We start from the raw sequence: 72,089 nt of genomic DNA, 5'->3' as shown, positions 1-72,089 counted from the left end.
GTGTTTCTTTTGTTTTCATCTTGATTGATAATTGAACTTTGATAAATTTCTAACCAACCATGATGTTAATTTTATGCGTCAGTTAACTAAGGCTCAACTATTTTCTGAGGGCTGTGTGTGTGCTGAAATAAAGCTAATGTCCAAGCATAAGCAATTAGGGTGAACTCTGAGAATCTGAAGCAAACTATCCCACGGATCCTAACTTTGTGTTATTGTGTCGGCTTCAGGACTTGAAAATGTTTGTTCAAGTCAACGGAGCTTTATAGAGAATGTTAAACTTTCACAGACAATTGGATGTCAACTTAATGTTTTATTAATATATGTTAATATGTGATAAGCAGTATTATAAGATATGTTCAAGGATTTTAGAACTATCAGTGTGTATTCCAGTCTGAGCTTTACCTTTTACTAAACAGGAGACCCAAGGGAAGTTTATTAATGTCTCTAAGCCTCCATTTCCTCAATTCTAAAACAGAAATAAAAATACTAACATTGTAATCTTATTATGGTGAAATCATTGTTAAAATATTTAATTAAAAAAATAACTCACTCTTATCAAGTCAATTCATAGCAACCCTAAAGGACAGCATAGAATGGCCTGTTTAGGTTTCTTACACTGTTAACTCTTTATGGGCATAGATGTTGTCACCTTTCTCCCAGGGACCCCTTGGTAGTTTCAAACTGCTGACTTGACAGTTAGCCCAGTATCTAATACACATTAACTTCTTAATAATGGTGATATTATAAATATGATTGTTACTTTATTATTTCATGGTATTTTACTATTTCATGATAACTTACTCCATGCAGAGCATAACATTTTGTAGAAAGTTTAAAAGGTAAATTTGACTCAAGCCATTAAATGCTTTAAAACTCTTCCATTATCTTGGCTTCAGGAACAAATGTACTGGAGAGAAACTATATACAGGAGATTGGCATGTCTTTGTATGAAGATGACATTAGGTGCATGAGCATTTTATATTTTCCCCAATTCTCTTGGATTTATCTATGAACATAAAACAGAAACAATTCATACAGTACACGATTAATAACAAAGTTGACTTAGTATATATATTTACAAGAGTGGCTGACCAAGTTCTTTAAAAAAAATTATCTCCAAGATGTTAACTACTCTTTGAGTTTAGAGATCAACAAGGGGCAATTTACTGGCTCTCTATTTTAGCTGTAAGAGTTAAATAAGGATATTGTGCTGAGAAATACAAATTTTTAATACCTGATCATGAAAAAATTGCTGAAAATGCAGCTGAAAAATGTTAATGTAAATATTCTTGATTTTGCAGCTGGCATGATGATTTTGGCTACACTTCAGTTTTATTGCCCCGATGACTACGTGGGGATACATAATAAAATTCACATTTTTGATTAGCAATGTTTATATCCGATACAATTAAGGTTAAGCAAGCACATTTAGCTTTTAACACAGGAGATGCAGTTCTTCCATCACTGCGTAAAGAACACTGAGCACAAACAAAAATTAATGAATCCATCATAGCTGTCCAGGCAATTATTGCTGATCCAAAGACACACCACAGCTTGGGAAAAGCTGAAAAATAAACATTTTAGGATTCCGGTTTCTCTTCTACTTAGTATAGTCAAAGACTGCACAATCCTTGATGTGTTTGGAAATCAAATGCTAGCTTTCAGGGAATTAATTCCTATAAAATTGATAGTGTTGTCATTGTTACTTTTTGCTTTTTTTTCTTAAATATGTACTTAGAGAAAGTGAGTAGTTAAATCAACGAAAGAAATAGCTACCTCCACAAAGATGTTGGTTTCAACTTGACCTACAGCAGCGGAAGGTGAAAGAAATGTAATGCCTCAGAGAGGTGACATGTCGATCGACCCAGTTCCTACCTCTTGCAAAAAGGCCAAGAATGAGTCAAAAACTTCCCTAGATAATTTACTATCTCATCACAGATCCAAACCAGAATGTCCAAAGTACTGAGAATTTTAATATTTTTCCGGACAGGGATTATAATCTCATTTTGACAGATAAGAAAAGTGAGCCGCGAAAGACTCAGTCAAGTTCTCAGAACTATGCAGCTAGTAAGTCAGGGGTGGAGCTGGAATTCAAGTCATATCGGTGGAGTCCAAACACCGCCCTTAGCACATTTCTAAACGAAATCTGCTCCCCGTCAGTTTTCTTCTTTGCCCCTCATTCCCCCCCCCTTTTTTTTTTTTGCAACTTGGCCACCACATTAAAATGTTTAGTGTTGTTTTCTTTCCCTTAAGTCAGTAATTAGAAATAACTTTTGAATCTTTCCTCACTACCAGTCTATCAGTTCAACATTTCTCTTTACCTTTCTCCTGGGGGTAGAACTCTTGTGCTGTGTTTGAATGATTCCAGCCTCTTCGTATCTTTGATCTATTCTACTATTTCATCATTCTTCGGTTTCAGCTCTTCCATTCTGTGGCTCTCTTCTAAACTAACATGTAAAGGTCAGTCCTTGGATTGTAGTTCATTTTCTTTCCTAATCTGTCCCCAATTAACTTCTCACAAATCATGACCTAATTATTTTATTTATACATGCTATTCCTCAAGCTTCCCTTACATCCCAAGATTTTCTTCTTATACATTTACCCTCACTTTTCAGTATAGTACTCTTCCCTATTTCACCAATCCCCAACCTTTCCAGGCAGTGTAATAATCTATAAAATTAAAATGTTAGATGATGTGTACATAACTCTCTTTTAAAGCAATTTAACTATGAGAGTTTATGATATGTGAATATTATATAAAGAAGACTACTGGGGAAAAATACCCCAAACATAATCAATGGTTACCATGGGTGAAGGAGGAAGAGGTTCCGTTTAGGAGGCATTGAGTGTATGTTAATAGTGGCAGGATCCGCTGGAAAAGGATGTCAGTCATGGTTGCGCAACATGAAGGGTATAATCACTGGCACTGTACTATACGTGTAGAAGCTGTTGAATTGGAGAATGTTTTGTTGTGTACATTTTTGCCATAATTAAAAAATAACAATTACATGAATGACTATGAGTATAAGGAAGAAAAAGTGTTCTAGAATTACCTATGGTGATGATTCTTCAACTCTTATTAATAGGATTGAATTATTGAATTGTATAATACGCAGATAATATGCCAATAAAACTCTTTAAAAAATAAAATTAAAATTTTAAAAAATTACAATCAAACCACCACAGGGGATGCTTCCATATGGTAGAGAAGATTGTTTTTGTATAAAATTTTCTTTATTTACATATTGTACATTGTATACAATGAGCGTTAGCTATTTTAGTCATTAAGAATTGTTAAATTAAGAAAATCTTATATACCTGACAAATATGTATTCTGTGCTACCTTAGGCTGAGTTCTCTAGGACAGCAAAACCAGAAAAAGTATACATATGTATACTTATAATGTATACATTTATATAAAGGAATGGATTACATAATTGTGAAGCCAGTAAGTCACAGATCTATAGATGAAGCATCAGGCTGGAGGCTTCTGCTGTCTCATGTGGTGCAGGGGCTGATGGACACAAAATTGGTTGGCAAGGCAGCAGTCTGTTAGCTCATGGACCAAGAACTTGAGGTCAGAGGATGGCAAGACAGGTACATGATTCGGAGTGAGCTAGCTTTATCAAATCATTCAGATACAATAGTTACAGATGACACCTTTCAAGGAGACTGATTTACTCTCAACTTAAAACTTTTCAACTAATTGACTTCTCACAGATCACAAAATTGAGGATGACTAGATTACATTACAGTACAGAAAAGCAATGAATCCAAATGTCTGCCAAAGCACTGAGAATCAGCGTGGTCAAGCTCACACATAAATTTAAACATGACATTTCCCCCTTGGTGAACTAGACACCTATACATATATCCTTTGACCATCCATACCACTAAATATAGACAATAATAAAGTCATGTTTTCACTTAACATAACACAACAACATGGGCACAAATTGAAATCTACTAGTCCTATTTCCATCTAATATTTTTTAAGTGGGATGAGTGAGGAAGAATACAAGAGTAATATGTGTGTGTGTGTGCACACATGCATGCACACTCTGGTGGTGTTGCCAATTGCACATTTGGCAGCTAACCAAGAGGTTGGTGGTTCAAATCCTCAAAAGACAGAGGAGGCTGCCTGATTCCAAAACAACTTAAAGTCTCAAAACTCCTACATCTACAGAATACTAACTGAAATGCCTCAACAAATGAAACACTAGAAGCACTCACTCACCTATGCCAAGAATTTTGGAAGAAATCTACATGGCCAACCAACTGGAAGAGATGCCCAAAAAGGGTGACCCAACATGAACAATATTATTAATATGATACATTCAAGTAAAATGTTGATGAAGATCCTTCAACAATGGTTGCAGCAATAGATCAACAGAGAGTTGTTAACAATTCAAAACATAATTCATAAAAGGACATATAGAGAGAGATATCATTGCTGATGCCAGATGGATGTTGGCTCAAAGTAGAGAATACCAGAAAGATGTTCACTTGTGCTCTGTTGCTCTGGTGGCTTAGAGGTTATGAAGTGGACTGCAAACTACAAAGATAGTAGTTCAAAGCCACCATTTCCAGTAACTCATGCGGGACCATTCCTATTGGGTCACTATGAGTAGACATTGATTCGATGGTAGTGAGGGTTTTTTTTAATTGGCTATGAAAAGCTATTTGAGTGTATAAATCATAACACACTATGCATAACATTGAGAACGGGAATTACAGAACACTGAATTATCCTCCCGCAGAACTCACACATGAGTCAAGAGGCAGCTATTTGAAAAGAAAAAGGAATGCTCTGTTTTAAAATCAGGAAAGGCAAACTCAGGGCTGTATCTTTTCACCATGATATTCAATCTGCGTGTTGAGAATTAATCTAAGAATTTGAACAGTATAAGAGAAGGACTTCAAGTGATAATGACCAAAGACCACCACCCTTAGTATGGATGCAACTCAGCGTAAGAAACCCAAATCCGCACAGCTGGATCAGGAAGGTGCATCATGTTAAATGGAGAAAAGGTTGACATTGTCAAGGATTGTGTCTTGCTTGGTTCCACAATCAACACTCTTGGAAGCAGTAGCCAGGAAATCATACAACATATTGCATTGGGTGCTGCACAATATATAAAGCATTGAAGTAGAAAACTGTCACTTTGAGAACTAAGGTGCACCTAAGCCATGATATTTTCAATTCCCTCATGTGCATGTGACAGTTGCACAATGAATAAAGACAACCAAGTAACTGGTGCATTTGACTTACGTTGCTGGTGAACATATTGTAAGTAGCCTAGCCTGCCAGGGGAAATGCAAACGTGCCCGGGAAGGAGTACACCCAACACACTCCTTAGAAGTGAGGCTGCCACGACTTCCTCACATCTTTTGAGCAAGTTATCAGGAGATGCTAGTTACTGGTGTTCTCTGTTTCCAGCCAAGATCCATCTGACATCAGCAATGGTATCTCTTGTTTCACATCCTTTTCTGAATTCAATCCGAACCTCTGGCTGTTCCCTGTCAGCAGGCGGCTGCAATGCTGTTGGATGATTTTCAGCATAATTTTACTTGCATGTGATATCAATGATGCTGTTTTATAATTTGAGCATTCTCATGGGTCATCTTACTTTACAATGGGTACAACTATGAATCTCTTAAACAAAATACTCATATCTGTTGCAAACACACGGTCCACTTATGATGCTATTCTGGATCTTTCTATTGACCCCTCACACTATGGATTACTAGTTCCACTTTACTACTGAAGACAGAGTCATAAACACTTTTAATAGTAGCCAGGTTTAAGAACCAATTGAAAGAAAAATATTTTTGTTCCCTCTGGTCCACCTTCACTACCAAATATCTCAGGTTGGAGTCTCTAGAGGTGCAAAACCAGCAAAAACCGACCATGCTAAGTTTAAGGAAAAGCATGAAGCAATTGAAAGTCTCATGTGTGTTTGATAGGAGTGTGAAGGTATACAACCATGTCTTAATGCTTTCTAGTACTACAACAAAAACACCACAGCTGAATGGCTTTAAAAGACAGACACTTGTTTTCTAATGTCTCTGGAGGCTAAACCTCAAAATCCGAGTTTCACTTGTGTTAAGACTTCGATGAGCCTCTCTCGCAGTTTCTGGTGTCTGCTGTTAAGCGGTGGTGCTCCTTGGTGTGCTTGGTGTGTCTGTCTTTCCCTCATGCGTCTCTAGCTCTAGTTTGGTTTTCCTATAACTCAGAAGTGATTTTGTTTAGCATCAGCCCTATACTAGTAGCACCTTATTAATATAACAAAAGGAAAAATTTATTTCCAAACCGGGTTACATAGGTACAAGAGCCAGGAATTCAATACTTACACACAATTGAATGTATAAGAAACCACTTTGCGAGTTCATATGGTAGTGTTTAAGAAAATTAATCGCCCCTTATTGTATGAGCTAGAGCTCTGCTGACATAGTGATTATGTATTCATAGTGGGTTACACATTCATATTCTAACTACAAGGTCAGCAGTGTGAGACCACTAGCCTCTCCCTGGGAGAAACAGGAGACTGGCTACTCCTGTAAAGAGTTACAGTCTCAGAAACCCCCAGAGGCAGTCATGCCCTGTCCTACAGGGTCACTACAAGTCAGAATCAACTGGATGGCAGCACACTGTGTTTTTCATTTTACTCTATCTATGAACCAACAATTATACCCATAGAGCTCTGAGCAAAAGAGTTCATAACTAATTTATTCAAAATGAACCCCAACTAGACACCATGCGAGTATGTATTATTAGGAGAGTGAATAAACAGATGGCAGCATTTCTATACAAAAGAATATTACACAGCAAGAGAAATGAACAAGCTACTAGTAGAATTTCAATTTGAGGAATCTCAAAAAGACAATGTTGAACTGAAGAAACTGATCACAAAAGAGCACATACTATATGGTTTAATTCATACTAAGTTGAAAAACAAGGAAAACCAATCTACGATGATAGAAACCAGAATAGTGGTTTTCTCCAGTGGGGGTGAGGAAAACAGATTGACTTCAAAAAGAACTTTCTGTGCTGATGGAAATATTCCATATTTTGATTTGCATAATGGATGTACATATTAAAAGAAATTTCCAAATATATGCTTAAGGTCTATGCATTTTACTGTATGAAAATTACAAGACAAAGCAAAAATACCAAAGAGTGGACTTGAAATGAACCAGAGCTTGTAAAGGAATGCTAAAACTCAAAAGAGAAGGCTTTTAAGCGATGCTTTTACTGAGACTAACAAAGAATAGATAAGGCTCGCTAGATAAGCCTTACTGCTTGGCCTATTTCCACCTGCGCACCATTTCTTTAGCTTCCATGTATTCAACAAAGTGAAATATTTTTACAGAGTAGAACAAACATTAGTAAGACGGAGTTGATGCCCCAAGGAACAGCTAGGAGAGCATTGACTTTGCCACTGAGTAGTTTTGTCATCTTGGGCAAAGCACTTCACCCAAATGAACCTCAGCTTCCTCCTCAGTAATCCGAGGGCCAGACTAGATAGCTTCTCCGGTTCCTTCCAGCCCTCACATTCTCATGTGATTCCAGAACTGAGTTCTGCAGCAAAACACGAAGAACAGCGCCTCGAGTTCAATGGTGACCTAATGAAAGTCTTTGGCACCATAAGTAGTCCTGAAATCTGGCAGATATTTCAGAAAGATTAGCTGCCAAGAAAAGTTTACCAAGGTCATACGCCTATTCCACAATGATATATTGGTCATGCTAGTGTTGACAGCATCTCATATGACTGCCTCCCAGTTGTTGGTGAAGTAAAGTAAGGCTATGAATAGGATCCAGGGATACCTAATGCTTTGTATACAACTCTGTGAAGGGATTCTAGCAAAGACTTGGAAGCTGATTATAAGATCTGTTCCCAGTCTCTTGGAAAACCTTTTCAACTCATCAGACCAGACATTCAAAAAGGAATAAACAACCAATCTTCTAAATAAAAGCATTCCCGAGGGAGAAATAAGTTGCTGATCATTAAACAAACTCTCCCCCTCCCCTCGGGTTAGCAGAGTTTAATTTTCACAAATATTAGTAAAACCTGAAGGTCCTAAATCACAATGTAAACATCCTAATTCTTCTTTTTACTTCCCAGACATTCCAGTGCAGTGAAAATGGAAATGATGGTGGCTTCTCACCTCCTGAAGTGGAATCAAACCAACACGTAAGTATACTTGAGTCTGTGAAGACGCAGATTTGTTCAGGCTCGAGGATCTTGCTTATTCCATTTCAATAAAGATGGGCTGTTATTTAGTAGCCTTCATGATCTACTACCCATCTCCCAGAGCCTTCGTTGTCGAAGCAATGACAGGACCTCCTTCTGCCCAAGGCATTAATGGTTCGTGTCTAAAGAACATGTCAAAACCAAATTTTAAAATGATGTCATAAATGTCAAATGATTAGTTTTTCTCATGTTGCACCTAAACATGTGTGTTCACCCTCAATGTCATTTTTAAAGATAGATACATCATGATCTAAAGGACTGTTTGTTTGCCTGCTCAATTTAGGGAAGAAAATGCTATTCTTTTCTGGAGCGTGCCCTCACCTCCCACTGATAAAAATTGTGCCACTTGTGTGAGAAATGATTGGAAGGTAAAAAATATGTATCAGGACAAATATTTCATCATATTTCAATCTTGTGGTGCAGGAAGTGATGGAGAGGCAAAAATTACATCAAAGCATGCCAAGATATACAGTAAATGTATTGGTTTCTTAGAAACAGCACATATCAAGTTAATTTATTCTGAAGTATAGTTTAAAAAAATAGAAGTTATTAATAAAATATGATTTTTAGCAATATTTTCAAAGCATACACTTTCATGAGATAAAATGTTCTAATTGCATATATCCCCACATAGAGCCAATAATGGAGAGTCTTCAGAAGAAGATAAACTGCTTTTAAGTACGTCCTAGGTTTGTCTTGTGTTATCTGAGCGTTTTCTTGCATAAGTAATTTCATAAGCTTTCTTAAATATACTTTGCTTGATTAGGAAAAGATGTCTTCAAACTTTATTCAACCAGGAACAACTTCAAAGCAAAAGATTGTTTTGTTTTTCCAAAAGGCTGTGGGTAATAGAGGAAAATCGAGATTACTTTAATATTTAATTGATATTCAACAGCATTCTTAACACTTTACTTCCAAATTGTTTGCATGAGTAGAAGAAAATGTAATTTCTCAGTCATAAAGATTTGAATTTTCCTTTCAAACAGCCTGAGGTATAGAGATGAAACAACCTTGCTTGATAGAAGGAGGAGAAATTGTAGTACTTGCTGGTGAAGATCAAGGATTATACCCTTCAGTATAGATTACAGATCAATGTAAGGAAGACCAAAGTCCTCACAACTGGACCCATAGGGAACATCATGGTAAATGGAGAAAAAGGTTGGCATGGACAAGGATTTTGTCATACTTGGATCCACAATCAATGCTCATGGAAGCAAAAGTCAAGAGATCAAAAGACATATCACATTAGATAAATCTGCTGCACAATACCTCTTTAGAGCGTTGAAAAGCAAGGACGTTACTTTGAGGACAAAGGTGTACCTGACCCAAGCCATGGTATTCTCTATTGCCTCATATGCTTGTGAAAGTTGGACATTGAATAAAAGACCACAGAGAACTGATGCATTTGAATTTTGGCTCTGGAGAAGAATATATTGAAATATTTAGTAGTACTATGGACTACTAAATGGACAAACAGATCTGTATTGAAAGAAGGAAAGCCAGAGTTCTACTTAGAGGTAAGGATGGCAAGACTTCATCTTACATACTATGAACAGAGTGTCAGGAGAGACCAGTCCCTAGAAAAGGACATTGTGATTGGTAAAGTGAAGGGGCAATGAAAAAGAGGAAGGCCCTCAATGAGGTGAATTGACACAGTGGTTGCATCAATGGGCTCAGGCACTGGAAAAATTGTGAGAAACATTTGCAATGTTCCATTCGATTGTGCGTAGGGTCATTGTGGGTTGGAGGCAAATCAATGGCACCTAATAACAACAATCACAAAGATTTGAACTTTCTTTTCAAAATGATGTCTGAGTCTCTGTTGAAATAGCCTTATTAAAAAGATGGAGACCATGGATTTTAAGGAGAGAGTTAAGCCACCAAGGAGAAAACATGGGCAATACATCCAATTAGTAGTCATGGACCAATTAAGGGGTTATGGTAGTGCAGTGGGCTATGCACTACGCTGCTAACTGCAAGGTCAGTGGCTCGAACCCACCAGCTGATGTGGAGGATGTTTACTTCCCTAGAGATTTGAGTCTCAGAACCCCAAAGAGGCAGTTACACTTTATCCTACAGTGTCGCTATGAATCAGAACTGACTCCATGGCAATGAGTTGGTTTCAGGATGTTTTAGAGTAATTAAGGGGATAAGATATCAAATAGCCCAGTGACAAGGTGATGGTTGCTGAGGCCTCAAGTAGAACCTGAATGATAGGATATGGCATGGAGTTTTCATAGCTGATATATTCATTATAATAGAAAAAATAAGGGTAGACCAGAGAAACAAATTCATAGACACCCATATGTGTGTCAGAAAGAGCTATATACGCAAGAGCAATTAAATAGTGAGAAAACATCCCAGCCCAGTCCAGATCAAGTCTACAAATCCGATATTAGCCCATATGCCCAATACCAATCTATAAAGTCCTCTTTAGACTCATGAAATACATGCAATGATGCCAAATCCAGGAAGATCACAGGCCAGTGGGTGGAAAGTCTTGGGAATCCAGTGGGAGTGAAAGCATCTACGCTTTGGCTAGGGTCTCTACATGGCTCCTTCAGCTCCAGGGCTCCAGAGTAGCTCCATGTGTCTTCTCCACAGGAATGTCTCACAGGGAGTAAGTGTTTGTCCTGCCTCCAATGAACTACTTATCTTCTTAGCACCTCCAAATGAGGTCTTCAAACTGCAAGCTGATTGACAGACTAAACTCCACCCCATTCACTTGTAAGTCTCAAATTGACAACAGATTATGTAACTACCACAATTAGTGAACCAAGATGGCAGACAAGACAGAGACTATATATAGATCTTCTCCAATGAAGACACTAGAAACCTTGCAAAATGGATATGGTAGACAATCCTGGATGCCAGAGTTTCAAAGGAAAGGGTAAAGATGTATACCAAATCTAAGTAGAGAAAGTGATGGAATGAAAAGAGACAACAAGGAAACACAGGGAACAGTGAATTGTCAATGGCCTAGGCACAACCCTGCCACATTGAATCACTGCATCCTGATTGGGGTTGTGGTTGCTAGGGGCCATCTAGTCAGTACCGACCCATACCGACCCATAGCAGTCCTATGCACAATGGAACAAAACCATGCCAGGTCCCGAATCATCCTCACGATTGCTCCTATTGCTGAACCCATTGCTGCAGCTACTGCATCAGTCCCACTGGGTGAGGGCTTCCTCCTCTTCATCACCCCTCCACTTTGGGTAGGAGCACAGAACTAGTGCTGGTTGACCAAGACGCCACTGGAAACCACACCTAGGACTGGTAACCAGTCTGATCTGATCTCCTCTTCCCAGGACCACCAGAGGCACAGCCTCACCCTTACCTACCTGCCTCACCCTTACCTACCTGACATCTGGCTGAACTTCTTTCTACCCCTCCTACAGCTACAGCCATGCTGCCTTCTCTCTCTCTCTCTCTCTCTCTCTCTCTCTCTCTCTTATATACTTTTCTTTTTGATTACTCAGTATTCCTCTCCCTAATCTTTTCTTACTCTTTTCTTTTTCCTTCTACTTCTTTCTTTCTCTTTCCAAAATTTTAGAACAGGTGCCCCCCTCCACTGTCTCTTCAGTAGAGGCTGCCCTCACCCCACCGAGATTGTGAAGCACACTCCCTCAGAGTGCACACTGCATTTCCACCGCAGCTACACTTGGCAGCTAGCATTTATGTAAGTAGCTTGCCACTTTTTTGGTCTTCTCTTATTCAGTAGTTGTCTGAAACTGGGTTATATGAGAACCAAAACCAGTGAAGCATATATCTGTATATATAGAGAGGTTTATATCAAGCAAATGGCTCACATGGTTATAGAGATGGGCAAGTTCCAAGTTCCTTCATCAGATATCAGGCTACAGGCTTCTCCTAAGTGATGTAGCGGCAGGGCCTGATGAACCCCATGTTGGTAGGTTGGATGGTGGCCTTCAGGCTGCACAGGAGGAATCTAAGGTCCAAAGGTAAGATGGCAGGCTACAAATGACTCCAGGCAACACTTCAGGCCATTGGCTCAAGTCGAAAAAAACTGAAGTTCAATGAGCCATATTCACAGTCCAGACTTAGCAAAAAACGAACAAGCTTTTCCAAAGCATCTGTTTATATTGGAAGCAGGTCACACCATCAAGGAGATTATTACCATCATGTGTATTACTAAGTCTTAACTGCTAAACCATTGAGAATCCTGGCCCAGTCAAATTGACAGAAAGCCTTAACTATTACAATGCATCTCCCTTGTTCACTTCCCTTGGTTCCCGCCCACCCCACCCCACCCATACACACCTCTTTTCCCCTGTTATCATTTCTCAATTGTTGGCAGTGCACTTCCTGATACTCAAATGTTGCATTCTCTCCGCAGAGCAGTGTGGAGTCTAGCGACTGCACCAATACTGAATTGCTTTTCTCTTCTTTCTTTTCTTTTTCTTCCCCACCCCCTTTTCCTTTCTCCTTAGTTATTCCTCCCCACCATTATTTTTCTTTGCCTCCATGTTCTGTCTTTGTAGAAATGAGGTCTGATTTTCCAGGGAAAATGAAACACTGTATCTTGTTTATTGGTTATTCAATCAGATATGCACCAATGAGTCTTTAGTATTGTATTTTAGCTGCTCTGCATTTGCTGGCTAAAGATAAAGAAAAAGTATATTAAAATAAGATGCTTCTAAGAACATCAAAGATGGAGTGAAAAATTTGGCTGTTCCATTTTGCCATTTAAATATATCTAACATTCAACTTTTCTCGCAATCTGGTGATCTATTTTGTTTTGCAGCTTTTCATAGAGTAATCTCTCATAATGCAACAGAATTATTGTCTGAGAATGTTATAAACACTGTTCAAGACCTTTAATCTGTAGGCTTTTAAGGAAGATATACTATGATATTCAATTGTTACTTATTTCATTTCAAAATTTATACATTCAAAAGTGACACATTGAAATACAGATTTTCAAACAAATCAACCTCAGCCAGAGGCATCCTAGCCAGAGAAACGAAAGGCTTATATATATATATATACATATAATCCTGCTATTTGAGCCTTATAGCTGAGTAAATCAGCCAAAGGGACCATTTCTGATTGCCAAGTGTACTGTGCTGTTTCCAACCACAGAGCGGCTGCTGTGCCGCTCCCTCAGTGGCTCTTATTTTCCCCGACTTTCACCTCATCTTCAGATGGCAGCTCAGTTGGCAGAACAGTAAAGGCTCCATCCAATTCCTTTTGTTGCATCTTACTTCTGCCTGTCTCCTTTTTTGTAGCATTTACCACAGTGGTGGTCATTTCAATAATGTCCATATTCTCCACCAGGCATGGAGAACATCCAAGAACAAAACATCCATGTCTACTTTTGTTTCCTATTGAATCTTCAATTCCCAGTAGACTTCCTGGCATATAATAGGCAGTCAATTCAAAATTGTTAAATAATTTTTTAATTGTATAATCTAGGGTTCTAGATTCAGATCTTGCTTATCTTGGACAATTCTATTAGTTTCTTTGTCTGGAAATATAAGGAGTAAATTAGGGACTACACATTTGGCTGCTAACCATAAGGTCAACCACTAGACTCTTCACAGGAGAAAGAGAGAGGGGGTAAAATGAGGAGCTGATGCCAGGGGCTCAAGTAGAAAGAAAATGTTTTGAAAAAGGTGATAATAACATATGTACAGATGTATTTGACAAAATGCATTGCATGGATTGTGATAACAACTGGAAGAGCCCCAATAAAATATAATTGTTTTTTAAAGAAAGGGAGGATGGGATAGAAAATGTGTTTGAAAAATTAAAATTGATTCCAAATTTCTGAACTAACAATGTTGAATAAAATTCAGGTCTTAAATCCAGGGATACATATGATAGCCAACTAAAAAGGAGAGGGGGGGGAGACATGGGTAGTGGGGAAACAGGGCACTAACCCACCCAAGGGGAGGACTATTATTTCTATCTCCACAGGGAAAGAGGGACCAGACTTCAACCTGGTGCTCCAAGATGTGAATGCAACCGGCATGAAGCAGGGAATTAATAGAGGTCTGAGGGACGGGCCCCAATCCCAATGATGTGGACAGAAGCCCCTCTACCCAAAAGAATTTGCTTCAGAGGACAGCCCTGAAGCTACAGCTCCGACAGAGGGACTTGTCTGATCAAAGCACATGGGTGCAAATGAACGGGGAGGAAGGGTGAATGGAGCATATCCTAGCCCGCCAAACCTTGAGGGGGATATCCCTGCTCAGAGCAGCCAATGCACAGAGACCACAGGGCTGGCCCCACTATGAGACACGATATCCCTCACTAACCCATAGTCCTACACAGGGACAGTACTGGAGACTCAGTGCAGGAATTGCACCCAATCTGACTCCACCACAGTGAGGCAAAACACTAAGGGCATGCTAAAGAACAACAAGGGGAGCAGAGCAAGGAAGTCCCAAGGGAATACCAAAAATAGACTTTGGTACCAGGCTGTGGCAGCTCCTCAGGTTTGACGACAAAACACTTCTAATTGTCACCAAACAGACCTTTAACTATTTACAGGTTTTTCCTTTTTTATCATTGGTTTTGTTGTTATTTTGCTTTCTTTTGTTGCTTTGTTTTGCTCTGTCTTTTTTTTCCATATTATTATCTCTGCAGGTCTATCTAGTTAAGATAGGTGGGATAATCAATCTGGAGGAGAAAACAATAGGACTGATAGTTCCAGTGGGGGGGGCATGGGAGAGGGAAGTGAGGAGGGGGGGGGGAAGGAAGTGGGTGTTAACAAGCCCAGGGACAAGGGAACAACAAGTGATCCAAAATTGATGGTGAGGAGAGGGTAGGAAACCTGGTAGGGCTTGATCAAGGACATTGTAACCGAGAGGAATTACTGAAACCCAAATGAAAGCTGAGTATGATAGTGGGACAAGAGGAAAGTCACAGAGGAACAACAGAAGAAATGACTAGGAGGCAAAGGACATTTATAGACATCTAAATATAGGCATGTACATATGTAAATATATTTATATATGACGATGGGGACATAGATCTACGTGCATATATTTGTAGGTTTAGTATTAAGTTACCAGATAGACATTGGGCCTCTACTCAAGTACTCCCTCAAGACAAGAACATTTTATTTTATTAAACTGGCATTCCATGATGCTCACCTTCCTGGCACGATCGCTGAAGACAAAGCGGGTGCATAAGCAAATGTGGTGAAGAAAGCTGATGGTGCCTGGCTATCAAAAGATATAGCACCTGGAGTCTTAAAGGTTTGAGATAAACAAGCAGCCATCTAGCTGAGAACCAACATAGCCCACATGGAAGAAGCACACCACCCTGTGTGATCACAAGGTGTCAATGGGATCAGGTATCAGGTATCAAAGAACAAAAAAAAAATCATATCATTGTAAATCAGGGGGAGTGCAGAGTTGGGACTCAAAACCCATCTGTAGGCAACTGGATATCCCCTTCCAGAAGGGCCACAGGGAGGAGACCAGTCAGTCAGGGTACAAAATAGCAACAATGAAACATAGAACTTTCCTCTAGTTCTTTAATGCTTCCTCTCCCCCTCCAACCCCACTATCATGATCCCAATTCTACCTTAAAAATGTGGCTAGACCAGAGTATGTACACTGGTACAGATAAGAACTGGAAACACAGGGAATTCAGGACAGATAAACACCTTAGGACCAGTAATGAGAGTATCGATACCAGGAGGGTAAGAGGAACGTGGGAGAGAAAAGGGGAACTGATCACAAGGATCTACATATAACCCCCTCCCTTGAGGACAGACAACAGAAAAGTGGGTGAAGGGAGATGCCAGACAGTGTAAAACATGACAAAATAATAATAATTTATAAATTATCAAGGGTTTTTAAAGAGGAGAAAAAATGAGGAGCTGATACCAAGGACTCAAGTAGAAAGAAAATGTTTTGAGAATGATGATGGTAACAAATGTACAAATGTGCTTGAAACAATTGATGTATGTATGGATTGTGATAAAAGTTGTACAAGCCCCCAATAAAATGATTAAAAATAAATCAGGTCTTTTGGTACTAAGAAAAAAAGTTACAGTCTTGGAAACCTACAGAACAGTTCTACCCTGCCCTGTAGCATTGCTATGCATCAGCATTGACTCAAGGAAGTGAGTTTGGTTTTGGTTGGTTTGATGAACGTAGAAAAAAATTTAAAGACTGTGGATATCAGTTGATATCTATAATTTTTATTTTGTTTTTGGCTTTATGTTATAAAGATTACCCTAAAGTACATTGAAGTATCATTATTTGCAACTAGCAAAAATAAATTACATTTACATTGAAATTCTAGGATACTTTAGAAATGTATGCTGTAATATGAAATGTCAAGAATGACATTCTGTTCCTTATCTGTCAGATATTTATTTGATATAATCATGCTAAGCATGCATTTATCTTTCTGTTTCACCAATGATGTTTGGATTTTTTAGTAAAGTACCTAGTTTTACAACAAGTAAGATAGCTTTGCCTTGGGCTCTGGGAGAATCATCCTGGAGTAATTAGAGTTCATTGGTCGGGATTTCAGGTCATACTGTTGAATTCATCTTGACCAACAGGGGTAGAAGTGGAGGACCAAAATGACTCACTTGGGAGACAGATATGAATGAAAGGTTGCCTTATGGGTGTCTTCATTTGTATCCTTTCAGGTACAGTAAGTCTGCGATCATAATTATGGCATGCTCTCTGTGTTAATGTGTATGCTGTTTGAGTGGATTATCCAACCCAAAGGGACAGTGTGAGTCAGCAAGTCACGTGGACATCTAAACTTGCAGCTGGCACCAGGCAGGGGTAGTGGAAACTAAGTCCTAAATCCGTGTCCAGATGGGTAGAAAGTCAGAATTTCCCGTGTACCCTTCAAATCTGCAGCAGGTTTGGACTTAGCATTCTGAAGATGATTGGCCTTTTCAGCCTGTGAGCACAGATACACCTCCACTGGTCAGGTTCAGTGATAGCATGCCACATGTCTGACTGGATGAAGGATGGAGAAATGGGAAGGCGAAGACTGGATTAATCCCCTCATAGTTGGAGGATTAGAGTCATGCTAATCTTCACCAAAGTGTTATTTGTCTATTAATGCAAGCATATATGCATAATCATAGGATTGATTACCCTTTACTGCCAAACTAAACCCATTCCTTTCTATTTCCAGTTAACTTGTGCCAAAATATCACATTTTAAGGTATTTAATTTTATTTCTCGGAAATTTTCGTCTTATTTGAAAGGTTTGTACCAATACCTTGCCTCAGAAAGGTTAGTCTCAATGATAGAAAAGAATTTATGACACTCACTGCCCTTTTCATTAAATAAAATTTCCAAAATAACATAATAACTTAGTAAATTTATAGGCAAGGAGATAACCTCATTGAAAAAATATAACCAGAATTTTTATTTGGATTATATTTATCTAGTTAGTACTTTTAAAGTTTTATTTACAGTGCAGATACCTACTACGTAAATGCACAATGTATTACAGTAGATCTACAGTGAGTTCTTCCTAAGGAAGAATAAACGGAAATGAAAATTTCTAGTTCTCCCTACTCTGCTTCTTGTCTCTAACATTGTACTGACATTTTAATAAGCATCCATTTGCTTTCAAAGCTTCTGTTCTTAATCATCCATTTATAATATTAAGAATGTTTATCTCATCTGAAATAAACTATAGCATGAATAAATAAAAGAAGATAAAAACGCATGCACAAACCAAAAATAGAAAGCCAAAACAATTTCTTAAAGACAGATAATTCACAAGGAAACATGTGCAAATGACCAATATGCTCATGAAAAAATGCTCAATATTATCATTGAGTATTGTCTGATGGGCACAGACTTTCCAGTGTATATGTATCCAAAGGCATATATACCTTGGTGTAAAACTGCACATGTGAGTTTACAAAACTATAACTGTTAAGGGAGTAGAATGCCTTATCTTTCTCCCACAGAGCAACTGGAGGTTTTGAACTGGTGACCTTACAGGTAGCCCAATGCATAACAACTACACCAGGTCTTTTCCCTATATTGGCATAAGATCACAATGCTCCTTCTTCTGAACCAATGCTTCTCCCCATTTTAACAAGTTTGAGTCTCTCACGACATCCACTTTGATCTTTCTGTCTTGTCTTTTCATGGGCGCAGTCATAAGAACAGTTGTAAAGATGGGGTATGACCAGAGCAGTGTTTTGTTCTGTTGAACAGAGGGTTTCTATGAGTCTGAACCGACTGAAGGGCACCTAAAAACAACTTTTAGCAAACCCAATGATGAACAGATTGAAGGCAGGGTTACAAGCTCTCTGTCATCATACTTCCCCAAAGAGTAGAACCCCAGTACTCAACTGCATCAGTACTCAACATAATCGGATTTTGACATGAAATGTCAAGAAAATTTTGCATCAGAGCTCAAACAAAACATTGCAATCTGCCCTTATCCATGTGGTTTTTAAAAATCATTTTATTGGGGGCTCGTACAACTCTTATCACTATCCATACATACATCCATTGTGTCAAGCACATTTGTACATTTGTTGCCATCATCATTCTCAAAACACTTGCTTTCCACTTGAGCCCTTGATATCAGCTCCTCATTCCCGCCTCCCCACTCCCCCCTCCCTCATGAACCCTTGATAATTTATAAATTATTATTATTTTGTCATATCTTACACTGGACAACATCTCCCTTTACCCACTTCTCTGTTGCCCATTCCCTAGGGAGGAAGATATATGTAGATCGGTCCCCCCTTTCTTTCTCACCTTTCCTCCACTCTCTTAGTATCACCATTCTCACCACTGGTCCTGAAGGGGTCATCTGTCCTGCACTTTCTGTGTTCCCAGTTACTATCTGTTACTATCCTCTGGTCTAGCCAGATTTGTAAAATAGAATTGGAATCATGATACTTGGGGAGGGGGAGAAGCATTTAACTACTAGAGGAAAGTTGTATGTTTCATCGTTGCTACCCTGAACCCTGACTGGCTTGTCTCCTCCCTGCAACCCTTCTGCACTTCCCCTCATTTACAACGATATGATTTTTTTGTTCTCTGATGCCTGACACCTGGTCCGTTCTACACCTTGTGGTCACATAGGCAGGTGTGTTTCTTCCATGTGGGATTTGTTGCTTCTGAGTTTGATGGCTGCTTGTTTACCTGCAAGCTTTTAAAACCCCAGATGCTATATCTTTTGATAGCTGGGCACCATCAGTCTTTCTTCCCCACATTTGCTTATGCACACATTTGTCTTTAGCGATCGTGTTGAGAAGGTGTATGCACGTGATATTTGTAAACAAAGCAGTTCATGTTTAGGTCATTTGGTGTTAGTTGTCATTGTTAGTGTGTGTTGTTTAAGTCTTTTACAGCTGTGTTCCGATCATATTGCTATAATTTTCTTAGTTTTGTGGCTTTTTGTACTGTTTTCAGATAAAAAACAAACAAACATGGGTCCTGAGGAAGAATTTTTTTAAAAGAATCATCATGGTAAGGAACTGGTTGACCGTGTTATAGATATTGTTAATGATAATTTAGTAGATGCTTTTAGAAAAGTTAAGGATACACCAACAGCAGACCATATTAGACAGATTTATTTTAGAGAGAGACAGCCAGGTCCTAGTGGGAAAAAAAGGCAAGGAAGGCAAAAAACTCCTGAAAAGCAGCTACACCAGTTGATTTTATGGAAGGGGATTCCCTTCCCAAACAATGACTGTCTCCATGCCTCATTTCCACATCTGTGTTCATAGATCAAGAGGCATCAATCTCAAGGTATGGGCCGTAGTGTAGTTGTTAAAAACTTTCTAAATGTTTTGTTTTTATTTAAATTATATTATTTAACTCTGGACTTATTTACATTGAAATTTCTATGTAATATTTTGTATAAAAAGGCAAGGTTAGGGTAAAAAGTTGGTGGTTGAGAATGGATTAATCCATTTTCAGTTATTTCTTATGGGAAAAACTGATTTGGAACTCGACTGCATCGCATCTCGACACTTGTTCTAGAACGATTAGTGTCAAAGTCCAGGGTTCTTCTGTATTCGTTTCTAGATATGTTTATGTGTAACTTATAACACTAGATAGGAGAAATCAGTATCCAAAGAACAGTCCGGTAAACACATAATCCTTTCTAAAACACTCAAATCCAGTGATCTTTTCTCTAACCAGGATTATCCCACTCACAGTTATATGTCCTTGGGTCTCTGGCAGGACTTATCCCATAGATCTAAACCTTCTTCTCATCTCTACTGCAGTTTAACATTCACTATAATCCTTTCAGCCATTATAGGCCAAAGCCAACAGAGAAATAATCCAAGAGTCAAAGTTGCCCTTTGAGAATTAGGTGTGTATGTGCACTGTAGAGTAATGTGTATTGTGCTGTTGGATACAGCATTCTGTAAATGTCTGGTAGGTTAACTGGTATATGGTGTTTAAATCCTCTAATTTCTCCTTGTTCTTTTTTAAAATGAATTTGAAATTATTTATTGATCACTATTTACAAGTATTTAAAATAAAGTAGACAATATGCAATTGGATTGACATTTTGATTACCAAAAAATTATTTTTCTTGGCTTCAACTGAACCAGAGTTATCTAAAGACTGAAGAGATTGAATGTATATGTAAAGAATGGGTTAAGATTATTAAAAATGCAGCTACCAGTTGAGATTATAAATTTGTTCATTCCTTTATATCAGCAGGCCCTAAACTGCAACTTCTCTAATCATCTGTTTCTCTAGTCTATCCAGACTAACACACCATGGTACCTTGAGTGTGGGATTCTGGGGGAAAAAATCATAAAGATGGAGAGTAGATGTTTGTTTGACCTCTTCCTCATGGTAGTGTTTCTTTTTTTGGCTACCCAGAAGTCAGATATGCCCATGCAGTTCATTGGGTTATTTTCTGGAAAGAATATGGGAAGTTAAAGCTTGGAATACTTTGTTTGGTTGTAGTGTTTGGTTATTCCTCCATGAAATGGAAAAAATGAAGGTTGTTAATGCATAATTTTAGCTCAGGGGTAGATAAGGATTTAGGTAAGCTAAATAAGGATTGACCTTGACTGATTTAAGAATTGTGTTTAGTATCTGATTCTACTTTGTTTATACTGATTTCCTCTAATTATTATTGATATGATGATTGATATAAATGTTTATTAGGAAGTATTAAAATATAGAGCTTGTAAGCCCATTTGCTTTGAGGCATTAAAATTTGATCTTTAAATGAGTCTAGGACATGCCTACAAAGAAGACTCTGAAAAGATAAGCCTCATCCAGTGCTTTAGAGTACTCAGGATGTTTGTATTCCAAGAGTTTTGCCTAAGACTCTTAAATTCAAAGAAAAGAAAGATTGAAAGAAGAGAAAGAAGCTCTTTGGATATTTGAAGTTTGAACTAAATGGTTTTTGTCAGAAGCTGGAAAAATTCTGGAACCATGAAGAAAACACCTCTTTAGGACTGAACGTTAAAGGGAGCCTGTGGCAAGCTGACATGCTTGCTGGGTGATCACCTGGATCCACTTGTTGAGTGGAAGTGGAGAAATGCAGAAATAAAGAGATGGGTTGTGTCTGGCCACTGACACCTGTGGACCTGGTTTATAGGAACTAGAGGAGATGAGAGTAGGTTGACGGTCTGAAGTTCATGACCTAGCACAAGCGGGCTAGGGTTGTTGAGAATTAGTGATGGGGCCATGGTTTAAAGGTAAGGTGACCATTGGAAACCCTGGTCAAACTAGGTGAGGCATCCCACATTGAGTTAAGCAGAACCCAGCCTGATGAAGAGAATATTTTTGAGCCTGTGAACCGGTGTATATTGCTGCAGACTTTATTGGTGGCCTGTCTTGATTTGACATTACTTATGGATTCGGCACGGCCTTCTCCTAAGGATTTTGGGAACTCTTGTATTTCCTTTTTGGAGGCGGGAGATACTCTCTCTGTGTGTGCTCACTCCCTGGAGACATTACCGATGACAAGCCTGATGGAGTGACACTGATTCAGCCAGTGCCCTGAGCTGGAGGAGCCACATGGAGACCCCTGGCAGAATTGAGTTGCTTACAATGCCACTGGATCCACAAGACTTCCTACCCACTGGCCTGTGATCTTCCTGTATTTCGCGTCATTGCATGTGTTTTGTGAGTCTGAACAGGATTTTATAGGTTGGTATCAGACATATGGGCTAATATCGGACTTATAGATTTGATCTGGACTGGGCTGTGATGTTTTCTCAATATTCAATTGCTCTTGTATATAAACCTCTTTCTTATACACATATGTGTGTCTATGAATTTGTTTCGCGAGTCTACCCAGCCTAACACAAGTGCTCTATAGATATCTGGTAGGTCTAATTAGCATATGGTGTTTAAATCCTCTCCTTTCTCCTTGATCTTCTAAAAATGAATTTGAAATAACTTATTGACCACTGTTTACAAATATTTAAAATAAAGTAAACAATATACAATTGGATTGACATTTTGATTACTACAAAGTCATTTTTCTTGGTTTCAGCTGAACCACAGTAATCTAACAACTGAAAAGGTTGAAGCTCTATGTAAAGAATGGATTAAGATTTTAAAAATGCAGTTATTAGCTGAGATTATAAATTTGTTTATTTCTTTATGTCAGCAGCCCCTAAACTTAAACATCTCTAGTCATCTTCTAAAGTTTCACCAGCAAGGTCTGAAGACATTCCATGAATCGCAATCTTTACTCAATATAACACAGGTATTTCAGCTTTCTTTACAAGAAAATCTATCTCACAGGAACAAATGCCCACTAAGCTAAGCTTGGCTTGGCTTATTGAAACAAACCTTTATTAGTCTAGTTTTCTTCTCTGGGTAGGGAGGTTTTGAGTTATTATAATTTTTTTTCACCCAATGAATTTTACAAATAAATAGTTTCATTTATGATTCTTTAGGTATAGATTTTGAAACAGATTTTTAAATTGTTTAATTAATTACTGATCATTCATTTTATTTGAAAGCAAAAGGCTTACAATTATTTCTCCCCATTTTACTTAAGGCAATCTGTTATTGATTGCTCAGAAGGATCATTACCCTGAAACAACAGAGAGATACCCATGGTTGCTAAATACCATTTTTGCTTAGAATAGTTTTTTGTTTTGGGTGGATGTAAAATAAAATGTACACACATATTTATTTATACACAAAAAAACACAGAATGGTCCTTAGGCTTATATGATGGGTTAAAAGTTCAGATTCCGTAATGACTAAATAAAATTTCCTAATATTTAGAAAAGCTATTCTCCAATGCAGAGTCAATAATAACCATGGTACCAAATGTTATTTTTCTTATAAATTAAGCAACTACAAAAAGCTTTATTTATTCAAGGTGTTCAGTGCCATCAACATAGCAACAACAACAAACAACAAAATACCTCCAACAACTCCCTTAATACGACGATCTTATCCTACGTGGATCCACAGTCAATGTGTACAGAAGAAGCAGTCAAAAGATTGGGCTATGCATTGCATTAGGTAAATCTGCTGCACCAAAAGACCTCTTTAAGGTGTTGAAAAGCCAGGATGCTGCTTGAGGTATAAGTTTCATCTAACTCATGCCGTCATCGTTTCAATCGCCTCAAATGCGTGTTAAAGTGGAAATTGAACAAGGAAGAAAAACAAAAACAACAACAAAAATGTCGTTGAATTGTGGTACTGGTGAAGAATATTAAACGTACTGTGGACTTCCAAAAGAATAAACAAATCTCTCTTGGAAGAAGTACAGCCAGAATGATCCTTAGAAGCAAGTACGGTGAGATTCTGTCCAATATTCTTTGGATATGTTGGCAGGAGAGACCAATCACTAGAATAGGACCCCATATTTGGTAAAATAAATGGGCCGCAAAACAGCAGAAGTCCCTGGGCAAGATGGATTGACACCCTGGTTGCAACAGTGATCTCCAACATAGGAACAATGAGGAGCATGGTGCAGGACTGGGTGGTGTTTAGCTCTGCTGTGCATGTGGTCACTGTGAGTCAGAGCTGGCACTACAGCACCTAACAACAACAAAACATGTGTAAAGTCATTACTGATAAGGGATAACTTACTTCTACTACCTTTTTTTTCCCCATCATTTATTTAGATGTTTAAGCTCTTGCAATTAGGCTTTTAACAAGCTGGTGAACACTGACAAATTATTTCTCCCACAAAACTAGAACCACACATTCCCAGACAGTATCAGTATATGGTTGAACTTACATATCACCATTTTATCAATTACATACCAAGCAAATTTTCAAGTATCCAAATATTAAGCTACACAGCTCAAACAGCATATAAAATGTAGAGTCTGTTCAATTCATTATTAGAAACCCATTTTTTTCCCAAGAGGTTGTAAAGAAGGGGGGGGGGATCACACTTCAAACAAAAAGTTGGTAAATAGCTTTTGATTGATAGAAAAAGAAGACAATTTCAGAGATTTTTTATGATTAAGAATTATTTTACCTACAACAAAGCATCTTTACCTTTAAAATATATTTACTAAATTAGAGAGCATATTCTACATGTTCTGCACAAAACAAAGGCCACATTTTACTCATAATATTGAATAGCCTCTCCCATCCCATTCTTTTCTCAGGCCCACCCTCGGTTAGGTTGCACCCAAAGTGCAAACATTAAATTAATTGTAAGGCTTTATTCTGTTTGTCTGGAGACATTAAATACATGTGCTTTGGCACAATGAAGTTTGTTTCAAAATGAGGGTTTTCCATAAAGGCACAAAATGACATTAAAGACATTAATGACACTGTAAGACTTGGTAACAATCCAAAAAAACCAATGCTTATGCAAAACTGATGAATTTTGGAGATGCAAACAGAACATGAACTGACAAATAACCACTATAGGTCCTACTTTCAATGTTTGAAATGATTGAAGGAATAAACCACATTAGGCCGACTGTTAATAGTTCCTGGGATTTTTTAATTTTTAGCTCTTTATCATGATTGTTGCATAGTAGTCCAGTTTGAGGGGTTTTGTATTACTTTTGCTGAAATTTAATCCATATAGATGACTGCAATATTTCACCCTCAGTGGGATGTGCTTCAAGTCTTCATCCACTTTCAGCAAACACTATTGTGTCATCTGCATATTAAAGGTTGTTAATGAATCTTCTTCTAATCCTGATGCCCCATTCTTTCAGCTATAGTCCATTTTCTCAGATTAGTTGCTCATCATAGAGATTAAGGATGGTGAGAGAATACAGTCCTGAATCACAACTTTCCTAATTTTAAACCATTCAATGTATTCTTGCATCCTTCAAATAACTACATCAATGACATCAAATGACAAGAACTTTTTTCTGAGGTACCTCTATCTGGCTGGATTCAGATTTCTACTCTTTGTTAGTAGCTGAGTGCTTGATAATGTTATAACCCACGGGGACTCCTGTAATCTGATTAGGGATGAAGATTAGGATATGCCTATGCCAACCCCTGGTATTTTCAAACTCTTTATATGCACATGAAAACTAGTCAATTGATAATGAAAGTATCATGCACTATACAAAAAAGTATTGCTCCTTAGAAGCAAGGATTGTGAGACTTTGCCTCACATTCTTTAAACATATTATCAGGAAAAACCAGCCCCTGGAAAAAGGAGACAGTACTTCATAAAGTAGAGGGTCAATGAAAAAGAGGCAGGCCCTCAAGAAGATGGATGGACACAGCGCCTCCAAAAATAGTCTAAATCATAACAATTGTGAGGATGGCGTAAGAGCTGTCAGTGTTTCCTTCTGCTGTCCATAGGTCCCTAGGTGTCAGACTTGTCTAGATGACACCTAACAACAACAAATTAAGTGCTTAGAGGCACCTAACTCTGTCATTAATCCATAGACGAAAGGTGCTCAGCTCTAGATCAGTGGATTGACAACTCTGGCTCTCTCAACAAGTGCCCGGAGATACTATGCTTTACTAGCAAGCCTCCTGCCTACGTAAATTTTATACACTTTATAAGTGTACAAAACACAAATATCTGATCTGAGTTATGCTTTTGGAGCTTCTTGATAACACTAGATTTCCAAAAGTATGTTTGAAAATTCATTTTGTTAAGAAATGCACTGAGAAGTATTCCAAAATAAGATTGTATAATTGGAATACCAAAAAAACACACTCCTGTTGTGTCCATGCCAATTCACAGTGACCCTGTAGAACACGGTAGAGTTGCTCTTGTGAGATTGTAACTGTGTGAGAGTAGAAAGCCCCACCTTTCCCCCACAAGAGCAGCTGATGATTTCAAACTGCTAAGCTGATCGGCAGATAAATAGATAAAATAATGAAGAAGCTTTTGAATACTAAAGAAAAATGTAATTTAAAATTTGATGTGACAGTAAACAAGAGATTAGTTTAAATTAATGATCACAGTCCTGGCAACATGAAACTAGTTCAAATAAAAAAATCTTTCAGACACGGTAGTACTAATAAACTGCATAGGAGGAAGAGTACTCCCCAAGAAAGAGACCACACAAGTAAAAATGTCACTAAATGAAAACGTGTCTCTCAGTATTCATTGAGGTGGCAGGTCTTTGAAGTGGTTAAAAAAAGTGATGAATAGCCATATAAATTTTCCTTATACAATGGGACTATAATATTAATATCTTGAGAGCAAACAATATCCTAATATGGTTTACACATGTCCCAGTTTATAAAGTATAATAGATAATACATATGTGTAATTTAAAACCCTCGTGATCATTAGTTTGCTATTCGAAGGGCTGAAAGTCTGAGTGAGCTCCCCTATTTTAGACAAGGAAGTAAAACAGGAAAAAGGACAAAGTCAGGCTTAAATCAAATACAGAGTCTTGTCTCTGAAATGCACACGTAGAACCTTGTGTTTGAGATTCCCATTCTGGGATTTAGGCCACCCAGGCATTCGTTCTCAATATAGGCTTTCAAGCAGTTTACAGTGAACACACTATATTATAGTACTATTTAGTGAGTTATATAGGATTCCAAGCAGCCATAGTGATGTAGTGGGAGGGTGGCTCATTGGGCTGCTAGCCAAAAGGTCAGCAGTTCTAAACCACCAGGCACTCCTCAGGAAAAAGATCAGACTTTCTACTCTCAGAAAGAGTTTTAGTCTCAGAAACCAAGTACAACAGCTCTATCCCATCCTATGAATCAGAATTGACTCCATAGCAGTGAGTTTGGTCTATATGATTGGTATATTTATTCTTTCTGAAATATTCATGGCATCTTAATGAACTACAGTTCTTTGGAAGCAATGAAGAAGACCCTAGATTGTCTTATCCACTTGTCACATTTTACATCTGAAAGATTACAGAGTTCCAAGTTCCTTCATTTCCTTAGTCTCAAGGGCTCCTGAAAACTCCCCTCCCAGGAGTTCCGGAAAAATGTGTTCCATGAGGACAGGTGAGCACTTCCTCCCTGTTGGTGTTAGGTGGCATCAAGTCGATTCTCACGTGCAACAGCCCTATGCACAGCAAAGGGAAACACAGCTGGGTCCTGTGCCATCCTCACAGATGTTTTTATATTTCAACTTATTGTTGAAGCTCCTGTGCCCAGGGCCTTCCTCTGTTTCAGTGCCCTTCAACTTTCCCAAGCATGATTGTTCTGCTCCAGGGACTGGTCTTCCTTGACAACCTCTCCAAAGTACATGAGACCAATTCTCACCATTCTTGCATCTAAGGATCATTCTGGCTGTACTTCTTGCAAGACAATTTGGCTGTTCTTTTCACAGTTCATGGTACTTTCAACATTCTCCAGCACCACCACAATTCAAAAGCATCAATTCTTCTCATTCAATGTCCAGTTATTAGAATTTTGGTCTTCTTTACATTGAGTCATAATTCATACTGCAGACTGCAATCCATGATCTTCATTAGCAAGTGTCAGGTCCTCCCCACTTTCAGCAAGTAAAGTTCTATCATCTGCATGTCAAAGATTGTTAAAAAAGACTTCCTTCAATCCTGATGTCATATTCTTCTCCATATAATCCAGGTTCCCTGATTATTTATTCAATGCGTAGGTTGAATAAGTATGGTGAGAAGATACAACCCTGACACACACCTTTCCTGATTTTAAACCATGCAGTATTACCTTGCTCTCTTCACACAACTGTGTCCTGATCAATGCAGAATTTCTGCATGAGCACAGCAAAGTGTTCTGGAATTCCAATTCTTTTCAAGGTGACCCATAGTTTGTTATGATCCACACAGTCAAGTGTCTTGACATAATCTGCTTTCAGTTAAGATCCATCTGCTATCAGTATTGATATCCCTTGTTCCATGTCCTCTTCTAAATCTAGCCTGAATCTCTGGCAGCTCCCTGTCAATGTACTGCTATAATTATTGTTGGATGCTCTTCAGCAAAATTTAACTTGCATGTGACATAAATGTTATTGTTCTATAATTTTATCATTCTGTTGGTTCATCTTTCTTTGGAATGGGTACAAGTAACCATCTTCCAAATTTCCTGGCATAGACAAGGGAGTGCTTCAAGTGCTTCATCAGCTTATTGAAACATTTCAATTGGTATTCCATCACTTCCTGGAGCCCTCCCTGCCTTTTTTGGTGCTAATATGTCAGTGCTGCTTGTACTTCTTCCTTAAGCATCATTGGTTCTTCCTCAAATGCTACCTTTTGAAGCAGTGGAATGTCGATTAGTTCTTTTAGTACAGTGACTCTGTATATTCTATCCAACTTCCTCTGACGTTTCCTGAATAGTTCCATTATTTTGCTCAAAGAATCGTTCAATGTTGGAATTCAAGGCTAGATTCCACCCCCCACCCCCAGTTCTTGCTATTTAAGATATGCTGAGCATGTACTTCTTTTTGCTTCTCTAACTCTAGATTTTTGCACATTGCTTTAGAATATTTGCAGTTATTTTCTCCAGCTGCTCGGAATTTCTCTGTTCAGCTCTTTATTTCACCATTTCTTTAATTTGCCAGAGCTGCTCTAGGAGTAAGAGCACTAACTTCCACTTTGATCGTTTCCTTCTCTATTAAGCTTTTAATGACCTTCCGCTTTTTCATGAATGACGTTATTGGTGTCCTCCCACAGCTCATCAGGTCTTCTGTCATTGGTGCTCAATGTGCCAAATCTGTTCTTCAGAAGTGCTTGAAGTTCAGGTTGGATAGACTCAAGATTGTGTTATGGCTCTCCTCAACTTGTTTTAATTTTCTTCAGCTTCAACCTGAACTTACATATTATCAATTGATGGTCTGTTCCATGCTCAGTCCCTGGGCTGATTTTAGCTGCCAATATCGAGCTTCTCCATCATGTCTTCCCACAGATGTAATCAATCTGACTTCTACTTACATATATTCATTCTGGAGAAGTCCATGTGTATAATCACCCTTTGGGCTGTTGGAGAAACAAAGTTATTTGCTATTAACAAGCTGTTGGTATTGCAAAATTCAGTCCTGTAATCGCTAACTTCATTTCTATCACCAAGCGACCAGCTTTTATAACCACTGTTCCTCCTTCTTTGTTTCCAACTTTTGCATTCCACTCACCAGTAATTGCTGGTGCATTTTGATTGAATAGTCAATCAATTTCAGTCTGAAGACATTAGTAGAATTCTTAAATTTCCACATCACTAGCTGTAGCGGGCATGGAGTCCTGATTGTGTAGTTGTTACGCAGTGGGCTGCAGTTCGAATGGTAGGCAGTTCAAAAGGACCGGCAGTTCTGCAGGAGAAAGATTTGGCTTTCCACTTCCATAAACAACTAGTCTTGCAAACACACAAGGGTCGCCATGAGTCAGCATTGACTCTGTGGCAGTGAGAGTGAGCTTTGGTGGTTGGTACATATACCTGAATAATAGTTGTATTGAATGAATTTCCTTGAATTCGAATAGATAAATGACTATCACAGACAGCAATGTATGTACTTCAAGATAGCTCTTGAAAAGTTCTTTTTGACAATGTGCCCAATGCCATTTCTTTTGATTGTGTCAGTTCCAGTATAGTAAATAATAAAATCTTCTGATTCAAAATGGGCAATACTAGTCAATTTACACTCGGTAAGCCCTAGGATATTTATCTTTATATGTTCCTTTACATTTTTGACACTTTCCAAATTTCCTAGGTTCATGCTTTGTCCATTCCAAGCTCCGATTGCTATTAGATTTTTGCAACTGTTTCTTCTCATTTTGAGTCATGCTCCATCGAGTGCCCTCTGACCTGAGGTTTCCTCTTCTAGACTGTCTCTGACAATGCTTTGCTTCTATTCATTAGTTCTTCAGTATCTGACCAATGCTTCAGTGTTGATGCATAATGTTTTCAGTGAGTGACTCATGCCTCTGTAGTGAACTTCTGATTCCTCTTTCACAGACTGTTCTTAGTCTGGAAGGAAGGACCCTCAGCAGCCAGCTTATCAGAAAGCTGATGTGAAGGAAAGCCTTCCAGCAGCTACCTTATACCATTAAACTACCTTAAGAATAAAAGCTATATGCTACAGAAAAAGACTTTGCCCAATGATAACCTCTCCTGCCAAACTTAAACTATCTTCAGACTTTTCTTACTTGAGAGAGAACTAATGCTCTACCTTGGTCAAGAGTCATTTTAAAACAAACAAACAAACAACAAGTAGACATTTATGTTTTCACATTTTAGAAGTCAGAAGTCTAACATTAGGTTGTTGGCAGAGCCGCATTCTGACTGATATCTCTGGGACCAAATAGTTCCTCACCTCTTATGGCTTCTGGCAGCTCTCAGTGGCAACATAACTCCATTCTCTGCCTCTATCTTCATCTGGCCTACTCTCTTTATCTCTGCATCAAAACTGCCTTCGATTCCCTCTTATGAAGATTTCTGTCAAGGGATTTAGGGAATTAAAAGATATTGGTCTAACTTGTTGGTGTTTTGCCATCAAGTTAATTCTGGCCCAAAACAACCCCATTGGACAGAATAGAACTGCTCCCAAAGATGTCCAATATTGTAACTTGGAATGTTTACAGAAGCAGACGCTGTATTTGTCCCCTATATAAACAGCAAGATTAGTAAATTTGAATGTGGGGGGAAATTGTTTGCTCCTTAGGCAAATGGGTTAGGACCACCACTTTCCATGATTCAAGGCCTGTGGGAAATGCTGATGGCTCAACTAGGGGAGCTGATGACACAGCCACTGCCCGGTCTCTCTGCCTGAGACAAAACGGACACTTTGCCTCCTGTTCCCTGGGAAGGCTGCAGAAGCAGCAATCTGCAAACTTATCAGTTACTTCATATTCCCAACCTCGTCCTCCAACCTCCTGTCTGTGAACAACTTGGCTGATGCATTAATGTTTCTTTATAGATACTGAAATAATTATAAAACTGTCCCTTTGTGTAAACTTGTCATGAGTTGAAAACTACCCAGCAAGAAGGGTATTTAAATCTTCCTCAACTAAAGCCCTGAAGTGTCTTGGAGAGTCTAGTGCTTCAGGGACACCTGCACTCCAACTTGGGCAATCCATTTCGTATCTCTTATCTGTAAGTTCTCTGGCTGCAGATCATGCCCTCTCAAACCCGCTTCATTAGTAAGGTAAGAGCTGGACTCCATCTTTCATTTGAACATCCAATGTTTCAGTTAGAAGCTGAACACTTAACCCCTGGGCCACCAGAATGCAACATTATTCTATTGAGGACCAGAAAGGCTCTAGGAATGACAGAATCGATGCTTTCAAAGTGTGGTGCTGGAGAAGAACATGGAAAGTATGACTCAAACAGATCTGTGTTGGAAGAAGGCCAGAGTGATCTCTGGAGGCAAGAATGGCAAGACTTCCTCTTACCCACTTGTATAAATTGTCAGGGGAAACCAGTCCCTGGAGAAGGAAATCTGATTTGGTAATGTTTGGAGGGGCAGCAAAAAAGAGGAAGGGCTTCGATGAGATGGGTTGACAGAGAGGCTGCATCTATGAGCTCAGGCCTAGCAGCAATTGTGAGGATGGCACAGGGCCAGGCAGTGCTGAGTTCAGTTGGATATCGGGTCACTATGGGTTGAAGCCGACTAGATAGCACCTAACAATAGGACGACAATATAATATTATTATAAAAATGTTATCACTGATTTTAGAATGAGTTATTTAACTTCTCACTATATTTTAACAGTTTTGTTGGCATATAATTCACATATCATACAATTCAATATATCAACCATATTTTAAAAATTGTACAATTATTACCACAACCAATTTTAGAACATTTTCTTCTTTGTTGTACTCATTGTTATTAGCTCTCAATTTCTCCCCTCACCCCCCTACTATGCCCCTGAAGAACCATTAATATAGTCACTGTCTGTATAACTTTACCTAACCTGGATTTCGTATACAGAAAATCATACAACAACAAAAATAAACTAACAATAATATCAAAGTAAAACAAAGAAAAACTTCAAAAAGAAAGCAGAAAACAATAAAAACTAGAGCAAATTGTAAAAGGGTCAAAAGTGGAGAACACATGATAAAAGTGTTAGTGCTTCAGCTAATTGCATTTGCAATAATCCATTTCCCACTGCACTCTGCATGATTGCAAAGCTATTAAAAGCTCTGATTATGGCCAAAGGGGATTTCATCAGAGGCCTAATCCATGTACGGACCCTGAAAATGGAATATGGGCTTCCACTGTCACCCATAACCTTCTGCAAAGCAGGTGTTAACAATTTAAGCTTCCATACTATTCTCTCTTTAGGATTTGGATTTTATTATTTATAAGCCTGGAATCATAAAAGTTGGTGGGTTTCTTCCACACGGGCTTTGCTGATGTCTCACTTTGATGGCTGCTGATTTGAAGACAAGTCTTTAAGACCCCAGATGCTATTCTTTCTGATAGTCGGGCACCATCTAGTTTCTTTGCCTCACTTTGCTATAGCACCCATATCTTTAGTGATCTCTTCGTGAAGGCAAACATCAAGCAGGGCCATGTCATAAAAACTTATCATTCTTAGATAGGGGCTAGAATTAAGTGTGAACCTAAAATCCATTCACAGATCTATGGTTTATATATGTCTCGGGTTCACTTTTTGAGGCTACTGTTCAGTGAAATAGAATGTAATTCTAACTAATACAATGGAGATACTTTCTTTTTTCATTAAATGACCATGAGGGAAAGGGTGGGGACGCCAATCCTATTAACAAAGTTTCCACCAAGTCCATAATAAATCTAGCAAAATCCATATTATTATACCTTGTTATATGTCCTAGACCTATGTGTGTTGTAGAATCTCAAGGCTATTTAAACACTAGATTTACCTTCTTAAATGACACTTTTTTTAAAAGAAATATAGTCCTCTCTAGAGACTTTTTATTATTATTATTTAATACTGTATGAGATTTGGTCCCTTAGTTGGAGTTTTAGGGTTAAAGTTAATAGAACATCTTAGTTATTTGGCTTAATAATGTGCTTAATGCTTCTGTTCTACCTCATAGCTCACAGAAAAATGATGAAATAAAAGTGCGGAACGAAATATTTCAAGAGCAACTTAGAACATGCAAAGTATTATTATCAACTGTCTAAAATGTAACTTAAATTCTAACACCTGACAAAATCAAAAATATACCTTTTTGCATTTCAAATCAACAAATATTTTCAAAGTGTGTACTAGCCAGAGTATATAATAAGAAGATTAATTTAATTTTCTCAAACATTGCACCTGGGAATATAATTGCTTTAATTATGGGGAGGGAAATTCATCAATCCTTATCAGGAGCTTCAATAGTATTGATATTTCAATCCAGTTACATACACCAAAATATTGTCTTCATTTATCTAGAATGGAGAAATGTAAAAAAAAAAAAAACAACTGTCTACTATTTATAGTAAGGATGGCATAATATTCATTACTAAATCATCAAGAATCATGTCTGAAGAATATTTAATAGATACATTATCATAATTCTCTTCTAAGTGCAAAACACAAAACTATATAAATTACAGTCCAAGTTTATTTTCATATATTGTTTACATAAATGTCACCACCATCAACCCCCATTGCTGTGGAGTTGATTCAAACTCATGGCAACCCCATGGTCATAGGAATAGAAACATATTCTGGAGCATTTTCAATAGCTGATTTGGGAAAAGGCCACTAAGACATTCTTCCAAGGCACCTGGGGTGGTATTTGCAAAACTGGTCACATGATTCCCCTTTCTATCAACGAATATTCTGTGGCCTCTTCGTATCTGAGTTTCATCTCAACCAGATGGCTTGCTTTGGCCAGTGAAACTAGCTAACATGAGGCAAGCAGAGGCTTAACAAGCGCTCAGATGCAGAGTTTGCTTTCCTGCTGCTTTTCAGAACCCGAGACCACCATGTAAAGAAGCCTGGGATAAAGGAGAGCACAGTGGGGGATAAGCCATCTCAGCCAAGTTACTCCACCAGAGGTGGCGAAGCTGTTTTCTGGCAAGGGCAACTTGGGTATTAGAAAAACACCATTCATGGGCCATGCTGCTCAAACATACCGTTAATTCACCCCTAATGTGATGGCTGAAACTGCTTCCCTTTGGTGAGGCATGTGATGTTTGCTGGTATTGATGATTCTGCGGGCCTTATATGGCCTATGGGGCCAGACCTGCCCCTCTCCCCTCGAGACTAACTAGTTAGCCAACTGCAAGACACATGAATGAGGATCTCCAAGATTAGTCAACCTCCATCTAACCTTCCATCAAATGATTTCAGCTTAAAGTAGAAGTACCAGTCAATCAATCTACCGGATTATGAATTAAATAAAATGATCAAATTTTTTTAATTGATAAAGTTTGAGTTATGATTCATACAAAGCAAAAGCTAACAGATGCAGATATTAAGATGACTGTAGTCCTGATCCCCTATGCCCAAAGACTGGCTCCTTCAAGTGTGTGGTTATGTCTAAGAAGTTTTCATAACTTTGGACTTTGTATGCTCCATGACACTCACAAATGTATTGTAGCAAAAATACATACTTACAAATAGTCTCTGTTAAACATATAATATACACACACATAAATATATACATATACTTCTATGTATGTATAAATATGTTTAACAGAGACTATTCGTATGTTTGCATATGTGTATGGATACATATTTATGTATATGCACAAATGTGTATATATGTTTAACACAGACTATATGTATATGTGTACTTATTTTTTTAAACATTTTATTAGGGGCTCATACAACTCTTATCACAATCCATACATATAAATACATCAGTTGTATAAAGCACATCTGTACATTCTTTGCCCTAATCATTTTCAAAGCATTTGCTCTCCACTTAAGCCCTTTGCATCAGGTCCTCTTTTTTCTTCCCCTCCCTCCCCGCTCCCCCCTCCCTTGTGAGTCCTTGATAATTTATAGATTATTATTTTGTCATATTTTGCCCTATCCAGAGTCTCTCTTCACCCCCTTCTCTGTTGTCCATCTCCCAGGGAGGAGGTCACATGTAGATCCTTGTAATAAGTTCCCCCTTTGTGTCTTGGATCTTAAAGGCTTGAAGGTGAACAAGCAACAAAGCCCACATGGAAGAAGCACACCAGCCTGTGTGATCACGAGATGCCAAAGGGACCAGGGATAAGGTATCATCCAAAAAATATATATATATATAGTGAAAGAAGGGGGAAGTGCAGAGTGGAGACCCAAAGCCCATTTGTTGGCCACTGGAGATCCCCTCACAGAGGGGTTTAGGGGAGGAGATGAGTCAGTTAGGGTGCGAGGTAGTAATGATGAAGAATACAGCTTTCCCCAGATCCTGGATGCTTCCTCCCCCCAACTTCCATGATCCGAATTCTACCTTGCAGGACTGGATAGAGCAGAGGTTGTGCACTGGTGCATATGGGAGCTGGAGGCACAGGAAATCCAGGATGGATGATACCTTCAGGACCAGGGGTGTGAGGGGCAATATTGTAGAGTGTGAGTGTACTTATTTTACTGCAAATATATTTGTGAATATAATGGAACATAAATACTTAATAGAGAAATTTTGTAAGTATATTCCCACCTGCCTTCTCTCACCTATCCAGTTTCTGTGTCGATTCAAGCATGTACTTGTAAACTCCAAAGGATTCTGTATTACAGGATTATGGATATATCAATACTTCCCTCTATTACCTTGAAGTTGTAAATCTCCCAGTGACTTCCCCTAACACCATCATTTTTTCCTGATCTCCTTCTTATTGTGTATTGCCTTCAGATTCATCCAAGTTATCCTCTAGCCAGTGACTTTCCCACATTCCCTCATCCTTCTCTCTCTAGTTACCTTCAAAGTACGTTCTTTCTCTTTGAAACAGTTTCTTGATTTTTAAAATACTAGTGGTATCATATAGTCTTTGTTCTTTAGTACCTGACTAAATTCTAGAGTGGGAGAAACATGAGGAAGAGAATTGGAAATCATGAAAGATACAAGGCTTACTGGGTGAATAGAGACAGGTGGGAGCCCTCCCCCCTCCATGATGGAATGAACTCACGTCTGCACTAGAATCATCATTCCTTTAAGATCAAAAGAGTAGCAGTTAGTCAAGGAGAACATTCCATTGGTTCAGAAAGGATGGAGGGAAACAGTAGACATGGAGGAAGTGATATAAATGATAGTACATTGAGGGGATTGCCTTGGATTAGTTGATTCAGGTGTATAACATATTACATATAAAGCTACTATGATCTGTTCTGTCAATGTTTACCTAATTCACAATAAAATATATGTTTTAAATAGTACAAGAAAGAAACAGGGTGGGGATAAGAGATGACTATAGACTTTGATTTTTTTATATTATTAAAACCTAAGTTTTCTAAATGTAGTATAATCAGCGTGAAATTCTTCTATAATCTTAAGAAAGCAGAAGACAATTTTATTTTAAAAGGAAAAAAAGAAACCGAACAGAAAATAAAAAGAGCTGAAGAAAATTCGTTTTGTTCCTCCTGGGTACTCTAGTTACCAACTTTCCCGATGGAAGCAGTTAAACAGTGTCATGTCTGAAAATGCTTTGAATTAAAATCATTATTCATATCTTTTCCTTTTGGGTGTGTTCCAGAAACTCTGGTTTTATCAAAGCTCATCTTTGTGGTTTTGTTGCCCTTGCCCAATGCCCATTGCTTTTTAATTACCAGTTCCAAAACATACAGTAACAGACAAATTTGGAACCATCATTTAAAAGTCTCATTACAATAATCATTAGTCAGGAAATGACTAACCTATTATTATCTACCCATTTACAAACAAGCAGACTTTTACCAGCCTAGCATTTAATTACAGAATATTTCCAGGAAAATACCATCAGAAATTCAACAATTGAGTCATTTTTATTGTTCTTCATGTGCTCAATGTAGATTTTATAGGAGTTGAAATGAATTCATGACTACAGTCAAATATTTGCTAATATGGAGTATGTCCCATATGATATATATTAAAAGAGGGTCTACTGGGTTTTTATAAGGTAAGTGGATGGGAGGCAGGGGAATTGTACTCAACAAGAACACTCTTTTAGAAAACCCAATATTGCTTCCATAAAAATAATTCAATAACTCCTTCATGGGCATTCTACAGTATTTTTAAAAATAGCTTTTAAACAATTGTGCATAATACTCAATCCTCTGTAAAACAGAATAAAATACTCTCCTTTTCTTTCACCCATGTGAGATTTCTCCCAAGTTGCCTCCCCCAAACATATGCCAAACCTAGCTGCTTGCTATACATGGCAAAGGACTACACACTAGGAGGTCGATGAAAGCAGGCCAGAGGTTATTCTCCCTGGGGGTTATCAGCCATCTAAAGCTATCAGACTGTATAGTCTGTTCCACCCTAAGTAGGGCCCTCTCCCTTCTGATAAGGGTAGTGGATTGTTGCTCTGAAGGAGAGTCCAGGGAGGTCAAGCCCACTCAGGGTGAACAAGGTTAGGCTGCCATATTGAGTCTAGGGTTCACCCATTTTGTCACATGTATACTCCTCGTCCCTCCCCTTCCTGTTGCGTGCACACCCCTAGCTCATCTCCTTCCTGTCACGCGTATGCCTATTGTACAGCCCCTTCATGTGACGTGTGTGGTTACCTGTAATCACGCCCCTAAGTATATAAGGGCCTTGTCCAGAAATAAAGAGAGATTCCTCCTGGCCTCGCTGCCCATGCTGTGCGCAGACCTGGCTGTTCAGATCATGGTTGTTCAGGAGGTGAGCATGCTACCCTGAAATGTGTCTGACTTCTTTATTTTACTCTCTCTCCAACTGTCCTATACTCTATGACTTTATTATCATCTTTATATATCATAACCATACAGTTGTGTTACTTAACCCATGATAGCGTGGGGGGCTGGCTTCCCCCACATCACCACTCTCACTATTGTTGCTGTGTTTGAGACCATTGCTGTGGCTGCTATATCACTTCATCCCATTGAGTGTTTTCTTCCTTTACCCTGAACCACTAGCTTACCAAGAATGGGGTTTCTGAGCTTATCACTGTTTATGGGAGGAGAAACCCCCTTCTTTCTCCTGTGAAGTTGTTGGTGGTTTTTACACCGCTGACCATCTGGGTTGCAGCCCAACATGTAATCACTACACCACCAGGGCTCCATCTAGGAAAATTATAAGTAATCAAAATGATATTAAACTGGATGATATGAAAAAGAACATGGCAGCATGGTTGGAGGAATAGTTATTAACAACCTGAGATATGCAAATGACACCATCTTGATTGCTGAAAATGAGGAGAATTTGAATCTCTTGATGAATATAGAGAAATGTAGTCTTCAGTGTGCATTGCAAATCATTGTAGAGAAAACCAAAATCCTCACCGCTGAACTAACAGATAACCTCATTATAACAGAGAAAAGACTGAAGTGGGCAAGTATTTCATCTTCCCTGAATCCAGTCAGTGCTCATGGAAGCAACAGTTAAGAAACCAAACAACATAACCACTATGCCACCAGGGCTCCGTGCTCCAGCAAGTGCTCCACAAGAGAAATGTGGGTAAAAAACTGGGCTTTCCACTCCCATAAAGGTTTACTGTCTCTTGGGGTGTGGCAGAGGAGATTGGGAGGAAAGGGGGAGCAAGTAATAGTGAACACAAGAATAATGAAAATGCTCTAAAATTGTGGTGATGGTTGTACAACTCTTGTTGATGTGATTGAACCATTGGATTGTATGATATGTGAATTATATGCCAATAAAACTGTTATAAATATTTTTAAAGAAGAAGGAAGGAAGTCAAACAACATATTGGATAATTTTGCTACACGAAACCTCTTTAAAATGTTGAAGAGCAAGGATGTAACTTTGTGGACTAAGGTGCACCTGCCCCAAGCCATGGCATTTTCAATCACCTCATGTGCATGTGAAAACTGGACAAAGACTATGAGAGGCCAAAGAAGAGCTGCTGCATTTGAACTCTGGTGCTGGTGAAGAATCTGGAAAGTACTGTAGACTGCCAGAACTATAAACAAAACTATCTTGTCAGAAGCACCGCCAGGATGCTCCTCAGAAGGGAGGATGGCAAAACCTCCCAGGTACTTTGGAAATGTTACCAGAAGAGACTAGTCTCTAGAATATTGATACCATGCTTGGTAAAGGAGAATACTGATATCATGCTTGAGAAGGACATTCAAAATACAGAAAGACTCTTGACAAGATGGATTGACACAGTGGTTACAACAATGGGTGCAAATATACCAACAGTGAAAATGGTGTAGGATCCACCAGTGCTTTATTCTGTTGTTCATAGGGTATAGATGAGTTGGAAATGATATCATGGCACCTAACACTAAACAACAACTTGGTGGCAATCAAGTATTGGATCTTTAACACTTCACATACATTAATATCGCAACAATAGGGATTATCTTTAACAATGGGCCAACAGAAAATTTGTTGTTAGAAATCAAGTCAGTTCCTACACATAGGAACCTTGTGCAAAGCAGAATGAAGCATTGCCCGATCCTGTGTCATCTTCATAATGATTGGTCTGTTAGAGTACATTTTTGCAACCAGCGTGTCAATCCATCTCATTTTAAGAACCTTCTTATTTTTCACGGATCCACTATTTTACCAAGCAGGATGTCTTCTCCATGGACTTGCCCCTCCTCATAACATACCCTATACAAGACAATTCCTGACCTTCCTCCCTAAGGAAGAATTCTTCTCTGTAAGGCTGTACATCTTCAAGACAGCTTCATTCGTTCTTCTGGCAATCCATGGTATATCCAATATTCTTTGCTAACACAAAACATCATAATTCAAATGAAAACTTCTTTCTTTTCTTTTTATTTAAAACATTTTGAGGGGGCTCTTACAGCTCTTATCACAATCCATACATCCATCCATTTTGTCAAGCACATTTGTACATATGGTGCCATCATTAGTTTCAAAACATTTGCTTTCTACTTGAGCCCTTCGTATCAGCTCATTTTCCCCTCCCTGACACCCCCACCCTCGGGAACCCTTGATAATTTTTTTTCATGTCTCACACCAACAACTGTCTCCCTTCATCCGCTTTTTTGTTGTCCATCTCCCTGAGAGGGCGTTGTATGTTGATCATTGTGATCAGTTCCCCCTTTCTCCCCTTACCTTCCTGGTATTATTGGTGCGGAGGGTTTTATCTGTCCTGTTTCCAGCTCTTAGCTGTACCAGTGCACATGCTCTGGGCTAGCTGGATTTATAAGGTAGAACTGGGGTCACGATAGTGGGGGGAAGGAGACTTTACAGAACTAAAGGAAAGATGTATGTATGGTCGGTGCTGTACTGTATCCTGACTGACTCATCTGTTCTTTGTGACTCTTCTGTAAGAGGATGTCCAATTGTCTAAAAATGGACTTTGGGTCTCTACTCTGTCCTCACCCTTATTCACATGGATATGAGTTTTTGTTCTGGGTCTTTGATGCCTGATACCTAATCCAATCAACACCTCAATTGTATAAAGCACACTTATACATTCGTTGCCCTCATCATTCTCAAAGTTTGCTTTACACTTGGGTTCCTGGAATCAGCTCCTCATTTTCCTTTTATCCCTCCCCTCTCTCCCCACTCCCCCTCCCTCATAAACCCTTAATAATTTATAAATTATTATTTTATCTTATCTTACACTGCCCGGCGTCTCCCTTCACCCACCTTTCGTACCACAGTTTTTTGATCCACTAGTCCACTGATGGAAATTTGAGTTGTTTCCAACTCTTTGCAATTGTGAGCTGTGCCATGATGAACTTTGGAACACAGATGTCTGGCTGTCATTTGCATCTTGCCTCGTCTGGGTGTATTCCCAGTAGGGGGATTACTGGGTCTTATGGTAGCGTAATTTCCATATGTTTTGGATATGGCTAAATCAATTTCCATAATGGTTCTACATACCTACAGGTCCACCAGCAGTAGACAAGAGTTCCTATCTCACCACAGTCCCTCCAACACTTGTTACTTCAGAAAGAATTTTTGAATTCTGCTATCTTTGAGGGTGTTAGGTGGTATCTCGTAGTTGTTTTAATTTGTATTTCTCTTATGGCTAATGAAACTTCTTCTTTCATCTTTCCCTGTTTATTCTCTAGAATTTTCCTGTTTATAAGGTTATTGAAAATATCATGACTTACATCGGTCACACCTTAATTCTCAAAGTGACACCTTTGCCCTTTAACACCTTAAAGCTGTCTTCTGTAGCAGACTTGTCCAGTACAATTTATCATTTCATTTCTTGACTACTGCTTCCATGGAATGTGGATCCAAGTAAAATGAAGTTCTTGACAACTTTAAACTTTTTGTAATGTACCAACTTTTTGTAATGATGTTGTCTACTGGTCCTGTAGTAAGAGTTTTTGTTTGTTTTTTTCTTTCTGTTAGGGTATAATCTATACAGAAGACTGCCCTTTTATCTTCATCGTTAAATGCATTACATGCTCTTCACTTTCAGCAATTGGGTCATGTCATACACATCACAGGTTGATAGTGAGTCACCTTGTAATCCTCCTTCGGTGTTTTTCTTCTTTCAGTTCAGCTTCTCTAATTGTCTGCCCAGGGCGCAGGTTGAATGAGTAAGGTGAAAGGACACAACTCTGACGCATAGATTTTGTGAGTTCAAACCTAACAGTACCCCTGTTACACTCAAGGGGGCCTCTTGATACACGTACAGGTTCCACACGTGCAGTTACGCTTCTTGGACTTTTCATTCTTCACAAGTTATCTACAAGTTGTCATGAACTACACAGTTGGATACCTTTGCATAGTAAATAAAACATAAGTAAAAAAATTTTATAGTCTCTGTTTTCAGCTGATAATTCAAGCTAGACTCAGAAGAGTACATGGAACAAGGGATGTCATTGCTGATATCAGATATAATTGGAGAAGCAAAAATAATTTCCTGACCATCCCTAGGACTGAATGGTAAGCGTATGATCTGAAGCTCAACTTCTCCCAAAGCCAGTACTAACCCAATGACCTCCTCTCACAGTTTAAACACAGGCCCTAAAAGCTGCAATAGATCTGTGCCACTGACTCATATGCAGGGACTCGAAAAATAATTGTGAGAAAATTCGGTTATCTTTTCATTCCACTTCCCCACAAACTTTTTGAAGTCCCCTCGTACAAATAGAATAACCAAGATGAAAGCCCGGCTCTGTTTTTCAGGGCCTGGCTCCCCTTTAAATGAAGCATGTGTGAATGTTATGTTTGAGCATCGATGCCAATTTCCTCTCTGGTGTATAGAAAATGCTCAAAATAGATTTGTTGAGTGACTAAACGAATTGTTCTTCAGCAAGTTGGTTTTTAAGTCACGGAGTCCTTGTACGGGGATGTTGAGTCGGTAAAGCTGATCCCACTGAAACCTTGTGCAGAGAGCAATGTGTCGCTCATACAGAACGCCCACCTGGTCAGAGGGTTCACAGGTCTTGGAGACCTGTCCTCACAACGTGCCAGGGACGACATCGCAATGCGCGACTTCTTGGAATGGCACCACATGGACATCTTGAGTATCTGATAGCATCAGGGCATATGCAGTCCCGCCTAATGAGAAAGCATTGCCGTTGAGTATGTCCTCTTCGCCACAGCACTGTAACTTGTGAACTGGCTAAACTGTTCCAGGAGACGAACTAGTATGAATTAGGCAGTCTAGGTACAGGGAAGGGAGTCATCCTCCGAGGCAGAAGAATCTTCCGCGCGCTGTTTACTCTTCACTCTCACCACCAGCCACACTAGACGGGTCCTTTGTCACCCGCAGGAACATGCTGCTCACGTGCGGCCCTTCCCTGCTCACGTTTGCGTTGCCTTGTAAAGTCCAATTTTCTCTAGCTGCATGAGCCACACACTATAAATCACATTTGCATCCCATTTCAAACATAAACTACAATAGAAATTGAAGAACAAAAGGAAACCACAAGCCCCGCTCTTTCGACAAAACTCCCACACATTGATAATTAGAAGCACATAAATCTGTACACAGACAAGTTCTGAAACTTCTGCTAACGCCTTATGCTGCTTGTCTTTTAGCCTCAGTTCTGCCACCAATACCCTGGAAGCATATAAGAGTCAAGAAAAGACAACAAAAAACTTTCTGGGAACAATGGACATTAAAACAAATAACCTACGTCGATTAATAAGTTGTGCTTCTGGAGTCTTCATTTTAACCACCATCATCAAGTCCTGCCTTGTGGCTCAATGCTATAGAAATCCCATTGTTAAAATCCAGTGTTTCAGTTTTCTCCTAAAACAGCAGCTTGTTACTAACAGTTTAAGATGCATCTTTGGGTAAATAGGCTTAAAGAGTTGAAATTATTTTCAGTACTATTAAAAAAATCATTTTGCCCCCAGCTTATATAAACAGCTTCCATGAATAGTGTGGGGTTTCCTGTATGTGTTTAATTATCCATCAAAATTCCATAGTTCTAAAGTAGACCAAATTCCTTTACAATATGGTCCCTAAATGTAATTACCGTTTAAGGTGCAAATCTAATGGAAAGTGAAAAGCCTTTCATTATGATGCAAAGCAGCTGACTCTGATTTGCTGCTGGAAACGGATTTTGCTTGCTATGCACACATTGGGATATTACACAGCCAATGGACGCTCAACCTCAGGATGACAGAAACTGTTTCTTAATAACTAGAGAAAGAAGTCAGGCCGATCATTGAAGGCCATCATCCTCCAGGGAACAATCTGACTATTAACTCAAGTCAACTTGTTTATCTGAATGGTCAGAAATGGCTTAAAGGGATAATGATTTGTTACAAAAGTTTGAATGAGAGTCTGGCTCAAAATAGTCTGGCAGCAAAAGTGGGATTTTAATTTGATTATCAGCGAGTTATTTGGTACATTTTTGAAAGCTGATAAAATTTTAAAAGCTCTTCCAATCTAGTACCTTCATGAATTAAACTTGTTCTTGATTAAGAATCTGAAAATGAACCTATTAAGCCCTCAACAAAATAATAAGCCCAATAAAACACTGAGAATAATGTCAGCAAGCTACTAGGAAACTCAAATAGCTCCTCCTCCTCCTCGAGCCTGCACAACTGGCAGAAATTACACTAATGCTCAAAAGAGACCATTGCATCGTGAATGAATTCTGACCTTGGGCAAGGTCAAAAATATCTACTTCAGAAAACTCAAAAGGAAGATTTATTTTGGGATAAATCTTTGAAAAGTGCCTAGGGGATAAACCTTTCCTTAGCTTTCAAGTGACATGGATGGTAAAGACAAAAGGGTACTGTGGATATTTATAGCACTGGAAAGAATTTGAACTTCCCATATCTTTTTACCCAAAGAGGTAGTTTAACCTGTTAGCAATGAGCTCTTTTTAAAATTATCATTAGTCATTTTATTGGGGGCTCATACAACTCTTATCACAATCCACACATACATCCATCATGTCAAGCATATTTGTGCATTTGTTGCCATCATCATTCTCAAAACATTTGCTTTCTAGAAATGAGCTCTTTAAGAACAGATTTAAACACTGAATTTAAATACTGGGATTTCTATGCCAGCATAGATTACCACATTTCTAGGTATTTGGGTAACGCCTTACAAAAAAATAAAACTAAAAAGTGGGGGGAGGGGAGAGGCAAAAAATACATGTATAAAATTGATAACCATACCTACATGGTAATTATGAGACATCCTGCTTAAAACATATTCTCTGGTAGCTCTGACTTTAACTAAATGGGAATTTAATCAGTTGGGCCATTAAAGACATATATATATATATATATATATATATATATATATATATATATATATATATATATATGACAATATTGAAAATTAGCTGGTGTATTGACCATCTAAGCTTCCCTTTCACTTATTCAAAATGTTCTCTTTCTGGTATTTTGATGGGAAGTGTTTCTTGTGTCTAACAGTCCCATCACAGGTAAAAGGCAAGTGTTACTAATTATCCGGGAAACCTGGTATAAAAAGAATATCTGACTTCTCCAAACTTTCATAGTAAATTTAGTGGTACACCTTAATGAAAGCCACATTCTGCCAATATCTACACTAATCTTTGTTTGGGGTTCATGGATGTTGTTAAACTCAGATCACCAGACTGTTAGTAAGTTGCTGCTAAAATTCTTTGCTGCCCAAATAGTTTACAAAAACCCACATGCAGAGAATGATATTGGTACTCACTGATTCTATGAATCTCACAGAGTACCTACTAAGTGCCAGATGTGCTAAGCAGCAGAAAAACAATAGATGGAAAATAAGGAACCAATACATGTGTTCTTAAGTTTCATTTCAGTGTGGGAGATGGACAAACAAATGTGCCAACAAATAAAGTCATTCCACGTTGTTTTAGATATTAGGGAAGGAAGCATCATATTGTCTAGGCATGATAGCGTCTTGATTCTTAGGACTCTTGCAATATCAGAGTGAGATGCCTCATCCAAAGTACCAGTAGTGTCCTACTGAAAGACGTTTTGTTTGGTTGGATTGACTACCTCAGTCAACACCATAGTTGAATCATTCTACTGTGGGAAGATTATTATACTGGGCTTTAAAAGGAAATAAAGGGAAAACATGAGATACTTTCTGCCCCCAAAGAACTTGGCCTGTAAGCTAAATAATCTAAACATTTGGTAACTGGAGAGGAAGACAGATCAACAAATGCAGAACTGCACACATTCATAGAGGCTGTGCAAAAATAAGAGTTGATACCTTGGGGGTATTTTGCAAACGGGCAACAATTAAGCCACATTTTTTAAAAGAACATGAATTGACACATATGAGAAAAGAGAGCATTTCTAAGCAAAGGAAATGATACATTTAAGAACAAAGAGAAACAAAGTCCATCACTCAGGTCATTAATTTAAAAGAGGTTAGTAACTGGACCGATAAATCAACTCCAATATCATTCACAACATTCACTCATTCCCTTGAATGAGTGTTAACACAATTTTGTACCTATATTTGTCCACCTATCAAAGTGAAATCTGTTTCCAAAAGCACCTAATACTATTTATATTATTTTAACCTTGCATTTTCCTCATTATTAAAGATAAGCCAGTTCCTTTGATTCTGCTTGTTGAAGACCAGAAGGTCAGTAAATGGGTTTCCTTAACATCGATAGCTGGTCCTCGGGCTGGTTCATACATGTTTCCTCTGCAGTAGATATCATTTGTGAATGAATGCTAGAGGTAATTTTCCTCACAAGCTTCAAAAAGCCCTCGGGCAAGCTAAGAAACAACATGCAAATGTTTGATTGTTCATTTGCCTGTTTATTTGTTTGGTTTGGGTTTTCTTTTCCAAGGACTGACAGCAAAACTGAAAAAACGATCAACTTTGGAAGAACATTATTTAAACACACTAAAAAGAGATTTTTGTGAAACATTACAAATATCTCTCTCGTCCTTTCATGGTAAGATCCTCAGAAGCTTTTAATTGAGTCTTTCCTGTGGTTATCCAGTGAAACCCTCGATTGGATATGGTATCGCCACAGTGGGACGTGGCCCACTAGCCAAAAGAATGGGGTTTGGAAGTCTCCCATTATGTGGTCAATCAATGGTTTATGGAAGGAGAATTCAAAGGTATTTAAATTACATGGAACACAGATGCTTTAAACCACTAAGATTGCTTAGCAAGCCACAAGGAGGTGGGGGGGGGTGAGGGAGAAAGATAGGTTAGAAACCAGTTTAGAAGCTGATCTGAAAATAACGATGCTACACCAAGATTCATATGTAAACATTTATTTAAGTTTTATAAGGAATTACGTGGCTCCTCAGAGGGGTGCTCAGGTCCTCCCAGATTTCTCGGGCATTGTTCGATCCTTGAGGTGATTTGGGAGGATTTTTTTTCCAAGTGGAGAATATCTCTAGAGGAATAGAAAAGTGAATGGATCTTAAAGAACATATTAAATATTGGCTGGCTGCGAGAACGGACGTGAACGACCAGCAAGCCTAAGGAAGAGGAGCTAGAAGGCTTTTATAAAATAGCCGTTCAATCTCTGGCATGCTGCCAACTCAAGCCCTGGAAAGACATCTTGAAGCCTTTAAGTGGCATGATTTTCAGCTGTAAGAAATTCCCTCCATGTTATCAATGTTCTGGGGGGAAATGTATTCTTTTATAGATTTCCAGGTCCCAAGGTTAAAATGCATTTTAGGAAATGTTTATTTGAAAGTTTTTTGGGTTTTTTTTTTCTTCCTTTGCTGTTTTCTTATTCAGTCCATTTCAAGGGAGATGAGGTCAAATGGAGTTCAGGGGAGATTGTACCAGTGAATTGTGTGAACGGAGCAAACCCAACGCTCTCCATCCACGTCATAAAATATTGTCACGCAGAGTTATTGTTCACAAACAGATTGTTGTCTTCTAGCTGTGAAATATCTCAATTAGCCATTTACCAAATTGCAATCCATTTGAATTTCAGCACGCTTTGGATTTTTCAGCTTCAGCATCATTTCTGTAGCCAAATGGATTTTTCGCTCCTATGTTAGACAAAAGATGTCATAAATATGGAAAACCTTGAATATATTATTCTGCTGGGACCATTTATTCAGCTTACAATGATGCCAAGATAAGGTCTTGCGAAGCCAGAGATTCATAAAAAATGAAAACTTTTGCTTTTTTTAAAAAAAAAAATCTTGAGCCATTCTTGGCCCATTCCGCTTATTATGGTTTGACTGATAAATCAATAGTTAGTGCAGCTGTTTCGCACTTGTTCCATACGTAGCAGCTAAGAACAGATTACAAGGCAGGGACCTCAGGCCGAAATCTTTATTTGATGAACAGGGATCCGCACAAACATTGGGCATGATGTGGAGAAGTAATCGAATTGTTTTGCTGGGCATCTGGAACTAGGTGCGTGGTGCAGAGAGAAGGTACCTGAGAGCCAAGCAGACAAGCACAAGACTTTGCAACAGGGAGTGAACAGAGGCAAAAAGTCATCAAGCTAGAGATGCCAGGAGCCTCAACTCCTAGGACCTGTTTTTACAGTGCGTGGTCCAAGAAAGTATGTAGTCACAAAGAAAGCCATTCCTCACACATCGTATGGTAGAAGCGGGTCGATCCTGTTGGGTCTGGCTTCAAAACATATTCAGCATCCAGCTGCTTCGAAGCTCACTGATCCAAGTCTCGATCAAATCTTGTCTGTATCGGTAACCTCTCAACACAGAATGCCGAGTGTCTTTTAAAACCACATGTAAGATCAAGTTATGCCTTTTGCTCGAAAGCCTTCAGTGGGTCTCCCTCTCACTCAGAGTCACACTCAAAGTCCTTCTTACGATTTACAGTGCTCTGTGATTTTTCTTCTTTCCCATTAGCTCTCTCAGCTCATTTGTTTCTGCAATGCCCTGCCATCACTTGGTTCCAAGACTTGCCTCCCATTGCTGCTCCTGCGGTTTTGCCCATTGGTCGTTCCTTCTACTTTCCTTACTCTTTGCTGAACAACCTTTTGGCCTAACTCCCTCACCACTTCAAAGTCGTTACTCAATACTCCCCTCTCCATAAAGCCTGTCTTTATCACCTTATTTAATCATGGCAGCATCCTATAGTCTCCACACAGACGATTTGTTGTTGCAGTTGTTACTGGACTCTGGAGGAGCCCACACAAAAGAACAGATCACTGCCCACTCCTATGGCATACTCCTGATAAATTGTGGATCAAACCACTGGGAACGATAGGGTTTGGGTTGGTTAATTTTGGAGAACAGAATACCAGATCTTTCTTCCTGGTCTAACCAAACCTGGACTCTTCATGGGAAACCTGTTCAGCATCGTAGCAGTATGAACGCCTCCACTGGCAGACAGGCATGGGCTGGGCAAGGGGTGCATTCGCCAGAAATTGGCCCCAGACCTACTGGATGACGATGAGGTTTCTACTACTGAACGACACATGCCTCTCACCTTCCTTGTTGTCAATTGGTGTTGATTTTGACGCACAGTGATGATACAGGTTTCTAAGGCTTGCAAGGCTGTGACCTTTCAGAAACCTCTTCCGGCCAACCTTCCCCTTAGTGGTCTAGCACTAACTATGTGAGAGTCACCAAGGGACTCTCTAATACACCCTCCCCTCCACTAATGTCTTCTTTCCATAGCACTTGCTTCATACACACACACACACCTGCTATACAAGTAACTTGTTTTTCATGTTTGTTAATTTTCCATCTCTTTCGCCAGCATGCAAGCACTGTGAGGACAGGAATCTTTCTTCCTTTATTATCTCATGTATCCTGAGCACCTAGAATAGTGTCTGGAACACAGAAGAGCTGGGCCATTGTTTGCTCTATAAGTAAAAGCACACACGCACACACATGGTCGTGAGCAGCGCTGTCAATTACTTAACGCTCTTAGACATTTTTGAATGCTCGGTTTATTCACTGCAAACACACATCAAACAATCTAAAAATTACTCAAACTACTAAACAAAGGGCATAATAACAGCATCACAGTTATCGTTCCCACAAGCATTGCCTCACCGGAGTGCTCATCCCGAGTAGAGTTGGAGAGAACAGGCGTGGATGTCTCCTTGTTCCTTGTTCTCTAAAAAGTCAGTGTCTCTACCCGGGTTTCAATGGACAGCTTGGCTGGCTCTTTGACGGCTTCACTGTCCCAGTCAAGTCTTTTCGGGTTTCTCCACACTTTAGGTGACTTGACTGGCTTTCGAACGTCATTCAGGTTCAGCCAAGTCTTATCAGGGTTCCCCACACTTTTGCGGTGGCTCCTTGGACCATCTGTTGATTCATGGCGATAGTCCAACTTCTTGCCTGGGCCCTAATGTCACACTTTATTTCCTCTCTAAAGTGGAGTTTCTTGTGTTTGCTTCTTTTGAGGTGGTTCAAAGTCGTGAAAGGAGGTCCTATGGTGCTCTCATCACACACACAGATTATTTTATTTACATTGAAAATAGTTTACAGTCATCTATTGGCTCAACCCTTTAACAAAGCTTTGTATTAACTTTATCAAAAATTCTCCCACCCCCATTTAGTATGAAACCCAAGAACTTAGACAAAAGAAAGTTCTTGTCGAAAGAAGCCCTGCCCCTTCTGAATCTTCTTCTCCACGGGCTGGTTTCACTGAGTCATACTGATTTTCTCTTCAGAAATTCTGACTCAGAAATTCAGAAATTCTAAGTTGCACTCAATTTACACTTTTGACTAGAAATTGAGTGCATGTGATTGTGTATATCTATGTCATCTAAACAGCTCATCACAAATGCTCACCCCATTAAATTTCCACCTTAAAAAAGGGTACAGCTCACCATTACAGATTTGTAATGGTGACAGCTAACATTTGTCTGGAAATTTATGGCTTTGTAATACATTTTTATTGACATGAACTTATGTGAATCGATAAGGAGAAATTACTATTGTTGAAAGATTTTTTTTAGTTTCTTGGTTTAAATAAGAATATGTATAATAGCCCATATTTGAATTACATATTTAGAGGTAATGACCATATAAGACTTATTATTCATCAACTCATTGTTATTTAGAAAATGCAACATGGCAACAGTTGCCCGCACTTCACATATGCTTCTATTTATATTATTTTGTAAAATATCTGCAGAATTAAATCACCAGAGTAAATAATAGCATCACTATAAGTAGTTTAATATTCCAATAAGTAACTTTCAGTCTTAACCCTGGGAAACTACTATTTCTAAGTTTTATTCATTTTACACTCTTGACTAGAAATTGTGTGTATGTGATTTTGCATATCTCTGAGTCATCTAAACAGCTCATCACAAATGCTCACCTAATCAAATTTGCACCTTAAAAAAGGGAACAGCGGGTAAGAACAATCTATGTAGATCCTAAAGGAAATACGGATAACTAAATAAATTAATTCCTAAATAATTTTCCTTTTCATTGATGAAAGGGAAATTCCTTTCCTCCAGGGAACGATAAACTTTCAAATAACGGCTAAGAAACTATATAGACAGTAACAGGAGTTGATTAATTTACAAATGGAGATATACAATTCCCTTTTTTTCTATCTTTGATTAGATCTCTCTTGTAGGCATCTGGCTACACTCAGCCCTTTTCTCTCAATAGAATGTATAAACTGTAACTGTCACAGACAACCATAAAAGACTTTCCTATTAAGAAAAAAAATTGTTCTCTACTGGGGCAATTTAACACAAATAAAGGCTGAGGTTGGAATCATAAACAATTTAATATATTTTCTAAAATACACTATATTCTTAAATTACAGTTTTCAAATCTTCAAGAATAACCTGAAAGATGAAATGTAGAGGCCTGAAAAACAATTTTTTAAAGTCCAATCTCAAAATAGTAGTAGTAAAGAAATGAAAATCCAAAGAAGATATTGTTGTCATTGTTGTTCTTGTTGTTAGGTACCTTTCATCTATTCCAATTCATAGCGACTCTTTGCACAGTAGAAGAAAAACACTGCCCAGTCCTGCGCTATCCTCAAAATCAATGCTGAATTTGTGTCCATTAGTACATCCTATCCATTGTGCCAGTACATCTAGGAGCAGGTCTTCCTTTTATCCTGGCCCCTTACATTACTGAGCATGAGGTTCTTCTACAGTACTATTCCTCTTGATAAAATGGCCAAAGTATATAAGACTCCCACTATTCTTGCTTCTAGTTGTATTTTTCCAAAACAGGTTTGTGTTGTTAAGGTAGTATATTCAATATTCTTCACCAACACCACACTTCAAACACATCAATTCTTCTTCAGTCTTCCTTATTTATGACCCAGGTTTTACATGTCCTTAAGGTGATTGAAAAGTATGATGGCCTGGGTCAGATTCCTAATAGTCCTTAGGTTGATATCTTTGCTTTTGAACTTTAAAGAAGTCTTTTGTAGCAGAATTGCTCAGTGCAATCCATCCTTTGATTTCTTGACTGCTGGCTCCATAGGTGTTGATTGTAGAATCAAATAATAGGAAATCTAACAATTTCTCTATTGTCCTCATTTATCATGATCCTGCCTATTGATACAATTGTGAAGATTTTTTCTTTTCTTTATACCAAGGCATAATCCATTTGTGGGCTGTATTCTTTGACTGTCATTAATAAGTGCTTCAAGTCCTCTTCCTTTTCAGCAAGCAAAATTGTGTCATCGGTACATGGTAGGATGTTAATGAGTCTTTCTCTAATCCTATGCTATATTACTTTTCAAACGTCCCAGCTTCTCTCCATTAAAACCAAACCAAACTCACTGCCACCCAGTCTAGGCCAACTCACAGCGACCCTATGAGGACAAGGTAGGATTGCTTCTTTGAGTTACTGAAATTGTAACTCTTTATGGGGGTAGAAAGCCTTGTCTTTCTCCCTGAAAACTGCTGGTGGTTTTGAGCTGTTGCCCTTGGGGATCACAGCCCAACATATTGCATACTACATCACCAGGGCTCCAAAATAAGAGATTTTGGCAGTAAGTTAAATTGGAATGGTACATGGACATTTAATTAAATGTCAATAGAGTTTGTTTGTTTGGTTTTAAATCATTTTATTGGGGTCTCATACAACTCTTATCCCAATTCATCCATCCATCCATTGTATGTCAAGCACATTTGTACATTTGTTGCCCTCATCATTCTCAAAACATTTGCTTTCTACTTAAGCTCTTGGTATCAGCTCCTCATTTCCCCTCTCCCTTCCTGCTTCCCCCCTCCATCATGAGCCCTTGATAATTTATAAATTATTAGTGTTTTGTCATATCTTACAGTGCCTGATGTCTCCCTTAACCCACTTCCTTTTTGTCTGTCCCCCAGGGAAGAGGTTATATGTAGATCCTTATAATAGGTTCTCCCTTTCTATCCTACCTTCCTTCCACCCTCCAATATCGCCACTCTCACCACTGGTCCTGAAGAGATCATCTGTCCTGGATTCCCTGGGTTCCCAGTTCCTATCTGCACCAGTGTACATCCTCTGGTCTAGCCGGATTTCTAAGATAGAATTAGGATCACGATAGTGGCAGGTAGGAAGCATTAAAGAACTAGAGGAAGGTTGTATGGTTCATCATTGCTACACTGCATCCTGACTGGCTCATCTACTCACTGCGACCCTTCTGTAAAGGGATGTCCAGTTGCCTACCCAATATGCACTCCCCCTCATTTACAGTGATATGAGTTTTTGTTCTCTGATGCCTGATACCTGATCCCTTCCACACCTCGTGGTCACACAGGCTGGTGTGCTTCTTCCATGTGGGCTTTGTTGCTTCTCAGCTAGATGACCGCTTGTTTATTTTAAGCCTTTAAAACCCCAGATGCTATATCTTTTGTTAAACAGACACCATCAGCTTTCTTCATCGAATTTGCTTATGCACACATTTGTCTTCAGAGATCTTATCAGAAGGGTAGGCACACAGTGATATGATTTTTTGCCATTGACCCTCCACTCAAGTACTTCCTCAATGCAAGAACACTTTGTTCTATTAAATTGGCATTTCATGATGCACACCTTCCCGACACAATCGGTGAAGGCAAAGCAGGTGCATAAGCAAATGTGGTGAAGAAAGCTGATGGTGCCCGGCCATCAAAAGACATAGCATCTGGAGTCTTAAAGGCTTGTAGGTAAACAAGCAGCCTTCTAGCTCAGAAGTAACAAAGCCCACGTGGAAGAAGCACACCAGCCTATGTGACCATGAGGTGTCAAAGGGATCAGGAATCAAAGAACAAAAATCATATCATTGTGTGTCTATAGAGTTTTATATAACTTAAGAAAATAGGACTTCTGGGAAAGAGAAACAAAATAATGACATATATATCCTTTACCAGAGAGTGATCAGAAAAAAAATTAGAAAATAACATAACATCATAATACAGGAAAGCTGAGGAACCATGTCAACCATATATTCTACTCTAGAGTGATTTTGGGTGCCATGAGTTGGCTGCTGACTGCCAGGTCAGTAGTTTGAAACCATACACCAACTCCATGGAGAAAGGTAATGCTTTCTACTCTCTATTCCTATAAAGAGTTGCAACTTAAGAAACCCACAGGGAAGCTCTACACTTTTATAGGGTCACTATGGGTCAGAATCCATTCCATGGCGATGAGTTTGAAGTTTTGTTTTTGTTTTACTTGTTTTCTGAGTATAAGTTTACCCGAATCACCTATCTCAAAAGTGTGATGTAACATTAAAGAAAATATATGAAGGAAAAGGTGTCATATCCCATTAACATACCTCAATTTAGTGAGAGGATAAAATTGAGAGTATGGGTGAGGAATGGATAGGTATCTTTTTACATGGCAGGAGCCACAGAGTATATTTGGAAGAGAAAGCATCCAGAATTTCTCTGGCTTAACTTCTTTTAACAAATTTTTTTTCTATTAGGGGCTCATACAACTCTTATCACAATCCATACATATACATACATCAATTGTATAAAGCACATCTGTACATTCTTTGCCCTAATCCTTTTCAAAGCATTTGCTCTCCACTTAAGTCCTTTGCATCAGGTTCTCTTTTTTCCCCTTCCTCCCCGCTCCCTCCTCCCTCATGAGCCCTTGATAATTTATAAATTATTATTTTGTCACATCTTGCCCTATCTGGCATCTCCCTTCACCTCCTTCTCTGTTGTCTCTCCCCCAGGGAGGAGGTCACATGTAGATCCTTGTAATCGGTTTCCCCTTTCCAACCCACTCACCCTCTACTCTCCCAGTATCGCCCCTCACACCCCTGGTCCTGAAAGTATCATCCACCCTGGATTCCCGGTGCCTCCAGCTCCTATATGTCCCAGTGTACAATCTCTGCTCTATCCAGACTTGCAAGGTAGAATTCGTATCATGGTAGTGGTTGGGGAGGGGGTGCGGGAGAGGAAGCATTTAGGAACTAGAGGAAAGCTGTATTCTTCATCGTCGCACCCTGACTCATCTCCTCCCCTAGACCCCTCTGTAAGGGGATCTCCAGTGGCCGACAAATGGGCTTTTGGTTTTCACTCTGCACTTCCCCCTTCATTCACTATGGTAAGGTTTTTTTGGTTTCTTTGGGTTTTTTTTTTTTTTTTGATGATGCCTTATACCTGGTCCCTTTGACATCTTGTGATCGCACAGGCAGGTGTGCTTCTTCCATGTGGGCTTTGTTGCTTCTGAGCTAGATGGCCGCTTGTTCACCTTCAAGCCTTTAAGACCCCAGACACTCTCTCTTTTGATAGCCCGGCACCATCAGCTTTCTTCACCACATTTGCTTATGCACTCGTTTGTCCTCGGTGATCATATCATGGAGTTGTGCAGCCAATGTTCTTTGATGCCTGATAACTGATCCCTTCGGAACCACGTGATCACACAGACTGGTGTGTTCTTCCATGTGGGCTTTGTTGCTTCTGAGCTAGATGGCCACTTGTTTATCTTCAAGCCTTTAAGACCCCAGACACTATCTCTTTTGATAGCCGGGCACCATCAGCTTTCTTCACCACATTTACTAGTTCACCCGCTTTGGCTTCAGCAGTTGTGTTGGGAGGGTGAGCATCATAGAATGCCAATTTAATAGAAGAAAGTATTCATGCATTGAGGGAGTGCTTGAGTAGAAGCCCAAGGTCCTTGTGCCACCTTAATACTAAACCTATAAATATAGACACATAGATCTATTCCCCATCCTCATATATATATTTGCATGTACATGTCTTTGTCTAGACCTCTATAAATGCCCTTTGCCTTCTATCTCTTTCCTCTATTTCCCTTGACTTTCCTCCTGCCTCACTATCATGCTCCGTCCCCACCTGAGTTATAGCTATACCTCTTCTTTATGTTACCTTACCCTTGATCATTCCCAACCAGGCCTGCCACTCCTCCCTCACCACCAATTTGGATCCCATGTTGTTCCCTTTTCCCTGGGTTTGCTAACACCACTTCCTTACCACCCACCTCCCCCTATCCCAAGTCCCCCCGGAACTGTCGGTCCCGTTGTTTTTCCTCCAGATAGTTCATCCAGCCTGTCTTATTTAAACAGACCTGTGGTGATAATAACATGCACAAAAACAAGACAGAGGAAAACAAACAAACAGTATACAACAAAACAACAACAATAAACCACTGACAAAGAACAAAACAAATCACATCAAGAAAGAAAAGCTTGTAGTTAGTTCAAGGATCATTTGTTGGCCTTTAGAAGTGTTTTCCAGTCCAGTCTGTTGGGGCACCACGCCCTGGCCCCAACGTCCATTTTCAGCATTTCCTGGGGACCTTGCCTCTCCATTCCCTTGCTGTTCCGCTGCACTCCCTCAGTGGTTTGCCTCGGTGTGGTGGGATCAGGTCAGGTGCAATTCCCACACTGTGTCTCCGGTGCTGTTCCCTGTAGCACCATAGGTCAGTGAGGGGCATCATGTCTCATAGTGGGGCCAGCCATGTTGTCCTCTCTGTGGACTGGCTGCTCTAATCAGGATCATCATCCTCACAGCCTGGTGGGCCAAGCTGTGCTCCACTCTCTCCTCCTCCCCCTTCATCTGCTCCCGTGTGCTCTGATCAGATATGTCCCTCTCCCGGAGCTGCAGAATCAATGTCATCCTTTGAAACAAGGGAGGGAGGTGGGAGGGGCAGGAATCCACTTAATTTTTGGTACTGGGGCCAGCCTCCCAGACCTCTCCACTGGTTCCCTACTTCACACGGGAATGTTGCATTCATACCTTGAGGCACTGGGTTGAAGTCTGATCCCTCTTTCCCTGTGGAGATATAAACAATACCCTCCCCTTGGGTGGGTTAGGGCCCCATGGCCCCGCTTCCCTTTTCTTCCTTATAGTCATCCTTTTGTTTTGCTTTCCCCCCCCTCCTCCACCGTTGTCTACCATGTGCATCCCTGGTTTTGATCTGGTCTCTGCCATACTACACAGTCTGCACCCAAAAAATTTTGTATGCTGTAGCTTTTTCCCTATGCCCCTTTTGCATTTTTTTAATACTTACCTCAGCAGGCTCGTGTTGTGCCTGACTTACTTTGCTTAGCATGATTTCCTCCAGTTCTTCCCATGCCGCTATGTGCTTCATACATTCATCACTACTTTTTAGTGATGCGTAGTACTCCATTGTATGTATATACCACAGTTTTTTAATCCAATTGTCAGTTGATGGAAATTTGGGTTGCTTCCAGCTCCTTGCAATTATGAACTGTGCCTCAATGAACATTGGAGCACAGATGTCTGGCCTTGGTTTGTTTCTTGCCTTTTCTGGGTATATGCCCAGTAGGGGGATTGCTGGGTCATATGATAACCCTATTTCCATCTGTTTTAGGTATCGCCAGATTGATTTCCATAGTGGCTGTACATACTTGCAGGCCCACCAGCAGGTGGATGAGAGTTCCTGTCTCCCCATAGCCCCTCCAACACTTGTTGCTTTCTGATTTTTTGAATTGGGCTACCTTTGAGGGTGTCAGGTGGTACCTCATTGTTGTTTTAATTTGCATTTCTCTTATGGCTAAAGATCTGGAATATTTTCTCATATGTTTGTTGGCCATTAGAATTTCTGCCCCTGTGAAATTTCTGTTCAAGTCCTTTGCCCACCTCGCAAGTCGGCTATTAGTTTTTTTCTTTTTGGAAGGTAGTAGAGTATTATAGATTTTAGTAATAAGGCCTTTGTCTGATGTGTCATTGCTAAATATGTTTTCCCAGTCTGTGGACTCTCTTATTACTCTCTTGGTGAATACTTTTGATGTACACAGGTGTTTTATCTTCAGTATATCCCATTTGTCAATTTGTACCTCCTCTGTGTGTGTGTCTTTCCCTATTTCTGATAGCCTGTGTATTCCCTGCGCCAAAATTCTCAAGTTGGTCCCAATTCCCTCAGTGATGGCCTTAATAGTTTGGAGTTTAACTTCAAAGTCTGCGATACACCTTGAGTTTATTCTTGTGCATGGAGTGAGATAAGGGTCTTGCTTCATTTTTCTGCATGTGGATATCCATTTTTTCCAGCACCGCTTGTTAAAGAGGGCATCTGCTTCCCATTTGATATTTTTGGGGCCCTTATCAAAGATCAGCTGTCTGTATGCTGATGACTTTATTTCTGGGTTTTCAGTTCTTTTCCATTGGTCTGAGTCTCTGTCATTGTACCAATACCATGCAGTTTTGAGAACTGTGGCTGTATAGTGTGTACCAAGGTCAGGTAAAGCAAGTCCTCCCACGGTGTCCTTCTTCTTGAGGAGTTCTCTGCTAATTCTGGGCTTTTTCCCTCTCCATATGAAGTTGGTAATCAGTTTTTCCATTTCTTTGAAGAAAGATGAGGGTAATTGTATTGGGATGGCATTAAACTTATACAGTGCTTTTTGCAAAACTGATATCTTATCTATATTGAGTCTTCTAATCCAAGAGCATGGGATATTCTTCCATTTGTTGAAGTCACTCTTGGTTTCTTGTAATAGTGTTCTGTAGTTTTCCCTGTATAGATCTTTTGTTTTTTCGGTCAGGTATATCCCTAGATATTTCAATTTGTATTTGGCTATTGTGAAGGGTATCACCTTTTTTATCTAGTCTTCTGTGGTCTTATCTGATGTGTATAACAGTCCGATGGCCTTCTGTTTGTTAATCTTGTATCCTGTCACTCTGCCAAACTCCTTTATTGCTTCCAGTACTCCCCTTGTGGAACACTTGGGATTTTCCATATATAAAATCATATCATCTGCAAATAACGATAATTTCACCTCTTCCTTCCCCAGATGAATACCTTTGATGTCTCTTCTTTGCCTTATTCTGTTAGCTAAAACCTCCAGCACGATATTAAATAGGAGTGGGGAAAATTTTTTTATTAACAAATCATTTTATTGGGGGCTCTTACAACTCTTATAACAACTCATACATCAATGGCATCAAACTCATTTGTGCATATGTTGTACATGTTCATACATTTTACATATGATATTTGTACATAATTTTCAAAACATTTTCTTTCTGCTTGAGCCCTTGGTACTAGCTCCTCTTTTTCCCTACCTCCCTTCCACCCTCATGGACCCCTGATAAATTATAAATTATTCTTATTTTCGTATCTTAGACCATCCATTGTCTCCCTTTGCTCACATTTCTGTTCTTCATCCTCCTGGGGTAGGTTATACGTTGATCATTGCAGTCGGTTCCCTGTTTCTCCCCCTTCTCTTCCCCCACCTTGCCCCTACCCTCCTGGTATTGCTAATCCCATTACTGTTCCTGAGGGATATATCTGGATTCTGGATGTTGAGAGTTCTTATCTGTACCAGTGTACATGTTCCGATCCAGCCAGATTTGTAAGGTATAACTCGGGTCTTGCTAGGGAAGGAGGGCACATTAAAGAACTAGAGGAATGTTGTGTGTTTCATCAGTGCGATGCTGCACCCTGGCTGACTCATTCCTTCCTTGGGACCCTTCTGTGAGGGACTTAATTTCTTAATAATTGTTTTGGCTCCTTGTACAGGGAAAGACACTCAACCTCTAATCTGAAAATGTGCATGTAGGGGTTAGGGAAAAGATGTAAGAAGGGGGAATAGTGTACTCAGAATCATTTACACATTTGATATCAACAGATATGCAAATGGTCAACCAGCACTTGAAAGGATGTTCATTATCAGTAGTCATTGTAGGTACTATTGAGTTGAATTATGTGCTGGCACATAGAAACCCTATAGAAACCCTATTGGATGCTCGTAGCTTTCTTTCTTCTTCTTTTTTTTCCTAATTCATGCTCCCTATCACTTCATAGCCCACCATTCAGGTCTATCTTCTCCCTGCGGTGCCCAGTACTTGCTCTCAAACCAACACCCCAAATCACTGCGATGTAGTCGATTCCAACACTATAGTGACCCTACTGGACAGGTTAGAACTAGTGCTGTGGGTTTCTTAGACATAACACTTTAAGGGAGTAGAGAGCCTCATCGTTCTCCTTCTGAGAGGCTTGGGGTTTCAAACTGCTAATCTTGAAGTTAGCAGCCCTACATGTAACAGAGTATGGATTTACGTGAGTTCACATAAAAGTATGTATGACTGCAAACACCAACATGCTGGTCATTATTTGTGCTTTGGTCAACATTACAGCCAAGTTAACCTTATAGGGCGCAGGATTGCTAATAGTCAAAATAATCTTGGTGGCCGCTACCAACAACCTCTGTACTGGAACCTCAGTGAGCCTCTAAAACGGAAAATCCAATTATGTTGCCACTTTGATATAAACTCGTGTATATTATGTGACATTCTTTCTTCCTAAACATAAATTATGGGATATTCAAGGCATTTCTGTAACTTCCAAGAACACTGAGGAAAAGACAAACATGAACAACTGGGTGCATTTTTGAACATTGATTCAGTGACAAGTTGAAGAAAAAGCTGGTATTAATTAAAGAATTGACACCTGTGATCACTACACTCAGCGTAACTCATGGACCTTAGGCTCTCTCATTTGTGTTCAGCAGAATATCCCTGAAAGTGAATACAGAAACGCTTCTTACAACAAATGTACACCATATGACTGTTTATAGATGAGTAATAAACTTATAAGGGACTATGCTGACAGTTTCATTGTTTTTGGTAAAACCCTGCAAGATCTTGGGCATATTATAGAACATTCCAGTTTTCTTCTCTTTTTTCAATCACCACATTCTTGATCAAGGCAATGACACAAGTTAAGAAATGATCTTTTCTCTCTTTTTAAATTGTGTGACTTTTTAGAGGAAATTATGCAAAATCAAAAGGTTGTTTTGGATTGTACCTAACTTTCATTGATTCCATTGATTGTGTTCTTTTGTTGCATAATCTGTATGTGCTACAGAAAGCACTGTTCTCTTTTTTAAAGTGTTCAAATTGTTTAGCAAAATGTATCTGCTGCTTTATTTCCATGCCAATAATAACAGACTTTGTTTAGAAATTGTTACACATAGCCCACATGGAGATTTTGGATACATTGAAAAGCTCCAGCAAGTATATAATCAAAAATCCAGGAGGGTTTTTATAATTTAGCTCTTTATCAATACTCTTCATAACCATGAAGGGGAAATCCTTACATAAACCCATCTTCTAAAGAGCCTCTTAATTGAATGACTCTGATTTATATATGATTCTCTCTTCCATTGCACTGTTCTAACATTACAGCCTTGTTGAGTACAGGTAGCAATTTTTAGAAAAGCTTGTAAACAATTTCTGGTCTTGTGAACTGGCCCCTTTCTCGCCCAAGACTTCCATATTTTAGAGCAAGAGTTGCAGAAAGTGCTCACATAGTGGAAGCAGTCTTTTCTGACGAGCATGACTAATACATCCCAGATCTGTTTAATCTATTCTGATTGCACTGTTGTCTCCTTTTGCCATCTATTATAAGGAAAGCTACTTCTATGAGGTTTAGTTTTTCAGGGATAGGTTTCATAGGCTCTTCCCTGGGTACCCCTCATTTTGACCTCCTGGACACTGACCAACCTGTATGGTTCTAGAGTTGCTGCTGGCAATCCAGGTGGTCCTGGATTCCAGCCTTCCCTCTGATTTGTTCATTTATATGCCTACAGTGCCCCTGTAGGCCTTGAAAGGTTGTCTTTGGCTGTGAGACAGGAAACATTGCATCCATGTGGAATCAGATGAAAAGGAGACCTTTTAACAACATACTAAACACGAATCAAGGGAAAAGAAGTAGGAAAAAAACCCAGAATGCTGTAGATTAGGGTCTTGGCTGACTGCACATTATATGTTACACCAAAACATGAATGTTGAAATGTTTAGTTACCACTTCACTTCGGTTCGAGAAACTCTTCCCTGTTGAGTTTGATGGTTGTATTCGATGCCAGGTATAAAAAAAGACTGGTTTCTCTGCTGTAATGTAGAGAGGTGTCTTTAGCTGGAGTTCATGTCTATTTGAAGTAAATAAAGTCTTCTTTGTACAAATCACCCCAATTCGATCTGCTCCTTCAAAGTGCTTTTATTGAGCTTGGCCACTGCTTAGAAGCAATGAAGGAACAGTGAAGATGGTATTATCTCACTCTCTGCATGCTTCCCTCTGACAAGGATTCTTGCAGTTTACTTTGAGATTTGGGAAAAGATAAGGAAGCTCTGGTGGCCCAGTGGTTTTGTGTGTTGCTGCTAACCAGAAGGTAAGCTGCTTCACAGAAAAAGATACAGCAGCCAATTCCATAAAGATTACAGACTTGGGGATCCCCTACGGAAGGGTCGCAGGGAGGAGATGAGCCAGTCAGGGTGTAGTGTAGCAACGATGAAACATACAACTGTCCTCATATTTCCCCACCCCCAATCCGACTATCATGATCCCAATTCTACCTTACAAATCTGACTAGACTTGAAGATGTACACTGGTACAGACAGCAACTGGAAACACAGGGAATCCAGGATGGATGATCCCTTCAGGACTTGTGGTGTGAGTGGCCATATGGGGAGGGTAGAGGAAGGGTGGGTTGGAAAGGGAGAACCGATTACAAGGATCTACATATAACCTCCTCCATGGGGACAGACAACAGAAAAATGGGTGAAGGGAGATGTCAGACAGTGCAAGATATGACAAAATAGTAATTTACAAATTATCAAGGGTTCATGAGGGAGGAGGAGCAGGGAGGGAGGGGGAAAATGAGGAGCTGATGCCAGGGGCTTAGGTGGAGAGCAAGTGTTTTGAGAATGATGAGGGCAATGAATGTACAAATGTGCTTTACACAATTGAGGTATGTAGGGATTGTGATAAGAGTTGTCCGAGCCGCCAATAAAATGATTTAAATAAAGATTGCAGCCTTGGAAAATTTATGGGGCTGTTCTCCTCTGTCCTATAGGATCACTATGAGCTGGGATCAAATCAGTGTCAATGGGTTTTCAGTGTTTCTTATTTTGTTTTTTGCTAGGCATGTTTGTTTGTTTCTAATGAGAAAGTCAATCAATGAAATCCTACGTTTTATTTGCAAAGAATACATTTTGTGAAGATGAACATCAGTTGTATATATATTGTAAGTTTTCTGGTTCATCACTGCTCATTTGACAGATGACTGGTGCCATGGATATTGTCAAGATGACAATACTACTTCTGTAAAAAGTTACCGTTTTGGAAGCCCACGGGAGAAGTTCTACAATGTCCTGCGGGATTCCTTTGAGTTGGTATGGATTCCACAGTAGAGAGCTTGAATTTGGGGTTTTGGTCAAGACAGTAATAGTGGTAGCTACGACGTGCGATTAGAACAAGGCAGTGTTTGAGTGCTTCTTGAACTGTGATCCCCAGGCTAGCAGCATCAGTACCACCAGGCATTTGTAAAAAGTGTGAATTCTCAGACCCTATTGCAGACCACTGCATCAGAAACTGTGGGAGTGGACCCAGTGTCTGTATTTTAATGAGTTCTCTAGGGGAGTTCCAGGCATCTCAAAATTTGCAAAGTGCTAGTGTGGCGAGTTAGTGTCTAGGTTTCCCTCAACACTATCCTGACCCCATTGAGAAAGTAATTTCTCTGCCTTACTACAAGTGAAAACCTTTTGCTCTTTTCAGAGGTAACAACACTAAAAGTTCAATTAAAAAATAATATGTAGTCTCCAAAACCAATTATCTTTGAGCATCAGTTATGAGCCCTGGTGTCACAGTGGTTAAAGCATTTGGCTTCACATGTAAAGGACTCCAGACTGAAAGCGCCAACCACTCTGCAGAAGATGAGTCTGTTTCCCTACAAACTACCACCTTGGGAGTTCTATGGGGCATCTCTACTCTATCCTGTAGGGTCACGGCAAGCTGGATTCAACTAAAGAGCAGTGAGTCAGTGAGTAAACATGAATTACATCTGTGCTACTCGTGATCCTCATTAAGCACTCTTAGAGAACACAAGTGTGTGGCAAGAAGGGTTTGTGCTCCACTAAAAGCCATTGTCATCAATTAAATTAGACTGCACCGTAAAGCTCCTCTGAATTTATTCTGAGGATTATGTTATGAGGAACAGTCTTGCTTCCCTGCAAAGAATCATCATAGTGTGTATGTTGGATTTTAATTATGTTGCCTTTCTATAATCCAATAACTATATGTTGATAATGTCCATAGCCTTAGAACTTAACATAGAGTCAAGCACATCGCAGGTCATAAGTAAATGTTTGATGATAATTCATTCATTGAGGATATAGAAGAAAAGCAGAATGGCTTCGGAAGGCATACCAGGGTGTCACAAAAGGCCCATGCTCAGCGTTCAGTCCACTCAGAAGCCCATTGGAAGAAAGGTCTGGAGATTTACTCCCCAAAAGCCAAACACTGAAAACCCTACGGAGCCCAGTTCTGTTGTGCCATCTGGAGTCAGTTTGATAGCAACTGGGGAAAAATAAAATCCGGTAAAGCTATGTATATTGTTGGACTCTTAGATATTTTAGAATGTAAAAGTACTCTTAATTACATTTTAAGGCAGTTTCTCCCAGCCCACTGTGGAATTCCTTCCCTGTGCTAAAAGAACGTAGGCAGCTGTCCTTATCTGACAATATAGAAAGACATGTGCGGTGGAGATGGTCCCAGAAACATTCAGTGAAGTAAGTCCTCAAAACAGCATTACTTGCTTGCCAAGGCAGCCAGGAAATTATCTTTGGTTTCCCATAAAACACCAATAGATTGAACTTCCCAGAGAAAATCAAAGAAACAGTAAGTTGGAAGTCTCGCTGGGAAAGCAAGGCCAGATGCTGTGGGGAAACGCTGTGGAAGAGGGGCTCCGCCAAAAAAGAAGCCCAGACGAGCTCCAAGCCCCTCTGAGCCCTGCGCTGGGCATCTGGGTTCACGCTTCCCTCTGGCAGGCCACAGAGCCACGCAGGCTATTTGAAATATGACTTTGACCTTCCCACGCAGATGCAAATTCTACGTCTGTGTTCTAGGCCGGGAGAAAGAAACTCTGGGAGAGTTCACTGGATCAAAAGAATCAAACCACTTACCCCTTATTCAAAGAGCCTCAAAATACAAGTGAAGTAAGAGCGGTTAATGCTCACTAAAAAGTTCATCAAAATCCTACGCAAGATTCCCTCACTCCTGATTACTTATTTTTGGTATTCCTGAATCAACTACTTTTTCTTCTATTATTGGCAAGAATTTCCTGTCTTCAACTGTTTCCATGGAGAAGTAGAAAAATATTGTATGAGAAATTTGACACACACGCACACACACCCATTCATCAATTTTATCACTTAGAGAAGGAGACTAAAACCTTCATTAGGATATTAGGACTATAAAATAAGTAATAAAAATATTACTAGCATAATCCCTCCCACATAAAAGATGCAAATCAGTCAAGAAATCAAACATCGTATTGAATTGGATAAATCTACTGCACAATATCTCTTTAAGATATTGAAAAGCAAAAATATTACTTTGAGGACTAAGGTGTGCCTGACCCAAGCTCTTCTATTTCAATAACCTCATAAGCGTGTGAATGTTGGACATTGAGTATGGATGACCAGAGAAGAATTGCTGCCTTTGAATGATGGTGTTGGCAAAGAACAATGAAGGTACTATGAGCCGCCACAAGAACAGACAGATTTGTCTTGGAAGAAGTACAGTCAGCATGCTCCTGAGAGGCCAGGATGGTGAGACTTTGTCTCATGTACTTTGGACATGTTTCCAGGAGAGACCAGTCCCTGGAGAAGGACATCGTGCTTGGTACAGTAGAGAGACAGTGAAAATGAGGAAGATCTCACAGGATGGATTGACACAATGACTGCAACAAGGGGCTCCATCCAGCCTAAGACCAAATGTGAGATGATGCCGAACTGGGTGGCATTTCACTCTGTGTTACACAGGGTCACTGTGAATAGAAACAAATTTGATAGCTTCTAACAACAACGGAAGATGCACAATATAGTAGCCTTCATCTTTCAGCCATTCTCGTGTCTTTCCTTGAAACCATACAAGTTAAAGATAATATATATATGAGAAATATTGATATTCAAATTAAACTAACATCTTCTCATGCTACATTATTCTAATTGGGGCCCACTCAATTAGATTTCTGCCTGGCCTTTTAAATACAAAACCGCATTTGGGGCATTCGCTAAACTTGACACAGTGGCTGTACCAAGGTGCTAAAGCTGGCAATCACTGTGAGGACGGCCGAGGACCAGGCATGGCTTCATTCTGTTGTGCAAAGTTACTGTGAGGTGGAACCAACAGAAGAGGACTCAGTAGCAACAGCAAACTTATCATTTGCCATTATTTGCTAGCCAGCAAACTTCATGATTTTTTGTCTGACTTTTTAAATTATAAGTTATTGATCATTTAGATTTGAGTCTATGTGAATATTACAGGATTTGTGGAGAATATTTACCACTTTTCTACATTTCTAAATCATGCTATTAAAAACAGCTGTCTGTGTATGTAAAGAGGCCCTGGTGCAGTAGTACTGGTAGTTATGCGTTGAGATGATCCAAAAGGTCAGCAAATCGAAACCAAAAGCCACCTCCAGGAGAGGGAGGCGGAGCTTTCTATTCCAGGTAAAGCGTAAGTCTGATAGTCTAGTTAGTTACTACAATGTAGGAGCACTAAGAGTTGACAGTGACTGGATGGCAGCGAGTTTTGAGAATTTTCAAAAACTCAGTGCTTCTGGCGAAACCAGAGCATCTACAGGGGCACAGATAAGAGTTAGAAACACAGGGAATCCAGGACAGATACACCCCTCAGGACCAATCAAGAGAGTAGCAATACCAGGAGGGAAGGGGAAGGTGGGGTAGCAAGGAGAAATGATCACAGGATCTACATATAGCCCCCTCCCAGGGGGACAGACAGAGAAAAACGGGTGAAGGGAGACATCAGTCAGTGTAAGACATGAAAAAAATAACAATTATGAATTATCAAGGGCTCGTGAGGGAGGGAGGGTGGGAAAGGGGGGGGGACGGGCTGATATCAAGGGCTCAAGTAGAAAGAAAATATTTTTAAATGATGATGGTAACAAATGTACAAATATGCTCAACACAATGGATGTATGAATGGATTGTGGTAAGAATTGTAGGAGCCCCCAGTAAAACAATTAAAAAAAACAAACAGAAAAACTCAATAGTATTGATATGGGATATCAACCCACAGTGGTGAATTGGACTAGTTACAGGAAGTAATTTACAAACATTTTTTATAATTGAGCATTCTAAACCTTTACTTCAGTGATGTTTTAAAGCATGGCCCATTACTATGAATAAATAAATGATTCAAGGTAAATTTTGTAGGGATAAAAACCAAAATTTGTTTTATCTTTCTAGTATTTGAATTGGTGTTCATCACATATTCCTCAACCATATTGGTTCTTTGTTGTATTTTTTTTTCTAATTAAAAAAAGTGGGAGGGGAGTCATAGAGTCCACCAAAGGAAAGGTATAAAGCAACAGAAAATATAAAATAATGACCATAAGATTATATTTGGGCATATTTTATTTGTACTTTGCCCAAAGAAATCATTTTTTGAAAACATCAAAATCCACCATTATACGGAATGAGAAATAAGAACTCTGAAGAATAATTAAGCCTTAATCTGTCTGCATTCAAAAAGTCTTTGCCAGTACATTTTCTCCATCACTCAATCTTCAAACCTATAACAGCAAATGGCTGTGTTCAGTTAAGTTTGAACGTGCAACACCGCTGAATCTGCTCAGCCATCTAAGCAGAGGGGCCAAGGATGCAGATTGTTTTAATTTATTAGCTGTGATGTAACTGGAGACCGCAATCGTAGTCAAGAATTTGTATCCAGCCCTTCCTACCACACAACACATGCAAAGCAAGTGTCTTTCTATTCATTAAAATGGGATTGGGAGGGCTCATTTTTATCTCATGTTACTATGTATCTAAAGAACCACACATAATAGGGGAAAGATATGCCAAGAAGGAGAACAAACAACAGGGCTCCACAGATTTACATATTTTGCAACCAGAGGAAACTACGTATGACCAAGTTTCCAAATAGATTTATTTTGGTGCATGGCTTTGTCTACACAGAGACAAGATTTTCTTTATTTTTCTACATGGACAAGAAAAAAAGTGAACCTTCCCCCAACAAGTCCATAAAACCCAAGTACTCTGAGTGTCTCCGAATCTACAGGGATGTTTTCAATGAACGAGAAGAGTGGTCCCGAGGCCATGGCATTGTTCCTGCACATGCGTCCATAACCCTTTGTCTAGTTTATAAAAGCAAGTCATCTTGCCAAGAGCTCACCAACAATGGGCAAATATTCACATGCACTCTGCTTTCCTTTACATTCAACCAGGTCAACCTGAGTGACAATTTCAAAAAATGAAATAATAACAAGTAAATAAAGGGTGATTTCATTAACTAAAACAAGTACAGTTATCCTCAAAATGCAGAGGGAGAATCCAGCCAATGGATTGGCGTTCAGCCAATGGAAATCAAAGCAGCTGTGCACCTTCAGTCTTGTCAGTAACGGAAAACATGCATTAACTGCCACTTCAGGTGGGTCCAACATTTAAGAAAAACGTGAGAAATGGTCTTTTACAGAATTTGGATAGCTTTCCTCCATGGCTGATTGCTGCCACCCCTTTAGAAACACCTTTTCACAATTATGTGATATGTCAGCTGAGCCCTGGTAGCATAGTTGTTATTGGGCTATGATCCCCAAGGTCAGCAGTTCGTAAACAGCCAGGTGCTCTGCAATAGAAACACAGGCCTTTCTACTCCCATAAACAATTACAGCCGTGGAAGCTCACAGGGGTAATTCTACCCTGTCCTATGCTGTCGCTATAAATCTGCATCATTCAATGGCAAGGAGTTTGTATTTTTTTTGGTGATGTATGCATAATAGATACTTTCCTTCTTATGGAAGACTCTCAAAGTTCTCCTTACACTGTGCTTACCTTTACCTAAATAGTGCTTCCCTTACCTAAATAGTGCTTCTCACTACTCTCAAGGCAAGACAGAAAGATCATTGATCTTAGAATTAGTGGAAGTCTTGAAAAGGAAAAGAAATGAACTTTAATCTCATTTTCTCCAACTTAAATGTACTAGACAACATCAGCAGCACTCAGACACTGAAAAAAATAAATAAAACAAGATCATTCTATTCTATCATAGAAAAGGGGAAACTACCTTTAAGAAGCAATTGCTGTGGATGTTTCTAATTTGAGAAAAGTACATAAATCTGAAGGCCTGATCATTATTGCTGTTTTTGTTGATACTTATATCTCTGGTAATTAACACCATGGCTGAGCCATACAAGGAATTAAAACTAAATAAGTCAATGAATGACTAGCTGAGTGAATGGCTATCCCAGAGACATGACTATCATGACAAACAAGGTTGTTCAATCCCTGGCTCTTGCTGAATTAAAACAAGTGCCGAACACATGCATGCCACATATGTTTCTCCGTACATTCTGCCCACTCCCGTCCTCTCCTTAATGACTTGCTTTTCCTGAAGGGAACAGCTTTAGATAAGTACCAGGTGGAAAATAGTGCCTAAATAATGTTCTGGAAGGGATTTTTGAGGTGCTAGAAGCTCCCACACGTTGAAGGACCTCCCACAATCAATTTTCTTGGAGCAGATCCCAAGTAAATGAATGGTAAATCCGTTTTTGTAATGTCTCTAGTCACCCATCTTGATCTAATGTTAGTTTAAGGAGTTCGTTTGAGAAGGTTTTTGGTTTTCTTTGTTTGTTTGTTTTAATAAGAATATGTGGGGAAGAGAGGAATGGAGAGCAGGACATCTGCTATAACCCTGATGGATAAATAATTGGGCAATTAGAAAGTTCTACCCTTCCATGACAGGAATACAGCACACTTGCAAACATTCACACCATGTAGATATCACCTTAAAGTCCAATAAAGTTTAAAAGAGAGTAATAAAAATGACTAAGAAGGATGAACCAAAACCAAACTCACTGCCATCAAGTCAATTCTGACTTATAGTGACTCTGTAGGACAAGGTAGAACTGCCTGTGTGGGTGTTCCTGACTGTAACTCTTTACAGGAGTAGCAAGCCTCATCTTTCTCTTGAAGAGCAACTGGTGGTTTTGAACTGCTGACCTTCTGATTAGCAGTACAATGTGTAATAACTACACCACAAAGGCTCCTCAGGAAAAACAAGGCAGTGTATAAATGTAGAAAAGTCACTATCCGTATTCTGGCCTACAGAAATCCACTAATTTCATAAAGTAAAATTTAGCCTTCAGATGTTACCACTTTCTTTCATTAATTTACATTTATCTACTCAATTATATACTCAAACACTGCATTTTCTCAGAATTGGTAAGCATGTAAAATTCTAATCAATGTTCTAAAAATTTCTATATTTGTTTAAGATTTAATGGTTGACAACAGTGAAGTCCAAAAATATTAGAAGTTCATTTATTTTGGACATTAACTCCTATGCTTAACCAGGTTAAAACCAAAGAAAAGGGTTGTACAGCTTTGCTAACCACCCCTGTGAGTTTCCCAGGCTATAAATCTTTCCACAAGGAGAAAATTTCATCTATCTCCTAAGGAGCAGCTGGTGGATTCCCAGTGTTTTCACTTCTTATCTGTACCAGTGTACATCCTCTGGTGTGCCAGATTTGTAAGGCAGAATTGGCATCATGAGAGTGGGTGGGGGAGGAAGTTTTAAAGAACTAGAGGAAAGTTGTATATTTCATCATTGCTATACTGCACCCTGACTGCCTCATCTCCTCCCCATGACCCTTCTGTAAGGGGATTTCCAGTTGCCTACAGATGGGCTTTGGGTATCCACTCTGCACTACCCCCCCCCCCTCATTCACAATGATATGATTTTTTGGTCTTTGATGTCTGATACCTGATCCCATAGACAGCTCGTGATCGCACCGGTTGGTGTGCTTCTTCCTTGAGTGCTTTGTTGTTTCTCAGCTAGATGGCCACTGGTTTATCTTCAAGCCTTTAAGACCCAGATGCTGTATCTTTTTATAACCAGGTACCATAAGCTTTCTTCACCACATTTGCTTATGAACCCACTCTGGCATCAGCGATTGTGCCTGGAAGGTGAGCATCATGGAAAAGTATGCTTGTTTACTGAGCTTCTCTGCATCCTCGGTGAAGCAGGCCTCATACTATAAACCACCTAGAGTTTAGATTTGAGCTTCTTGAGATGTTCAACATAGCCCACAAAAGAAGGATCTACCTTGGAAAACCCAATAAGAGAGCTGGACTTTACCTTCAATACATCTGTTGCACATTAACAAAACTGATACACTCCTTTGGATTTAAAGCTGTAAAGTTCGAGTTACATAAGAAAATAAGGACTGGGCTCAAGGAGAAAGCAAATGTTTTGAGAATGATGAGGACAACAAATGTACAAATATGCTTGACATACAACGGATGGATGTATGGATTGTGATAAGAACTATATGAACCCCAAATAAAATGATTTCTAAAAAGAAAAGAAACTGCTGAAGCCAAAGTGGGTGAACAAGTAAATGTGGTGAAGAAAGCTGATGGTGCCTGGCTATCAAAAGAGATAGCATCTGGGGTCTTAAAGGCTTGAAGATAAACAAGCGGCCATCTAGCTCAGAAGCAACAAAGCCCACATGGAAGAACACAGCAGCTTGTGTGATCAAATAGTTCTGAAGGGATCAGTTATCAGGCATCAAAGAGCAAAAACTGATACCATTGTGTGCTCACCTCCATGATGCGATCGCTGAAGACAAATGGGTGCATAAGCAAATGTGGCGAAGAAAGCTGATGGTGCCCGGCTATCAAAAGAGATAGTGTCTGGGGTCTTAACGG

The sequence above is a fragment of the Tenrec ecaudatus genome, chromosome 2 (assembly GCF_050624435.1).
Source record: "Tenrec ecaudatus isolate mTenEca1 chromosome 2, mTenEca1.hap1, whole genome shotgun sequence".
Taxonomy (NCBI): domain Eukaryota; kingdom Metazoa; phylum Chordata; class Mammalia; order Afrosoricida; family Tenrecidae; genus Tenrec; species Tenrec ecaudatus.
This window is presented reverse-complemented; position numbering follows the sequence as displayed.